The sequence below is a fragment of the Strigops habroptila genome, chromosome 1, assembly GCF_004027225.2.
Source record: "Strigops habroptila isolate Jane chromosome 1, bStrHab1.2.pri, whole genome shotgun sequence".
NCBI lineage: Eukaryota > Metazoa > Chordata > Aves > Psittaciformes > Psittacidae > Strigops > Strigops habroptila.
Window position 1 is genome coordinate 1951118 of NC_044277.2, and position 71316 is coordinate 2022433.

The 71316-nt window shown below is 45.4% G+C and overlaps 1 protein-coding gene, 1 long non-coding RNA gene and 2 other non-coding genes across 5 annotated transcripts; 2 read left to right on the plus strand and 2 right to left on the minus strand.

Moving 5' to 3' along the window:
• Positions 1 to 6548: 6548 nt before the first annotated feature.
• On the minus strand, positions 6549 to 51865 carry LOC115617048. 2 transcript variants are annotated; one of them, XR_003994488.1, is made up of 5 exons: positions 51782 to 51865; positions 47521 to 47722; positions 46248 to 46409; positions 8017 to 8296; positions 6549 to 7396 (listed from the first exon to the last, which is right to left on the minus strand). It is a non-coding gene; the product is annotated as an uncharacterized LOC115617048 (long non-coding RNA). The 2 variants fall into 2 exon arrangements; XR_003994487.1 differs by having other exon boundaries at positions 6549 to 8296.
• TRNAF-GAA lies at positions 30520 to 30592 on the plus strand. The gene has a single exon. It is a non-coding gene; the product is annotated as a tRNA-Phe (tRNA).
• TRNAF-GAA lies at positions 43952 to 44024 on the minus strand. Its single transcript has one exon. It is a non-coding gene; the product is annotated as a tRNA-Phe (tRNA).
• An 8315-nt stretch (positions 51866 to 60180) lies between the features above and the next one.
• On the plus strand, positions 60181 to 66341 carry ARC (activity regulated cytoskeleton associated protein). Its single transcript, XM_030507057.1, has 3 exons — positions 60181 to 63504; positions 64020 to 64188; positions 64567 to 66341. Exon 1 carries the CDS (start codon positions 60712 to 60714, stop codon positions 61924 to 61926), a length of 1215 nt encoding a protein of 404 aa, XP_030362917.1. The 5' UTR covers positions 60181 to 60711; the 3' UTR covers positions 61927 to 63504; positions 64020 to 64188; positions 64567 to 66341.
• The last annotated feature ends 4975 nt before the right edge of the window (positions 66342 to 71316 follow it).

The following is a 71316-nucleotide window of genomic DNA, read 5'->3' on the forward strand; positions in this document are numbered from 1 at the left end:
GTAGGTGTCTTAATTGTGAACAGAATCCCACCTTTGCTCTGGAATGGACAGTGGTCTGTGAGTTTAAGGGTAACAAATTATCACTGCTGTTATTTTTAACCTATGCCATTCTCTAGTAGGGAACAGAAAATAGAGCATCAAAGGGCTGAATGGGCCATGAAAGTCACAGCATGGTCTTCCACTGAGACATGATCTATCCAGTGTAAGAAGGGAGCAGAGAGGTCATTTCTGGATGGGGAGCTTTGCTGTTCCCCATCTCCCATCTTGAGTCAGAGCAGATTCAGACCCCAACCTTTGCAGCCCAGCATTTGAAATATAACCCATTTGCTTTCAAAAAGACTGTGTATTTGTTGCCCCATGACTGACATAATATCAAGCCTGACATGATCCATGGAAATCCCCAAGCGGTGGGATCCTTTCACCAAGGCTGCCATTTCTAGAGGGTTGTTTTTCCCTGCAGTGTTGTTTTTCTTCATTCAGATTCAGTGTCAGAGCTGCTTTGGCTTTGCCAGGCATCTTAAGTATATCACAGAAATGTTGTTCACCACTGAAGCTAATGTTGCTGTGTGCGGTCTGTCACAGCATCTTCTTTTCCTGGGAGGCAGCTGGTTGTCCACAGTTATAAAACAAAGAAGCAGACACCACCAAAACACCCTCCACCAAAAACCACCCAAATGAATGAAACCCCCTGAACCTCTTTTCCAGGAGCTGATATTGTTCTGTGTTAAAGGAGCTGATGTTGTCCTCAGGAAGGTTTTCTCACGTTATCCTCAGGCTAAGGATATATTTATAAGGGAACACAAGGTACAAAATGATCTGAGCTGGCGTTAGAATTGAGATTCATCAGCTCACAAAGAGTGATCTGATTCTGGATGCAGTTGAACTTGTTCTGATGACTAAGAAAATCCCTCCCATTTCTTGTTCCTACTTAAGTAAAGCTGTGAATTTAATGTGAACTCATTAATCAAATGGAGCATCTAATTATAAACAGGCATTGCATCTTAACGCCCGTTAACTTTTATCATTTCAATTCACTTGTTTCCACCAATAGTTTGGCAATGAGTTTGGGCTCTAAGATTTCCAGAAGGCTTCGATGAGGAGAATTCATCTGGCATCCCTCCATAATGTCTCTTCTTCACAGCCTGGAGGAACTCTAACCTCCATGGGATGCTGAAAAAAGCAACAATGAAATGCTGGAGGTATCATTCAATATTGCCAGGCAAACACACAACACTATGGCATAGTGTATACAGTTAAATAATCCAAGAACGATCAAATTTGAACACAGCTTTCTCAGACTCAGTCTCCTTGTTCCCGTTACCCGCCCACAGACGTTTTTATGGAACAAGATTAATAGAAGAATTTAAATATCTAAATTAAATTGTTAAATGCTTTTTCAGGTCATTCACAGTTCAGCATCCCAGAAAACCATCTTCATTTGTCCATTTATTACTAGCACAGATTAAACTCATCATCATTGTAGAGAGCAGGAGACAAAAGATTGATTGCATATAACTGCTTTATTATTTTCTCACCTCTTTCATATATCTCTCTATTCCTTCCAAAACTTTTCCATGTACCCTAGGACCTTCATAGCAATGCCTCTAAGTCCTCTCATCCTCCCCTCTTCATAGAAGCATAGTCAAATCTACTTATAACCTCTTTCTACTCAGCATGCCACCAGCTAACGGGGCAAAATGCTGCCTGTACTGCAGCTAGTCAGCTCTCTACCGTGTTTAATGGCCAGCTGGGTCCTGTGTTTTGGTTGTGAGCATGCCAATAGTATCCACTGTCTCATAGTTTCGAGTGGACAAAGCCAAAAGCCTTTGGAGGAGATGCACATAACCTGCAGAATCAGATTATTGTAATATTTAGATACTTCTAAGCCTTCTACTCTTCTATCAAATTTAGTTGAATTTGGCAAGTAGTTGCAAAGCTATTTGGGGGGATGGAGGATGATGCAAACAGATGTACAGCAAGATGGTACAGCATCAGGAAATATAAAGATGAAGAAATAAAGGAATTAGAAGGAACACAATTCTGCATGCTGTGAGACATAAAGCTCTAACTGTTGGCCTTAAGGTAGACACTGTCCTTAGGAAGGATACCTTATTTAAGAACTATTTCCAGTTCAGTCCTTTAACCTTTAGCTCAGAAGTCTGGATCAAGTCACATCAGAGAGAAAGAGGATGGGAATGGCTGGATGGAATAAATTCATCAATTCCTGGAGTCCTATTTTTTTGCCAAGGTTTTGTTTCCTTGCCAGACTTGATGAGTTGCGAATTGATGCCTGAGGAAACTGTTTCTATTTACCACTCTCTGAAACCAGTACAGGATGCTGATAATAAACTCATCATTTGGTGGTGGTGAGCATTATTCAGCTGTTTTCCTCCAAGAAAGAAAAGCAGGTTGAGAAGTACCATGGATTGTATGGCAGGGTCTCTACACAGATCTGTAGTGTGGCACAGAGCACTATAGGGACAAAGGGTCTGCTTGCTGATGTTACATTATCATCAGTTGCATAAGAGGATGATATTTTCCTTTCTCTGGCTCACCCCACTTCCCGTCATTCCTGATGTGCTTGCAATAAGCTTTAAAAACTCCTGGAGTTCTTCAAAGGATACCTGCCTCTGATGGATTCTTCAGGAGAAGTAACTCTCAGATGACTATGTGGACATTTAATAGCAGAAACAACTACTCAGTAGCCTCCCCATGATGCTTTTTTTCATATTTGAGCATTGCCAGGAGTGGATTGAAGACAAAATCCCCTTGTAAGAAACATTTTAGCAAAGGGGGGATCAAGGCCTGTTGAGTAGAAGAGGCTGAGCAGAAGATTATGTTGGAAATTGTTCTGCACCAGAGTGAATGAATCACTGTGTAAAAGGTAAAGGAGACTTGTTAGCTCTTCAGAATCACTTCTAGAGGATTATTTACCTCACCTGAACATTACACACTTTCTTCAGAGTGGCTTTAAAACATCTCCAGCAACACACTATCACCATCTCTCCTGGGACCATCCTTTTGGTTGGCTGAGAGTAGAGAGGTTCTTCTATAGAACTTCACATGGATAAAACCAGCCACTTCAGTTATTTTTTGAGAATCCAGGAGATTTTTGCAATAGCTGTGTGATGGACTGCACTTTTTGTGCGTACTGACATGTACTAGCAGTGCAAGCAAGTCATGTTGGCTGATAGGTACTGCAAATATTGACAGCAGAACCACCAACTTTGTCCTCCACATTACAAGAAACTATTGCCAGTGCGCAGAGGGGCCAAATGTACTGCTTTACTATGTTATTTGAGAGATCACTCAGATGTTAACAATGATGTTCATTAGCACAGGACTAATCATTCAGCACTTTCAGAAAGAAGAAAGGAGGAGAAGAAATCTACGACTGAATTCTCCACCTTGTTTAATTTCCTACCCCTCTTCTCAAAAGAGATGTTTGAAGACCCAAACTGCTTAGGATGGACTAGCTGGATGCAAACAAATGTTGGCAATTACCCAAAGTTTCTGAAAGAACCAGTGGGCTCATCAGCCATCCCTCGAGACTACTTTGTCTGGGAAGGATCTATACACTGGAAGTGCTGAAGGATAGCTTTAATCTAGATAGTTTTTACAGGATCTATAAGGCTTCCTCAGGTTGTCTTGAGTGACAATCCAGTAAGTTTTCATTAGGATTCCTATATAAAAAGCAGCAGAAGAGGAGATTACAGGGGAGATCTTTCCAAGCAAACATGGGTAACTACAATGACAGTACATTGCTGTACCTGAGTGCCTGAACATCATGATGCTAAAAACCAAAGTGCAATGATATATTGAAATAATCTGTGTTAAGATGACATTATTTTAGGAAATTCACTGAAGCTGAAGGCAACTATCACATAAAAGAGAGAAATCCTGAATAGAGACTAGATAGAGCTGCACAAAGATTGAGCTTTCATCTTGACACCCAAGGAGGTGTTTTTCAGATGCTTCTACCCAAGCAACATGAAATCTTGCAAACATCTTTGTAGTTTTGTAAAGTGCCAGGATGGATCGAAGCAATGTCATAGGTACACAGCTGAAAGGTGATGCCAACTATTTGCCTTCTCAGATTCTATTTCCTAGGCTATCTGGGGATAAAACTCCATTGCTCTTGCTTTTGCTGTTACAACCACCTACCAGTTGTGGTCAAAAATCACTGGGATAAGGAAGCTGTTTCCCTTCTGGATGCCCTCAAAATGCTTCATTTTGTTGCTGAACGGTTAAACATTTTACTTCCCATGCTTGAGTTGACTGTATGAAGAGAATTGCCTATGTATGTGTGCACCTCTCAGTGTGCATGTACAGAAAATCTGAAATCATAGAATCAGCTAGATTGGAAAAGACCTTTAAGATAATGAAGTCCAACCATTACCCCATGAAGGACTGTAGCATGAGGTGTTATACATGGGAGGACCCAGGAGAGTGAAAGAAAACCTCTTGAAATGAAAAACATGCTCACTTGTGTCATTTTCTGTAAGACGCTGTTACATCCTCATCTAATAAACATATTACCTGACTTCACTTTAAATGATGACATCTTTTTATGGCATCTTTTTTTTTTCTTCGATGTTAAGTCTAATTTAGAGGAATTAGTCACAAGAGTGACAAATTTTAAGCTAAGTACAGAATTACTTCATGTGGCATTTATTAGAAAAGTCAAACATGGCAAGAGTTTTAACCAAACTGGCATATTCAGCAAACTAGTGTCTTGGCATAAAAATCCTTTCTTAAAATTAAGACATTTGTTATTGGGGATATTCTTTTCTTTTTCTCAAATAACTTCTTTTTTTCTGTACTTTCTTTCTGTTAGGACTGGAGAAGAAAGAAATTGTATAATAGTGAGTAATAAAATCTGTCATTCTTGTGAGTAATGCTTTGTAATTAGAAGAAATAAAAGTAAAGTAAGTACAATGGTGTGTGGTGTGCAGGGCTGGAGGTGTATTGTTGCATTCAAAGGTTTTCATATTAATAATGATGCTGAACTTTCATCACTTGAAGGTTCTGCTTGAATTAGCATCAAACGGTGCAGTGGTTTATCTGTACTTTCAGTTCCACATGCTGCCACAGCTATATAAATCTTTCAAACAGAGATAGCTGGGATGAACCCAAACCATTATCTTCTAGAGCTACAAGCCACAAGCATGAGACCTTCCGGAAGAAAAGCTGCTAAAACCCTGACTGTCTTTGCAATCCAGACGCTAGATGGCTGAGTTGTCCTCTCCAGTGCTCACACACCAGGTCATGCTCTGCATCAGGCACTAGTGGGATTTACTCTTTCCCTCTTCAGGACTGGCAATTCCCTCTTCATGACCTTGTTGCTCCTACTGTGCTGCTTTTGCTGTAGAAGCACATGAAAATGCCAGCGTGATGGACCAGAAATATCTGAAATATTTCAGGTCCCATGAACTTTGATCAAGTCCAAGGTTATGTGTCAGTGGGCTGGCTGGTGGTGTGTCCTCAGAGCCACGAACACTGTTTTTCTCACATCGTATTAGTCCTTTGTTGGGTTTATCCAGAGACAAGTGTTTTAGCTGTTGTACCCTCTCTGGCTCTGGAGCAGATGGCTCTGATGGAGATGCCCTAAAGCTGGTGATTTTGGAAGATGGATATTTCCCAGCCTTGGGCAATGAGATGGAGGATCTGCACCAGAACTGGGTGTGCTGGGAGCCACCGGCAGCTGCTCAGCGAAATTAGCATTCTCATTAACTAACATTTAATGGGCTTGCTGATTGCCAGTTAACAGTGAAATGTACAAGAATGTCAGATTTGCTGAGCAACCTCTGGGATCTGGGAACTTCCAGTTCCATGGAAACGTGGATGATTTTTTGCTTTCTTCCCCATATAGAAAAAGAACATCTCTTTCAAAAAAGAGCAACAAATCATAAATCACGATTTTCAGCTAACTCTCCTGCCTATTCCTGTCTCAGAGATTCCAGGGAATGCTGAGAACACCTCCTCTGCTTTTAAATTACCTTGAAATATAATTACTGCCACTTTTTGGAAATCCCATCTTACTTCAAGGCTAAATTCAACTAACTTATATTTCCATTTGTTTGTGTCAGGAATACCTTTCTATTGCAAGACCCAAACCTACAAAAGTTGCCCTCCTTGATACCTCAGATATTATAGAATCATAGAATAGAATATCATAGAATAGTTTGGGTTGGAAAGGACCTTTAGGTTGTCCAGTTCCAACCCCCCTGCCGTGGGCAGGGACATCTCACACTAGACCAGGTTGCTCCAAGACTATTCAACTTGGCCTTGAACACTGCCAGGGATGGAGCATTTACCACTACTTTGGGCAACCTGTTAAATTATGCAAAACTACACAAGAAATCTAATTCTTATCCACTTTAATGAACTGATGTGATTTTGCACGCTAAAGTTCGTATAATGCAGCCCTTTCTGTAAAAAACCTGAGCTTGCACTATTCTAACACTTCAATTGAAGGTGGGACCTATTTTAGTAGCAGCCTTCATCGTACATCATGATTTCAATGAATAATAAATCAAATGAGTACATTTTTCAGGACTGGTTTAGTGCTTTTATTAGAGGATTTCTTTAAGAACATGTCATACATGCGTTTCGATGATTTCTTGGATCTGCTCAACTTCCCAATCCCTCCAGTTTCTCTGTTTCCAGAGGTAAAAACTCCTTTTACTTGGCTGTCTTCAGTGCCCTTTGACCACTCAGAGTGGCATTTGGTATCTTCGTAATAGCAACTTGTGCTCTTTATTATTGATTCCATAACAATTTTTATGTTGCATGCCAGCTATCACTAAAGTAATGAACAAAAAGTAGCATTTATAATCAGTGAAAACCAAGCATTGAGTAATGATTGCTCAAAATCTATTTGAAGGGTGATAACAGTGAAGATACAGTTCACTGGAAATCCTTCCCTCCCCATTGAAAATAGCATTTAATGTACTGAAAAAGGTTTTATTTGGTGTAGGATGTGTCTTTTTGTTTCTTTATATGCAGCAACTTCAATCCACGTGGTTATGATCTAGCGAAACCAAACTAGGTTATACCAGCATTACTTTCTTTATCAAATAGACATGCAATCTCCTTAGAAAAGATAACAGGTTTCTTTGACAAGACCTACTTTCCAGGGAACAATGTCATCTGGTGCTGTAGCTATATTTTTAACTTCAGATTTTCTTCCTGAAGAACTTCTGAGTGAAGTGATTTTGCTTGCTGAGGATCAGTCCAGAATTTAACTCCATTAAGTGTCAATAAGCCCTCAAATCTCTGGAAAGGTCTCCAGTTTTACAAGATGTGTTCAAATCAGCAAAATCCCAAAACAGCCTCCAACACTCAGTAGATTTTTATGAGAAGTTGGAGTATCATCTTCCATGCTGCAGAAGTTCTGAAAGAGAAGTTCAGGTTAGATATAAGGAAGAAGGTCTTCCCTGTTAGGGTGCTGAGGCACTGGCACAGGTTGCCCAGAGAAGTGGTAAATGCTCCATCCCTGGCAGTGTTCAAGGCCAGGCTGGACAGAGCCTTGGGTGACACATGGTTTAGTGTGAGGCGTTCCTGCCCATGGCAGGGGGTTGGAACCGAATGATTTTAAGGTCCTTTCCAACCCAAATCATTCTATGATTCTGTGATTCTATGAATCATAGATTCATACGAAATATGATTCTATGAAATATTTCACTGCAAGACCTGTGGCCTCAATAGGTAGAAATTTTTATAGGTCAGTTTAAGTCTATTGGGACATTTACTTACGATGGGACACACTAATACAGATGCGCTGGGAATGTTGCGACACTCACTGTGTATGAAGCTGATATATTTTGGTTATAGGCCTGGGAATCACAAATGATGGGAGAATTTTGCTGCATCCAGGTGTTATATCCCTTCTTCTTCTACATAAAAGAATTTACAGCTACATTTTCTCAGACCAAATGTGTGTCTAGGCAGTGTTCTGTCTCCAACAGTGGCTCACACATCATGCCTAGTAAAATGTGAGAGATAAAAATATACCGTTATTTCCATGACATGTTCTCTAGAGACGGGTGGCTGAAGAAATACAGCAGCCAGAATACTTGAATGCAGCCTGCCAAACCAGAAGTGAGTGGTTATTTTCTGCTGTCATGTACCCATGATCCAGAAGGCAGAGCGAAGGTTAACTGCTGTGCTTCTTTCACCCCTGTTGCTTTTGCACGTGCAGAGAGAGATGCAGTTTTCTTGCTGGCACATTGGAGCTCTGAATTCCTTCATCTATTTTCCCTTTCTGCAGCAGTATCTCCATTTGGTAAATAACCTGGGGAAGGGAGAAAGAAAAGTAGTGAGGCAAAGTAAAGTTATTGTGAACCTGTTGAAATGTATGAAGGAACAACAAGGAAAAAGAATAAAGAATGTCCCAGGCGCACATTCCATTGCTCAGTGGGTGTCAGGTTGAACAAGTCACAAATAAACTACCATCTTTAGAGCTACCAGACACTGATGCAAACAGAAGGCTCAAGCAGCTCCTTGCATATTATAGGTATAATATAGGTATTATAGTTGCTTTTAGTGTTTTACTATATATGCAGTCCTGAAAACAAAGTTGAGTCTGTGCATTGGCAGTGATTTCAGTGCTAGACATTTAATATTTTGTTTTTCTTCTTTCTTTTTCTACTTTTTAGATCTTAATGGTCTCTGCTCTTACTATACTGGGATATTCTGGCTTGAACAGATTTCCACAAGGTTGTTGCTGGTAGACTGGTGGCCTAGGAAGGTCATCTTAACATGTACCAGCACGTGGGGGCCATCCACAGTTTTTGCACACAAGCAAATACAGGTTTAACCCAAGCTCTGAAAAGAGAGTCAAACTGACAGTTGCAGGAGTATATGTTGCTCTGTTATGAACCCTGTTTTTACACTTTGTCCTATATGCCCACTACTGATTACTGATGTGACACTCTCTTCTCCAAGGACCCTATTTTCTTCTCTGGTGACACATTTCCAGCCTTCAACAAAAATTATCCTAAGTTTGCTTGTGTGCAAAGACTGTGGATGGTCACCACATGTTAAGAGGACCTTCCTAGGCTACAGAGAGAGACTTTTTACAGGGTAATGTATTGACAGGACAAGGGGAATGGCTTTAAACTGACAGAGGGGAGACTGAGACGAGCTCTTACGCAGAAGCTCTTCCCTGTGAGGGTGCTGAGGTGCTGGCACAGGGTGCCCAGAGAAGCTGTGGCTGCCCCATTCCTGGCAGTGTTCAAGGCCAGGACAGGGCCTTTGAACAACCTTGTCTAGTGGAAAATGTCCCTGCTCATGGCAGTGGGGTTGAAACCAGATGGTCTTCAAGCTCTCTTCCAACCCAAACCATTCTATGGACTATGATTCTATGACTGCAGTAAATACCACAGGAAGCCACAGGTTTTTCCTGCAGGAAGAAAGACTTTTATGATAAAGCTTCCTAATACTAAGCTTAGTCAAATGGTGAAATAGATTGCCCACAAATTGCAGTCTCTATTACCAAAGTTCTTTGAGATCAGGTTAGACTTCTGATTTCTTCCAGGAATGAGGAAGGCCATGTAAACAAGCAGGAAGAGACAAATGTCTTCATTATTTTTTTGGCTGTCAGTTTTATAGTACCTTCCGATGAAAGCTGCTCTGCAAAATAAAGTTGTGTCTCACTTGTTATTTATTGGGGCTGAACAAAAAGACTAGATCACTATCAAATAAAACCTTCAAGCTTAAGGTGAATGTGCCAAGCGCCACTGACAACAAAGAAGTTTTAGCTTTTCCATTATTACATAGTGCATTATAGGCACAGATTTGATTTTCTGATTTGCAGCACAGAAGTTACCCTTTTGGGTATAAAATCCCACAACCCAAGTTAGATAAAGAAAATGGATTCTTCCCCTCCTGAAACATTTTCTGAGACTCATAAAGATCAAACAACCCTGTCCCGACAGCCCTCAGGAATCTACTTTCCATTAATAAAGCGGGTACCTATTCTTTGCTATTTCTGTATACATTTTAATATGCAAACAAAGCCCTTCCCATCCTCTCAGATGAGATTCTGACATTCCCTAGTTTGCCTGTGAATTGTGGATATGTTTTTCTCCCTTGTGTATGTGTATGTATAGAGAGTGCTCTACTTAGAAGGGAAGCAGAAATAGAGGGGTGTGTGTGCACGCCTGTAAATCCGCTTTCAGAAGGCAGAAATCCCAGTTCCTAAAGCACCTCCAAGTCCACTCTATAAATCTCTGCTGGGAATTTTATCTCTGCAGAGCACAACTTTAGAAATTATGCACATATTGAGAAACTTGCTGAGAAAGTGGGGCAAGCCAGTGTTAGTTTAAAATGTCTTCTTCCTACCTTACTGACTTGCTATCGTGTTTTCTACAGCTTTCACATCATGTTAGCTGACCAGACAATTTATTAAGGACTGTGTGGGGAATACTGAAATGAACTGCAAACCTCTCTGAATACTGATGTTCCAAGGAGTAATTGGCTTCCAAATAATTTCTACAAGTGGGAAACTTTATCAGTATGTCTAATTGTAACGTGAACTCCATTCTGCTGGAGCATCTCATGTATGAAGACAGGCCGAGAAAGTTGGGGCTGTTCAGCCTGGAGAAGAGAAGATGCGTGGAGACCTCAGAGCAGCTTCCAGTGTCTGAAGGGAGCCACAAGGATGCTGGAGAGGGACTCTTCATCAGGGGCTGTAGCGATAGGACAAGGGGTGATGGGTTCAAACTGAAACAGGGGAAGTTTAGGTTTGGTATAAGGAAGAAGTTCTTCCCTGTGAGGGTGGTGAGGTGCTGGCACAGGTTGCCCAAAGAAGTGGTGAATGCTCCATCCCTGGCAGTGTTCAAGGCCAGGTTGGACAGAGCCTTGGGTGACATGGTCTAGTGTGAGGCATTCCTGCCCATGGCAGGGGGTTGGAACTGGATGATTTTAAGGTCCTTTCCAACCCAAACCATTCTATGATTCTATGATTCAGATCCTATGTCTTCATTTCTGATAAAGACTTTTTTCAACACAGATGTTAACTTCCTTAATGTGAGAGCTGTGTAGAAAATTGATTTGTTATTTTTCTTATGGCCTGCAGCATTTGTGGGCAACAAAAAGCCCAATAACATATTTCATATAGAGTCAGATCAAACATTGTTTTTCTCTGGTGAACTGAAAAGTAGATAATGCTTTCACTCAAAGGGAATGTTTCAATTCAGTGCCTACTTATTTATTTTTGTTGAAACATACTTCTGATTGTACAAATGTCATTTCTAATCAGAAAATCAAAAGATTTTATTTTTAAATGAATGAGATGCTTTTTCTCTTGCAGATTTTGTGTTTCCTGCTAAGATTTTTTGTCTGTCTGAGAGCAAATAATTTGTGAAAATAACAAAAGCTCAGGAATAATTTCTGATTTACAAAACAGGCATTTTTCATCTGTTCTCCACCAAAGTATTTAGCATTAGTGGAATCCTTTAGAGTGGGTTGAATTCTTACGCTGGGTGCTCTTCAGAGCTGTGACCTTCACATAGAATCATGGAATCATAGAATGGTTTGGGTTGGAAACGACCTTAAGATCAACCAGTTCCAACCCTCTGCCATGGGCAGGGACACCTCACACTAGACCATGTTGCACAAGGGTCTGTCCAGCCTGGCCTTGAACACTGCCAGGGATGGAGCATCTACCACCTCTTTGGGCACCCTGTGCCAACGCGTCACCACCCTCAGAGTAAAGAACTTCTTCCTTATATCTAACCTGAACTTCCCCTGTCTAAGTTTGAACCCATTCCCCCTTGTCCTATCAATACAATCCCTAATGAAGAGACAACAGACTGTCTAGCATATAGTGTTGGGACTTCAAGAGTTACTACTTTATGAATTAAAAATCTCACCTCTATTAACTGCATTAAAATATGCCTTAGTTAAATTTCTAACCATGCTAAATTGGACTCAGGAATGAAAATCTACAGACTATGCTCTGCCCTTAGTAAGCTCCAGTAGGTCTCTGATAACTACAAAAGAGATGTTGCTGCAACATGTTCTTCATCCAGTCATATCTCTACTGAATTTGATCTTTTAATTATGAGTCCCTTCATCTGCAGAGGCATAAATGGGAGCTCAGTTACTGCTCCCCAGAACTGAAGGCAGAAGATGGGGATAAAAGGACAGATAGGCCTGTAATTTACACATACATGGTATCCCCAGGATCATGTATACTGAAGCTATAGCCCAGAGATATGGTGTGATCCTTAAAGATCTCTGTGATTCACATTTAAGCCAGATGGCTCAACTCCCAGTAGCAAGTTGGCTATGCTGTTGTGAACTCCAGCATTAAACCCATGTCTATACTTCAATTTACTGCAACTGAAATCCTCAGCTTAAACCAAGCTTTTGCAGCTAGTTGTCTTCCTTACAGTGGCTTTCTAGTTAAATGTGCCCTTAGCTCTGTGTCAAATGAGTTAATGCCAGAGAAGGGTCATTTGGAGTATCTTCTAAATGTGAATTGTCTTCTGTTCCAGCTTTAATAAAGATTCTGTCAGATGAATTAGCAGTTGATCACATCAAACATAACGGACTCAAAGCCACTGCCCCTTACCCAAACCAATGCTTCAAGTTGCCTTGTTGAAACCCTGGAGCTCTCCCTTTATAAACCCCAGCAGGAATATGCCCCTGAGAGAAATAAAGACTATTGCTATTTATTAGTAGCTTTCTCATGCTTTTTCTGGGCAAAGAGGACTTCTTCAGAAACAGAACAGCCCCTGATGATTTTGGTGTCCTGAAATGTGTCTGGACTTTTAAGGCAAGCTCCTAGCACCACACTTCTGTCCTGTAACGGGGAAGGAAGGCAGTCACCACAGTTACTTGCTGGCACAAGCCTGGCAGAAGCTGTACAACTGTAAGTAGAGGTGGTGGTGAAGGTATCTCCACATCACTAACTTCAAGGAGAGAGGTATACTTAAAACACTCTCAGTGGGAAAGAATTCATTGTCTATGTGAAGCCATCCAACTACGTGCTGTTTATCCTGTGCTGATCAGCTTGAGTCTGTCTTCAGTCGGCAGAGAGAAGTGGCTCTGTGGGATGATCAATACTTTCCTAGCAGTGGAATCCAAGCTGACCAGCATTCATTTACGTGTTCTAAGTGCCACTTCTTTCCCATCAAAGGAAGTAGCTCAGTGGGTAAAGCACTTTGTTGTCCTAAATGGAGGAGTTGCTAGGTTTTTAGTTATTTTCAGAAACTCTTGAACTTGGACAACCAAAACACTGACTAGAACTTACCCATTTTGGATGGGCTAAGGCACACCATAAGCTTCATTTCCTTTTGCCTGATGATTCCCGTCAGCTAGATACCTGGGTGGTCCTTGTGATGGGACATGGAGCTCAAGAGGGATTCACTAGTCCTTCCTTCCTTCCTTCCTTCCTTCCTTCCTTCCCTCCTTCCCTCCTTCCTTCCTTCCTTCCTTCCATGGAGCTCAAGAGGGATTCACTAGTCCTTCCTTCCTTCCTTCCTTCCTTCCTTCCTTCCTTCCTTCCTTCCTCCTTCCTTCCTTCCTTCCTTCCTTCCTTCCTTCCTTCCTTCTTCCTTCCTTCCTTCCTTCCTTCCTTCCTTCCTTCCTTCCTTCCTTCCTTCCTTCCTTCCTTCCTCCTTCCTTCCTTCCTTCCTTCCTTCCTTCCTTCCTTCCTTCCTTCCTTCCTTCCTTCCTTCCTTCCTTCCTTCCTTCCTTCCTTCCTTCCTTCCTTCCTTCCTTCCTTCCTTCCTTCCTTCCTTCCTTCCTTCCTTCCTTCCTTCCTTCCTTCCTTCCTTCCTTCCTTCCTTCCTTCCTTCCTTCCTTCCTTCCTTCCTTCCTTCCTCCTTCCTTCCTTCCTTCCTTCCTTCCTTCCTTCCTTCCTTCCTTCCTTCCTTCCTTCCTTCCTTCCTCCTTCCTTCCTTCCTTCTTCCTTCCTTCCTTCCTTCCTTCCTTCCTTCCTTCCTTCCTTCCTTCCTTCCTTCCTTCCTTCCTTCCTTCCTTCCTTCCTTCCTTCTCCTTCCTTCCTTCCTTCCTTCCTCCTTCCTTCCTCCTTCCTTCCTCCTTCCTTCCTTCCTTCCTTCCTTCCTTCCTTCCTTCCTTCCTTCCTTCCTTCCTTCTTCTTCCTTCCTTCCTTCCTTCCTTCCTTCCTTCTCCTTCTTCCTTCCTTCCTTCTTCCTTCCTCCCTTCCTCCCTTCCTCCCTTCCTCCTTCCTCCCTCCCTCCCTCCCTTCCTTCCTTCTGCCTGCCTGCCTTCCTGCCTGCCTGCCTTCCTTCCTGCCTGCCTTCCTTCCTGCCTGCCTTCCTCCCTGCCTTCCTTCCTCCCTGCCTTCCTTCCTCCCTTCCTCCCTGCCTTCCTTCCTCCCTGCCTTCCTTCCTTCCTCCCTTCCTTCCTCCCTTCCTTCCTCCCTTCCTTCCTCCCTCCCTTCCTCCCTTCCTTCCTCCCTCCCTTCCTCCCTTCCTTCCTCCCTTCCTCCCTTCCTCCCTTCCTGCCTTCCTTCCTCCCTTCCTTCCTCCCTTCCTTCCTCCCTTCCTTCCTTCCTCCCTTCCTTCCTCCTCCCTCCCTCCCTCCCTCCCTCCCTTCCTCCCTCCCTCCCTCTCCCTCCTCCCTCCCTTCCTTCCTTCCTTCCTTTCCTTCCTTCCTTCCTTCCTTCCTTCCTTCCTTCCTTCCTTCCTTCCTTCCTTCCTTCCTTCCTTCCTTCCTTCCTTCCTTCCTTCCTTCCTCCTTCCTTCCTTCCTTCCTTCCTTCCTTCCTTCCTTCCTTCCTTCCTTCCTTCCTCCCTTCCTCCCTTCCTCCTCTCCCTCCCTCCCTCCCTTCCTTCCTTCCTGCCTGCCTGCCTTCCTGCCTGCCTGCCTTCCTTCCTGCCTGCCTTCCTTCCTGCCTGCCTTCCTCCCTGCCTTCCTTCCTCCCTGCCTTCCTTCCTCCCTTCCTCCCTGCCTTCCTTCCTCCCTGCCTTCCTTCCTTCCTCCCTTCCTTCCTCCTTCCTTCCTCCCTTCCTTCCTCCCTCCCTTCCTCCCTTCCTTCCTCCCTCCCTTCCTCCCTTCCTTCCTCCCTTCCTCCCTTCCTCCCTGCCTTCCTTCCTTCCTCCCTTCCTTCCTCCCTTCCTTCCTCCCTTCCTTCCTCCCTCCCTTCCTCCTTCCTTCCTCCTCCCTTCCTCCCTTCCTTCCTCCCTCCCTCCCTCCCTCCCTCCCTCCCTTCCTCCTTCCCTCCCTTCCTCCTCCCTCCCTCCCTTCCTTCCTTCCTTCCTTCCTTCCTTCCTTCCTTCCTTCCTTCCTTCCTTCCTTCCTTCCTTCCTTCCTTCCTTCCTTCCTTCCTTCCTTCCTTCCTCCTCCTTCCTTCCTTCCTTCCTTCCTTCCTCCTTCCTTCCTTCCTTCCTTCCTTCCTTCCTTCCTTCCTTCCTTCCTTCCTTCCTTCCTTCCTTCCTTCCTTCTTCCTTCCCTTCCTTCCTTCCTTCCTTCCTTCCTTCCTTCCTTCCTTCCTTCCTTCCTTCCTCCCTTCCTCCCTTCCTCCCTTCCTCCCTTCCTCCCTCCCTCCCTCCTTCCTTCCTTCCTGCCTGCCTGCCTTCCTGCCTGCCTGCCTTCCTTCCTGCCTGCCTTCCTTCCTGCCTGCCTTCCTCCCTGCCTTCCTTCCTGCCTGCCTTCCTTCCTTCCTGCCTTCCCTCCTGCATTCCTGCCTGCCTTCCTTCCTCCCTGCCTTCCTTCCTTCCTGCCTTCCTTCCTTGCTGCCTTCCTTCCTCCCTTCCTTCCTCCCTCCTTCCTCCCTTCCTTCCTCCCTCCCTTCCTCCCTTCCTCCCTTCCTCCCTTCCTCCCTTCCTGCCTTCCTTCCTCCTTCCTTCCTCCCTTCCTTCCTCCCTTCCTTCCTTCCTCCCTTCCTTCCTCCCTCCCTCTCCTCTTCTCCCTTCCTCCCTCCTCCCTTCCCTCCCTCCTCCCTCCCTTCCTTCCTTCCTTCCTTCCTTCCTTCCTTCCTTCCTTCCTTCCTTCCTTCCTTCTAAACTGCTCACCTTCCTTCCTTCCTTCCTTCCTTCCTTCCTTCCTTCCTTCCTTCCTTCCTACCTTCCTTCCTTCCTTCCTCTCTTCCTTCCTCTCTTCCTTCCTTCCTTCCTGCCTGCCTGCCTTCCTGCCTGCCTGCCTTCCTTCCTGCCTGCCTTCCTTCCTGCCTGCCTTCCTCCCTGCCTTCCTTCCTCCCTGCCTTCTTCCTCCTTCCTCCCCTGCCTTCCTTCCTCCCTGCCTTCCTTCCTTCCTCCCTTCCTTCCTCCCTCCTTCATTTCTTCCTCCCTTCCACCATCCCTCCCTCCCTTCCTTCCTTCCACCCTCCCTCCCTTCCTTCCTTCATTTCTTCCTCCCTTCCACCATCCCTCCCTCCCTTCCTTCCTTCCTCCCTTCCTTCCTCCCTTCCTTCCTCCCTTCCTTCCTCCCTCCCTTCCTCCCTTCCTTCCTCCCTCCCTTCCTCCCTTCCTTCCTCCCTCCCTCCTCCCTCCCTCCCTCCCTCCCTCCCTCCCTCCCTTCCTCCCTCCCTCCCTCCCTTCCTTCCTTCCTTCCTTCCTTCCTTCCTTCCTTCCCTTCCTTCCTTCCTTCCTTCCTTCCTTCCTTCCTTCCTTCCTTCCTTCTTCCTTCCTTCCTTCCTTCCTTCCTTCCTTCCTTCCTTCCTTCCTTCCCTCCTTCCTTCCCTTCCTTCCTTCCTTCCTTCCTTCCTTCCTTCCTTCCTTCCTTCCTTCCTTCCTTCCTTCTTCCTTCCTTCCTTCCTTCCTTCCTTCCTTCCTTCCTTCCTTCCTTCCTTCCTTCCTTCCTTCCTTCCTTCCTCCCTCCCTCCCTCCCTCCCTCCCTCCCTCCCTCCCTCCCTTTACTGTTGTATGTGCAACTGTTCAGTATCTGGGCTCAATCGACTGTGGCAGATAGATAAGAGTAACAAAGGTGCATAAGTGCAGATGCTCACATCAGGCATTTGCATATCCTTAGTTTTATAGCCAGGCTATCAAATGAATGACAATGATGGGGCATTGCAGACATTACCCTCTGGTCAAGAGTTTTAAGCATGTTGGACTTGGCTGGGGTTTGTGACACGTGGCTGAAACTTCTCAGGCCAGACAGGATTTCACCCACTTGTGTCCTGCCTTGGTGTGCATCCAGCCTACATAGCAAAAGAAAGGAATGGGAAGGGAGAGGCACATTTCTGTCTTTAGGGAGGGCCATAACTCATTTGTCTTTTGGCTCTTTGTATCTGTACAGTCATACTCTTAGGAGTAAAGCAAACAACAGGATCCTTGCTGATGGAAAATCTGTAACTATAAGACTCAAAGCTGCTTTCTAAGCAGGCATCTGGCACCTTCTTAGATGTGCTATTTCCTGTCTGCAATATAACAAAAGAACAAGAATGGACAGTGCCCCTGGAATTAATAACTTAGAGACACTTGAGTTGGGATCCACTTCATCTCACCTTAGAGAACTCCATCAGAGATGGTCACATTGAATACCCCCTTTATAACAGAATCATAGAATAATAGAATAGTTTGGGTTGGAAGGGACCTTTAAAGCTCATCTAGTCCAACTCCTTGTAATGAGCAGGGACATCTTAAACTAGACCAGGTTACTCAGAGCCCCGTCTAACCCGGCCTTGAATGTTTCCAGTGATGCGGCATCTGCAACCTCTCTGGGCAACCCGGTCTAGTGTTCACCACGGTGTAAAAAAATTCTTCCTTATATCTAGTCTAAATCTACCTTCTTTCAGCTTAAAACCATTCCCCCTTGTCCTGTTGCAACAGACCCTACTAAAAAGTCGGCCCCTATCTTTCTTAGAAAACCCCTTTACATATTGAAAGGCCTTGACAAGGATTTCCCAGAGCCTTCTCTTCTCCGGGCTGAACAACCTCAACCCTCTCAGCCTTTTCTCATAGGAAAGGTGCTCCATCCCTCTGAAGGAATCAAAAGAGAGACATTTTTAGTGTGTGATTCCTCTAACCTACATTAGCCACCTCCTGAAGGAAGAGATAAATTGTGCCTTCAGCCCTGTGGCATCTCTCCCCATCGACTTAGCAGGAAGCTAAGAGTGACTAACTCAGATGGAGATACTCACCTTGGGCAATAGCAGAGCTGAGATTGTTCTGCCTGTACTTACCCCAGAACCAGAGAGGTGGGAAGGTCTGATCCAGAATTACTCAAGAGTGATGTACTTGACTTAGCTTGGTTGAGGATACAGTCGTCCCATGGCTAGTTACTGCTTTAGGAGGGCTAAAATATCTTGAAGAGCTCTGTCCCAGGGGGCTGCTAATGCAACCACAGCCTGAGAGGGTGAGCCTACAGCGTTGTACTTCCCCATATGCACTTACCAGCACCTGGATGTCTTTTGCAAGTGCTGAATTTTGCCATTGGTCTATAACCAAAATCCACCTGCAGGATTGCATTAGTGGCAATTGTTGCATTAGATGCAGTAGTGTCTTTCCAAATGCACCACTGAAATCACTTACCTATGGAGAAGATCTTCCCCATCACGATTCAGGCTGTTGACATGCTAGAAATCATACACTTCTCCTCCATATTCTGACCCTGCGATGTTCTTGCCCCAGAATGAGCTGAAGAAACCGTGTAGGTGAGCACTGGAAGGAATCCATGCTCCGATTTATTACCCAGTTCTGAGGTTTACAGACTCATCTCTTGTTTCTTGTCCTAACACACTGGGTATAATTAAACAACCTCGGAGATAACGGTGTCTGCTAGACTTGCTGAAGATGCAGAGGGAAACACTTGTCAGTCACCCACCAGGAAGGTTGCCCTAGCACAGCAAAGCAATGTGCCATGACCTACATCTCATGTACCCACCTACACAATTGTGTGGGCTGCGTCTTCTCCTGGGGGAAGCCCAGCAGATGCGTGTGGGTATTATCCCAATTAGTTTTCACATTGTCACAGCGAGTGCGATAGAGAGACGTGCTGGCATGTCCTGCATGACAGCCAACAAGAGACTCCCCCTGCTACTGGGAAAATATCATCTCTCCACAAATCTGTCCACAGCTTTATAGATAATTGTGTTGTTCCGTGAAAAGAGTAGTTTTTATTTTAGAGCTATATATCTGCCTCTAAATGTGTGTAACAATATCCCTCTCTACATACAATACTTGGCTGGCATTTTTCAGATCCAGCCACTTAACCAACAGAAGGTTGTTTATTTTATAATCCCTATGTGTCATTAGATAACAGCCTGTATCCTTCCATTTTAGGGAGCAAAAGCTCTCAGTTGAAACCCCAGTCTCTCTCTCACAGGCTGAATCAGCGGAGATTACTATTTTTGTGTTGCTGGAAGTGAAGGGAGACAGTGGACTTGCACTGCCCATGCTACCGAGAAGGAATGGTGAATGCTCCACACAGTCCACAGCACCTTCCCTAGGTATGCTGGGTCATTCCCAGAGCTGCAGAAACAACACCCTGCTGAGGATGTGGCCTGAAATCCCAAGTAGAGTTGTTCAGGGTTTGTGGGTTTCACTCGTAGGCTTTACCATCCAGGGGAGATGCAGCAATTGTTGAGCTGAACTGACAAGTCTTCTGGCTCTTAGTGCCTTAATGGACACAACTACTCCCTGCCAATCACTTTTGATTGCATTAGGATGGTGAGAAAATTAGAGGCTTTCTACATCCTGGAGAGATGTTAAAGAACACAACCCTAAAAGCTGGCTAAAAACAACCATGCAGGCAAAATCCTGCAGTTAATTGGGGCCTGTTACTTAAGACTGTGTGAACAGAATGAGATACAACAGCAAATGCAGTTCCCACTGCAGAGAGGAGCAGATGGGGAAAGACTCAGCAAAAATATAGTTTGCTTGTTTCCAAAACTTTTCAACAACATCTTTTCTTCCTTTTTTATCCATCCCCTCTGGCTGTTTCTGGATGATCTGTAGTTACATGTGAAGTCATGACTGCCCCATCCCTGATAGTGTTCAAGGCCAGGATGGACGGGGCTTGGAGCAATCTGGTCTACTGGAAGGTGTCCCTGCCCATGGCAGAGGGTTGGAGCTGGATGAGCTTTAAGGTTTTTTCCACCAAAACCATTCCATGACTCTATGATTCTATGTTTGGAATAACTTTAGAATGTAATAAACACACAGCTAGTTAGTGTGACTTTGGGGAGGTGGTATTTCTTCCCTCGGCCCTGTCCTGTTAGCTATCAGGAGGACTTTTACTGGGCCTATACCTGAAGTTCCCCCTTTTCTCTAGGCCAAAATACTTTGCTAACAGAAATATAGGGTTTGGTGCTGAAATAACTTGCAAATTCAGACTGAGGACCAAACATTCCCCCCACCTCAATTTCATTTATATTAAATATAAAAAGAAGCCTTTTGCTTCATAACCCCATATTTACACTCTTCCTGGCTGTGAGAACCCTCAGTTCAAGTATTTTCCTTTTTTAGGGAAGGGGTGAGGTTCTGAATTCCTATGGGACATGAAACAACCCTTTGCCACCAGTTTTAAAGCATTTCAGTGGGGACAGATCTCAGTCAGATCCATAGGTATTAATGTAGGCACAAAATAGACCAGGAAGTAAGAGTGATGGGCAAAGATTATTCACAGATTTAGTTCTGTTTATTTTCATAATAGTTCTCAGTGATACTGGTTTCTAGCTAAAAACCTGATATCTCCGTCTCGCACTGCTCTTGGGATGTCCACTGACTTCTGTATAGGGAAAAACTGCCAATGTATGGGGAGGTCTGACCACGTTCCTATCAACCTCAGGTGGCTCAGATTTTTGGCAGAGTATCATAGAATCACAGAATGGTTTGGGTTGGAAATGACCTTAAAATCATCCAGTTCCAACCCCCTGTCACAGGCAGGGACTCCTTCCACTAGAGCAGGTTGCTCCAAGCCCCTGTGTCCAACCTGGCCTTGAACACTGCCAGGGATGGAGCAGCCACATCTTCTCTGGGCACCCTGCCAGTGTCTCACCACCCTCATAGTAAAGAATTTCTTCCTAATGTCTAATCTCAATCTCCTCTCTGTCAGTTTAAAGCCTTTCCTCCTTGTTCTATTCCTACATGTTCCTGTAAAAAATCCCTCTCTAGCTTTCTTGTAGGTTTCTCTACTGTAAGTCTGCTGTAAGGTCTCCCTGGAGCCTTCTCCAGGTTGAAAAGGCATCCCCACAAGGATTCTGTGACACAGACTTCCCAGAGCCACAGGGAGACTGACGGGAGCTTCTTCCCCATGTTTCCCCCCTCTAAAACCCTGCTGGGATAAGATACCCTTTGCATGCCAGATGAGCAGAAGCTGGCAGGTGGCTTTACCTCATTTGTGGGGACATTTCTAACTCCTCAGGGTGTCCTGACTCACAGGCAGTGCCTGGGGGATCGCACAACCCACCTTCTTGGCGGGGGAAGGAAGGTGGGCAAAGACAGAGCCCCGGCCCCATTGGGAGAGAGATGCTTTTAGTCGTGACTCATCTGTGTGCTGCCTTCGGAGGGAGAGGCAGCAGCTTCGGTGAGTGGGAGTCGCTGTGCTATTTTCTGTTTACAGGTTTTTCTCTCTGTCTTTTCCCACCTGGGGGAACGATGGTTTTGAGAGCCATGGTGCAGTCATTTTGTAGTTAGAACAATACTTTATCTTGGTTTTTCCCTTTCTTGATGAAGATTGCAAGTTTGGTGTTTGCAGGAGAAACTGGGAAATGGAGAAGGGGAGAGGTGGAAGGGAAAACTTACTTGGAGCAGAGATGTGCTATGCACAGGATATTCTTACTTTACATCCTCGCATCCAGCCCATCCAGAGGTCTTATTGGCACTAGAAAGTAGTAACATATCAACTTGAAAAATATGGGGGGAAGGGGAAAGGGAAGAACACGGCTTATTTGCCTCCAGATGTTTGATCCCAGACAACACAGCCAATGTCAGCCCTGCCACACAGATAAAATACCATAGGTCCTTTTGGGTCAATGCTTCTACCTTCAAACCTGTCAATCTTCCCATCAAACTCAGTTGTCACTCAGGTCCATTTCAAGCTGGAGGCATTAGCCATGGTAAATCAATTGGGGCTGGGTTATTAATGCCATTATCTTGTGGCTCTCCCCAGCTTTAAAGCAATGCCCTTCTAACACCCTAGTAAAAGAGAAGTTAAATTATTCCCATGTTGCACTTGTCAAAATGACGATGGGGAGGTGGATCCACTAAGGGTCTTTGCTCTACCAGGCTTATGTTGTCTGCAGGTCTTGATCCTATCCATGTTCTCCTGGAATGTCCTCCAACCAGATCTTCTCTTTGAACACAGTTGCTGGAGACCAATATCACTCACAACTTTCAAGGGTCAAATCCTCACCTAAGCAACTAGCCCACTTGTCAGAAAACACTTGAGGGAATCACCAAGGCAAGGGTAGAGTATATCCTGCACTGGACTTGGATCCTTCCTGTTGAAGCCATGGGCTGAATGGATTTGAATTGCCAGGAAACCTATAGGTGACTGAGAAGTAAGAGTCCCACCATGGGACCTGCACTTGGTAAGCTCACGAAATAGCTTTGGCCCCAAACCTATTCCTTGGAGATCTCTGGCATCAAGATAAAGCTACGGTTTAAAGCTTGACGTGATGAATGGGTGTTTAATAATGGTGAACCAGCTTCAGATGGGCAAGCTGAAGTTCTACAGGATACCTGGAAAAAGAACTTCAAAGACCCATCCAACCTGGCCCTTTCCTTCATCTCCACGTGCTTTCTCTGGAGCTTTGTAGGACCCTGCTGTAAACTTAGGTAGACTTTGTGGTGGCTACTTCTGAGCTAAGGGAAGCCAAGTTTAGCCAGTATACCCCCCGTCTTGGTGATGTCCATTGCCTACATCCTCAGATCCACTCTCACACTACACTAAGCATGTAGCTTTTAACAGTGCTTTGAATAACGGCCGATCCCTTATGTGTCCTATGAAACAGCCCCTGCACAAGGGCTGCTCATGAAGCTGGAGCTGGTTTACTGAGCAGTAGCATAACCAAACAACGTGCACCTTGTTCTTTCCAGTTCTGGGGACTGTGACAAAAATTAACGTTTAGATTTGGAAATTGTTCTCTTTTTTCATCCCAAACCCTCTACATTTAAGCACAGATTTACCCCCCAGTCATTTCCAACCACCTTTTCTATTTAAAACAATTGAAGACAGAGAAAATTACACGCGACTTAGGTGCATACTATGGAACATAACTCTAATTTATTTAAGAGGCAGCAATGAGCTACATATGTTGCACAATTATATGGAAGATAGTAAGATTGATGTGTTTTGGAATAAGAAAGTGTTAGCATTTGGAGAGAAGAAGGGTTACTGGAGGTAATTTGTGTAGTTTAGAGTGATTTAAGTCTAGTTAAACAATTGCACATCATGGTACAATATATGGCATAATAGGCCAAGAGAACTGAAAAGTTCTCAAGTGTGTTTTCTATGCCAGGTTCCCAGCTGGTGCTCCACCAAAGAAACCCATTGGGGTCTGTCATTTGTGTGGAGAGGATGCTCCTGACCTGTGTTTTCCTGATGTTTTTTCTCTCTTGGTTTGTTGTTTGGTCAGTCACTCACCCCATGGTGTTTCCTCCAGGGATCTAAGTGGGCTTTACACCATTAAATGAACCATTAAATGAACCATTAGATGAACTTGTGCCACCAACCATCCCAGCTCAGCTTCTTCATGTATCTGGCCAGTGGTCTTTTTACCTTTATTCTTTCATTGCCCAATGTTTTTCCTGTGGTTGAAAATCAGGGCACACTGCAGTTAACAGGTTAGAGGTAAGGCGAGCCGGGAAGAGATGTTCAGGAAGAGATATTGATGTTTCAGAACATCAGTGCTTATGAGAACATGTCTTTTCAAGGTACTTTTGAGGACGGGGAATAGCTAAAGAGCAACTTATTGCTTTGACTGAGCGCTCACAGTGCTTCTTAGATCTGAGTGTTTTCCAATCTCAACTGTCTGAGAGCTCTTACCTGCTAGAGCAGAGAGATGGTCCTTTTGCTCATTGGGGAAGTGAGGTACAGGGGAACCAGTGGATTCATTTTGTTTCATTTTCCTATTTTTACTGAGCTGCTGCTCAGCATTTCTGGGGAAAACACAGCAAATACCAAACTGGCTCCTGAAAACATATTTGTTAGTTTAACCATCTGGAACATCATAGGTTTCTATTATAAAGGCAGGAGTCCCCTCCCAAAAGTCTGCATCCAGAAAGGGAGAAAGAGTTGTTACAGTAAAGCTCTGGCTGTGAAACAGTCCCTTCTCTACACTCATGTTCAGCTCAGGAAAGGCAGAGCAGTTAAGCAATGCAGCTCTGAGATGGTAAACACGCATCTGTATGGCTTGCATGATCTCTGGATGGGAACGCAGTGGAAAGGGTGAAATCAGGGTTAGGCTGTGAGCCAAAGGACCTCAAACCACACAAATCTAAGCCACAGGAGCATCAGCAGGATCTCTCCAGGGATGGGGAGTGGGCTGAACAGCTTTAGGTTGAAGGACAGGGATGCAGAGCAGTAAGACTCTATAATCACCTTATTGCAAGTGACTAATGTTGTGATTGCAACAGATCTATGTGATACGCACTGGTATCATCCTGCCTGAAACAGCAGTGAGGTGCAGAGGAACAGCATCTGGGCACTAAGGCAAAGGCAATATTGGTTTATGAATGGTTTCCACTGGCACAGACTCCACCTTTCCTCTAGCAGAGGTACTTGGAGGAGCTTAACTCCAGAGGCAGTGGTTATATGTTGTGGTTCCTGTGCTTCTTGGGAACTTTTAGAGAGACAGGGTTAAACAGCCAACTTTTTGCTCAAATACAAAAGCACATGTTGCCCCTGCTTCAAACTCCAGCTAATGAACCCAATATCTGATAAAAAAATACCAGCTCTCCAAGCTGTGCTTGTCTTGGATTGAGGAGCTGCATCCACAGCACCATACATCATTGTCTCCTCCCAAGCTAGCTGCTCCAGCAAGGTCTGTAAACAGTGTGTAGATAAAAGGTTCTCAGTTCACCTTTCTCAGCACCACATAGCTCCCAGGCTAGAGGAGAGAGGCAGAGAAAGTACTCATTGAGATAAATCCTGACTGCAGGCTGATGGTGTGACAACTAAGAGACTTGAACTTTACCTCTCTAGTTCTCCCTATGTACCCATTCTGCACCCTCACTCTCATGCCTGAGGTCAATATGCCTCAGGTGATGTTTGTTTTAGGGGTTTGAATATTTCTGGAGTCACTATAGAGTGAAGCATTAAGAAAAAGAGTCTAAGAAGTTGAAGTGAGAACTGGACCTACCTTCCCATGACTCTTGCACACCTCGTGATCACTCCTCCATGGCATGCTGGGGCTCAGCATTTTATTGCCCAGCTCCTCAGGGTGTTTCTCCAAAGCCCTGTGCTGGAACTCTTGGGTTCAATGTCAGAGATCATAGAATCATAGAATGGTTTGGGTTAGAAGGGACCTTAAAGCTCATCCAGTTCCAACCAGGGACACCTTCCACCAGACCAGGTTGCTCCAAGCCCCATCTGACCTGGCCTTGGGTATGAAAAGTCGCTGGGAAAGCTCTGAGGGCAATTTCCAGTGCCTGGACACCTCTGTCAGAGACTTCAAGCAGCATCAGCCACTGCTGCAGTGTCATCATTACTAGCAGAGCTTAGCTCCTTGCTAGAATTAATGATTCAAACCTGCTTAATTGAAGGTTTCTCCCCTTTGCCCTAAATATTAATCCCTTTCTCAGCCATGAAATTGCACAGGGATTTTGTGAGCTGCCATCTTGCTTGTAATGATGTTTCAGCTCAGTGAGGCACTGAAAGTGGGACCAGATCTCCCCATACCTTCCCTTGCGTGGTCTCCCCAAGAACAGCTGAAACAATGCTTCATCATCACATAACATACATTTCTTTGGTGGTTTTGGGTACCTATAAGAACTGCCAACCCTTGCACATATGTTTATCTCAGGAAGGAATGGGAAAGAGTCTTAGAAATACCTTTTCAACTTCAGAGAAACTGAAATAAAGCAAGCCTGACTGAGACACTTTAAAACCTATGATTCATCAATGGTAAGACTGAGATGAGATCGAAGAAAGACCAAGACCCTGTTCTAACCACTGTAACGCTCCTGCAAACAAAAGGCAGCAGGGGTGCCATGGTGAGCAAGACTGTGATGAGGAAATAGGTGTAGGTGCTGGTAAAATAATACAGTCAGAGAATAAAATCAGCCCTTGACACCAGGACAGGCTTCATTACTCATTCCTGCCCACTTTCCTAATTATTTATGATGTGAAGAGGTTACAGGGGTTACCATGTGGGAACTTGTGTCAGGCACTGCTTTAAGACGTTATTATTTCTTTTGCAGAGCTACAGTGTGCTGCCAGACACTGCTGAGCTGCAATACTGTGTGGAGGCTGCAATGCAGAGATCCTGTCTCACCTCTCTTTTGCAAAGTGTGTAACTAAGGAGAGAACCCACAGAATCCAGTCCTTCACAGCCCCTCATTCCCTCTTGTTTTGTGCTTGGCTCTTCATAATCCAAAAATCTGGGATAATTTCCTTTCAGACACACTCTAAGAAGCTAAAAGAAAACTGCTTCAGTAGCTCCAGGGATTGCTGAGAGTGGATTTAAGCAGGAAGCAGAATGTATATTCTGGGGCAGTCTCATATGTGACTGGGGGAAAGGGAATAGGCTGATGGAGGGTTGGTCGTAAAGCAAGCAGAAAAGAGAGACTTACATCAGAGCTCCTGATTTCCATTTCTACGTCACCTAGCAACACTCCCGTTAAGGACTTGACTTCCGAGAAATTAATTCCCTGGGAATTTTCCCATTAGATGGCACCACTGGCACTGAGACAGCTTTCTCTGCTCTTTCTTTTTCTCTCCTCTGCTCTGAGTCCCTTATGCCAGATAGACCTAAATCCCAATTCACAGACCTCCTCTACCCCAAAAGCTCAAGAGGAGTTGAAAGATGAATGGTGTTTGTGCAGACCCAGTGACATGGGCTGTCGGTTCTAATAACATTTGGAGAAAACCTTTTGACAGGTTTTGCCCTATCCTTGCAATGGGCATAACACAGATTCTGGAAAACCCCATGGAGTGATTCCATAACCTGGCTTCTTCAGGTGAAAGAGTGTTATGACTCCACTAAAACTGTACAAAAGCCGTTGAGCTGGTCCCAGGCTCACACAGAGTGCTCCAGGGCAGCTCATGCAGACTGTGGCTTTCTGGGAAGCCAAAATGCTCACGCAGGGGCACCACCACCCTCTCAGTGACCTTCATACCACACAGTGCACCAGAAAGTGCATGCACAAGGGTAATCTCCAGGAAAAAACAATGCTTCAGCTGAACTCAGTAATGGAAATTCCTTTTCTCCTTGTCACCGGGTAATAGCAATGTTGCTGTGGCTGCAAAGGGCTGAGTTGTAATCCTCAACAATGCTGGTTTTGACAGATATATGAATTTCTGCTAAAAAGAGGATGCTCAGTTTGCCAGACTTACATTTTGATAATGTCTAAGGGGCTATACAGAGATCTTCAGAGTTAATCACAGAATCATAGAATAGTTAGGGTTAGAAAGGACCTTAAGATCATCTAGTTCCAACCCCCCTGCCATAGGCAGGGGCACGTCGCACTAAACCATGTTGCCCAAGGCTCTGTCCAACCTGGCCTTGAACACTGCCAGGGACGGAGCATTCACAACTCCTTTGGGCAACCTGTTCCAGTGCCTCACCACCCTTACAGTAAAAAACTTCTTCCTTATATCTAATCTAAACTTCCCCTGTTTAAGTTTGAACCTGTTGCCCCTTGTCCTACCACTACAGTCCTTAATGAAGAGTCCCTTCCCAGCATCCTTATAGACCACCTTCAGATGTTCAGGCTTTGCTTTGGTTTGGTTTGATTTGGTTCTGTTTGGTTGGATTTTGGTAGGAGATTCAATTTGGAAACTCAACATCAGCGTTGCAGATTTCCATGGGCTCTGTCTAGTAGTTAGGTCAGGTTTAAGACTTGCCTTGTTGGCCTTTGAGAACTCAGGTAAGATGAATCCCAGCCCAGGAACCTTTTCCAAATTGCTGAGTTTTGCAGACAAAAAGTCCTGCCAGGTTCAGCAGGTCTTTGTTACCTATTAGACTGATGTTCCCATGTGGCCTCCTAAGAATTTGGTTATCATCAACAGTTCTGGTAATGCTAAATAGCTCGCAGCTCTTCAGGGAAGAGCAAAACAGTGTTCTTTCAACAGAATCAGAGGCACTGATGTTTCCAAATAGGCAGAGTCTTTAAAATAAAAATAAACCTGGAGCAAGTCCACAGTCCAGCCATTAGTAACCCTTCAAAACGAAGCTTTACATACAAGTAAACACTTATGATGGACCCCCCCAATAATAATCCAATAAATCATCTGGCTATGCAACCCTTTTTCTCACTGCCTTCAGCATTCAAATGAGGAAAAATATACCAGAAAGAGCTTTCTGTTTCTGCAGGCTGATCCAAGCTGTGTTTGTAGGATCCTTAGTCACTGAGCTCAAGAAATTGCTCCTGTAGGCATCTTCTGTAGATAAATATAACCAGACGTGCTCTGAACATGCAGCCATAGTTTGTGGGTAATTTTGCAGGGGGAAATTTTTTCTTCATCCTCTTCCATGGATAATTGGAAAGACTTACTGGGGCCAATCACCAACTACCTTCTTCTTATGGATCCTGAGGTCTAGGTGGAGGTGAGAGTCAATAGGATAGATAACATGGATTATTCATTTCCACTTCAGGGTTGAAATCCATTCACTCTTCTGTGGCTCAAAATCCCTGAGCAATATCCTAGGTTCCTCTCATATCAGCATCTCTACCAGACACGAAATGCAATAGGGGAGTCAGTTTTGGGGTTGGATAGTCTTGTGGTCATGGTCTTTAGTGATGCCCTGGATTTGTTATGTGCACCTATGCTCAGCACCACAAGAGCTTTCAAGGACTGGATCTAGCACGTTTCTAGGTCACATATAGGAGACAGTTTATAAGTGTAAGTGGACAAGAAACAGAAACTCTGTAGCGGTGTTCAACTGTGCAAAAACGTTCCCACCTCATAAGCACAGAGATGCTGAGACCCTCAGCCACATATGTGTGATCAGCTCCTCCGTGGTCATGGGTAGGACCACCATTGGGATCCAGAAGCTGAAGTGGTTTTGCAGAAAGTAAACCCCACTTGGGGTATAATCTTGATGTCTGGATATTGCAAGAGGTTCCATAACCTAGTTTGGGAGCCCTAAATACCAGGAAGTGTTATCTAATAAATCTCTGTAAGGAAATATCTGCTGCTGTCAAGCTGAATGTTCAAACCCAGATTGAATGTATTTTTGACACCTTTCACTACTGATTTTTTTAGCAGATGTAGAAAACTTACTGTGCATCTCCCATATGTATTCTGGTGAGATGTGAATTTGGAGCTGGTGGAACATGGTAGATTGTCATTCCTGGTAGCGAATTATTTGCAGAATAAGTTGGAGGGCTGGGCAAACATCTCCCATATCACTGCAGGAATACGCCTGGCTCCCATTCCCTAGCTGGAGAGAGACAGATTGATGTGAAAGGATTAGCTAGGTTCTATGGATAACTCCAGATCCTTCAGTGGGCTCTATGAGAAGATATTAGAAATGTCTGTTCTATGCTAATGCTCTTGGCTGGTCCTCTGATAAAAGTTGCTGTTTAACACCAGAGTTTAGCTTTGGTTTATGATGTGGACGTTGGTCTTTAGGTACAGCAAGGAGCCCTACTTGTTTCTTACCCGCACACCCAAACCTCTCCCTGCGGAAAAGGGGTTTTTGTATTTTGGGTATGTCAAAGCTGTTTGGAAACACAACCAGCACGTTCTCTCTGATGTTATTTGGTTTATTGACAGGGGTGCAAACAAACACCTCTATGCTCCACTCAGTTCTGATCACTACTCTGCAATAAGTAGCATGCGCCATGAACCAAGGAATGGCTGTGGCATCTCAGATGAGTCTAACCCAATGGAAGAGAACCACATTAATCAACACAACCAGTATTCAAGTCTGAAACCTGGAACAGCGCTAAAAAGAAAAGTCTGAGGAATGAGACAAGATGCCGTCTTCAACAGCAGAAGCACAGAGAAAGCAGTCTATGTTAGATTTCCCCTTTTACTCTCTTCCCATTCACAGTCATCTCTTGAGTCCTCCATACAACCAATTTGTCTTCATCCTCCATCACCCTTATCGCTTCACATTCAGCTTCTTCATCAGTAGCTTTGTATCTATAGAGGCTCAGCTCCATCTCCTTATTTTCCTTGCAGTGATTTGTGAGTGACAGAGCCCTTCTCCAATCTCAAAGTAATACTTGTTTTGTTTCCCTGTTCCACTTCTTTACATCCTCCAGACTTTATTATTAATAAAGTCATACACATATACAGAGGTCTTGCACGTTGACAGGGAGGCTGTGTTGGTTGCCTTGGACCATTGCTTTTGAGCCCAGCCTGCCTGTGCGCTGTTCCCTGAAACTACTTATTTGACTCACAGCTGATGTCAAATAAGCTTGTCTGAACAGGCTGAAAGGTAGTTATATTCCAACAGGTATTGCAAAAATCACTGCCCCAGCAGGCTGAAGTAGCTCAGCTGGGAGAGCGTTAGACTGAAGATCTAAAGGTCCCTGGTTCAATCCCGGGCTTCAGCAGTGTCTTCCTGTAGTTTTTGTGCTTAGTGCTGGGCTTTCCAGCAAAAGAAAGATACGGAGCTACTGGAGAGAGTCCAGGAATATGACGAATGGACTGGAACATCTCTTATATGAGGAGAAGATGAGAGACCTGGGATCTGGTTGTCCTGACAGGTTGGGGAGTCTCAATTCTTAGAAACATTCAAAAGCTGCCTGGATGTGGTGCTGAACAACAGGTGGTCTTGCTGGAGCAGGGGGTTGGACCAGATGGTAGGACCCTTCCAACCAGTCTGTGTGCAGAAGACAAAGATAGAAGTATACGTCTAGAGCAGGGAAAAGCAATGCTAATATCATCCTCATGTACTTCCATTTGGGCTGACAAACAGCTGGGATTAAGATTTGCGTATCAGAATCATAGAATCATAGAATGGTTTGGGTTGGAAAGGACTTTAAGATCATCCAGTTCCAACCCCCTGCCATGCCTCACTCTAGACCATGTCACCCAAACAACATATAAATAAAAGCAGGTTTATATATTCCTATTCTTACAGAGCCATTTATTGGGTTCAGCCTTTTCTCTTTATATCGTTTTTTGCCCTCAGACGAGCTAATAGCTTTATGGACAAACAGTTTATGCTTCCAATTCTCCTCCTCACCCGCTCTGAAATCCCAGTGTCTGTCATCTGCTGCAAGATCTGCAACTCTACGTCACGAGCAGAGCCCCCAAATAAACTTCCGTTCTCATTTAAGACACCATCTGTGTCCCATTTCTGCAGCGCTTGGCAGGGAACGCTTCCCTTCTATGGTATGTTTGTTCCCCTTGCTGAGCTGCAGCTTTCTTTGGAGGTGGGAAAGTCAGCGGGTGGAAAGGATGCCAGCTCTGTGCTAACGGAGATCACTTTGCTGTGACAGTGTCCTTGGGTTGCAGGGTGCTTTTGGTGGTCAGACGTTGTCAGGTGGCCCTGGAGTGGATTCAAGGGCAACCCACGGAAGAGCTAGAGCCAATGCTAGGTCATATTTCTCTGCAAAAAGGGGAAGAGGCTTCAATGGGATGTTGGCTGTAAATGAGGGTAGAAGCAGTGAAGTGAAGAAAAGCCAAGTTGAGAACGTCATGGTCCAAATGCGCCGGAGCACCCAATTGCTCTGGGTCCTTTTACCAGGTAATTGGTGGACTTCATAGAATCATAGAATCACAGAATGGTTTGGATTGGAAAGGACCTTCAGATCATCTAGTTCCAACCCCCTGCCATGGGCAGGGATGCCTCACACTAGACCACATCACCCAAGGCTCTGTCCAACCTGGCCTTGAACGCTGCCAGGGATGGAGCATTTACCACTTCTTTGGGCAACCTGTGCCAGTGCCTCACCACCCTCACAGTAAAGAACTTCTTAGATCCAACCTGAACTTCCCCTGTTTAAGTTTAAACCCATTCCCCCTTTTCCTATCACTACAGTCCCTATCTTCCTATTATGCAATTACATTAAGCTTTATTGCATCATTCAGAGACCTGCAACCCATAAAAAAGCATAAACAGCCTTAGCTTAGGCTGCCCATCAAATCAGCTGAATGACCTATGTAAGTTGCAGTGCTGTGCCTCAGTTTCCCTAGCTGTAGCAGTGACACATGCCATCCCTTACCTTCCCCAACGCTGCTGAAAGCTAACTTGCAGGTGAAAGTACTCTGTGTTCTCAGCTTGTTTTCATGTGTTATCCCTGCATGTGTCCCTGCAGATGATGCTGTATTACTCACACACCTTTCAAGTCCTCTTTTTCTCTTCTAATTCCTTTTATTTGCAAAACCGCTGAACAGTCATGCTATCCAGGAAAACACAGCCTTCACATCAGCGTCACAGCCGTGCTCAGGAGAGACTGTTCCTTCGGAACTTCTATCACTTTCAGGTGAATTTACCTCAAACTGGATTGGAAATGGGGAGAGGGAAGCATTAAAAAAGAAGAGAACAGCTCATCTGAGAAAAACAATGAAAGATGACTTAAATAATGAGGAAATAGTGTAGAAAACAGTGTAGGAAAGAGGATGATGGACTGGAGGTGGTGTATGAGACTACAGAAGCCTGGGTCACCATTGATACAGACCATTTTAAATGGCCAAGATCAACTTTGGGATTCATTTGGAAAGGGAGAGTCTATCACATAGATAGACATGAGGAAATCTTGGAATGTTTTGCCTGTCATGGCAAAGGGTAGATTGATTGTTGTCTGTGTATCTGGAGGAGATGAGATAAACACCAAGGATGAAGAATATGTGGTTGAGCTAGAAGACAGCATTTTAAGTAATGGGTTTAAACTGGTTCAGGGTATGTGCTGGCTGTAAATCCAAAGGTTATATCAATCAATATATTGCATCTCTCAGCAAGCTCTTTCCTGTCCTGCTGCCAGAAAAGTCTAGTAGGGGGTCTTCTAGGAAAGGGGTTTTAGCACATGTGGTGGCTGAGAACCACCTTCCCATCGCTATATCTCATTTTGCTGCACAACTATCTGCTGCCACAGTATCTGATCACGCTGAGAATGCTCAGGTTTTAATACACATAACAAAGTGCATGATGAGGGCATGATGAGTCAAAGCCTTCTCCATTGTCCTTCCCCAAGTAATTTTCTTAATCATCTTTCTTAAAGAAAAGCTGAGGTCTTGTATAAGCCACAAAACCCAGGAACCACCTAGGTTTTAACTTGCTTTTGGTGTTGTTGTCTTCCTCTTTGTTTTTGAGATTGTAGCCCCAAACTCCTTGGATACTGCTTGCTTACCATTAGGCATCCAGCTGTACCAGCTTCCATAGACTAATTAATGTCATGAAAACTGCCATGTCATCATCCCTCATGGCAAAGATGAAAGATCTGGAGAGCTACAGCAGACACAGAAAATATGGGAAGGTAAGACCAACATAGGATGTTATTGCCTATAAATTCTTGGTCTCACTTCGAAGAGATTATCATGCCTGACTCTGGCTGGCATCAGCCCATGACCATGGTAGACAGTGACATGAAATGGGCACAGGTCCACCAGACTCTGGGTCAATCAGCAGAGGGTGGTTTAAGAAAACCTCTGATATAAGGAGCTATGGAACCACCTTTCCTTTGGTTATCGCAGTTGCCAAAACCAGAGGTGCTGAGACATTTTCAGTCACCTGTTGCCTCGGTGCAACCCTGTTTAATAGCACTGATGTATCTGTTCACAAAGATTTTGCCTAAAACAGTTAAAACTCAATCATTTTGCTAATTCTTGGTTGATGGGGTCTGTTACTGGATGCAGATACTTCTGCTGCCCTTGCTCATTTTGGCAAGAGAAGTGGCCATCACATGGAAGCAGGGACAAGATAAAGGTGTCCCCAGATGAATCTCCAGCAAGTTGAATTGATTTAAGGTTTTCATTCTTCCTTTTCTGTATTTACACAGTGACACACTTTTCATGGAATGATAGAGTGATTTGGGTTGGAAAGAACCTTAAAGCTCTAAGCCCCTGCCACAGGCAGGGACACCTTCCACTAGAGCAGGTTGCTCCAAGCCCCTGTGTCCAACCTGGCCTTGAACACTACCAGGGATGGGGCAGCCACAGCTTCTCTGGGCACCCTGCGCCAGCGCCTCAGCACCCTCACAGGGAACAACTTCTGCCTAAGAGCTCTTCTCAATCTCCCCTCTGGCAGGTTAAAGCCATCCCCCTTGTCCTGTCCCCACAGGCCCTTGTCCAAAGCCCCTCTCCAGGTTTCCTGGAGCCCCTTTAGGCACTGGAGCTGCTCTAAGGTGTCCCCTTCAGGAGCCTTCTCTTCTCCAGGCTGCCCCAGCCCAGCTCTCTCAGCCTGGCTCCAGAGCAGAGCTGCTCCAGCCCTCGCAGCAGCTCCGTGGCCTCCTCTGGACTCGCTCCAACAGCACCACATCCCTCTTATGTGGGGGCCCCAGAACTGAATGCAGTACTCCAGATGTGGTCTCATGGGAGTAGAGTAGAGGGGTAGAATCACCTCCTTCGACCTGCTGGCCACATTCCTTTTGATGCAGCCTTGAATCCCAGTTATATGCATGCTCGCTCAACAGGCTGTGTGTATATGCAGCTAATCTGCTCTCAGACTAGCCTGTGGAAAATGTCATTAAATGCAAGCAGTTTCATGAAAAGACATAGCATAGAGGAAAAAAACCCCAGTAATCTAATTTTATTCAGCTTTTCTTCGACTCTACGTTGGATTGTCTTCCACCCCTTCCCAACTGTTCTTCTCCTGTCCCCCACAATATGAAAATGGGCAGGCAAAAAGTGGCTGCCATGAGGGAGGTGGACACGAAAGAGATGTCTTGGCCCTAGGAATGACAGCAGAAACCCTCTGGCAGGGAATAGGAATAACTAGTAACACATACAAAGAACAGCGACTTGCTCGCTGGCAGTGCTGCCCACCTCCTCAGCTCGGGAGGGGGCCCATCAGCTCCAGGCTGAGCACACCCACTTGAGAGAGGGAGACAGCCTGAACAGCAGCGAGGGAAAAGTTCATGTGGAGGGGAAAGCAAGCTGTCCCTGGAGGAGGTGAGAGGAGAACGGGGGATCTTGTGAAATACCATGGCTGCAGTTTGAGAGGGACTTTCTGGACTGAACATGGTCTGGGAATATGCAAGACAGGAGGAGGATGGGGACGAGGGGAGGTTGAAGTGCTGTGTTAGCATCCTTACCAAAGTTTAGCTCATTTAGACTAATGAATCTATTGCATATTCCTTAGGAAATCTCTCTTCCATATTCACAACCGCAGCTTGACTTGGTTATGGTGAGACTGTCATTTAGCTATTTATCTATACAGCTGCAAGCCCTGGAATGGGACAGATCTCCCAGCACTGCGGGAGGATTAATGCTGCAGGTGGCTACAGGTGTATTTGCAGGTGTTGAGATGATGTTTTGCCTCCTTCTCCTGACATCACAGAATCAGAGAATACCAGGTTGGAAGGGACCTCAGGGATCATCTGGTTCAACCTTTCTAGGCAAGGCATGACTAGACTAGATGTCCCAGCACCCTGTCCAGCCGAATCTTAACAGTGTCCAGTGCTGGGGAGTCACCACTTTCCTGGGGATATTATTCCAAAGGCTGATTGTTCTCATTGGGAAAAAATTTTCCTCTTGTGTCCAACCAGAATCTCTCCAGGAGTGACTTGTGCCCATTACTATGGTCTTTTCCACATGACTCCTTGGAAAAAGGGAGTCTCCTTCTTCTTTGCAACCACCCTTTAAATACTGGAATATGCTGATAAAGTATCCCCTGAGCCTTCTTTTCTCAAGGCTGAAGAAGTCCTGCTCCCTCAGCCTTTCCTCATATGTTTTCCCAGTCCTTGGATCATCTTTGTGGCCCTTCTCTGGACCATCTGCAGCCTGTCCCCATCTTTTTTGTATAGCAGGGACCAAAACTGAACACAGTATTCCAGATATGGCCTGACAAGCACTGAGTACAGTGGGATAATGATTTCTTTCTCTCTGCTGGTGATGCCCTTAATGAGACACCTCCTATCTGTTTTTTTTTCTCTGCCTTATTTATGTTCAATCTCCTCCAAGAGGACATGATTGACTCACCTGTGGAAGTCCTGGCTCACTTCCCACACTACCACTCATCGCCAAGGCTCTCACAGGTCACACCAGGGATGCTGGCACCTGATTCCCACATGTGTCATTTGGATTCCTCATCAGCACAAGCTGATAAATCATGTTTCTAAAGGTATGATCTCTTGATTTGGGTCCTGCTCCCCTTGAAAGACATCTTTGGGAAGGTCCTAGCATGCAGCTCCAGGCTCCAGCTGCCTTGCTGTGCTGTGTCACTGTTTCCCCTCTCATTCACCAACGCAGGAACCTTTACAGGGCTGGCAGGAAAAGGATTTTCTGCATTACCGCTTCTCAGCCAGCCACAACTGAGAAGGCTTGAGAAAAGAAGAGCTCTTTCATCTTGGTGGGTGACCACAATGAATTTGGTAAGGACTTGGTCTTGAGCTAGAAACAAACATGCTCTTTATCCTGTTGCAGACTCAATGGCTGGTGATGGACGGGATTGAGAGAGCTGAAAGCCTGGTATTAGAAGCTTGTTCTCAGAGTGCTTTGTATTCCAGAGAGCTATCAATATCAGGGCTTATATTTCTTGATGCCAAGACCCTTCCCAAAAGGTTGTGTGTATACATATACATATACATATGCATATACATATACATATATGAAAAGTTTAGAAACCAAACACCCAGACACATGAACTGAGCTGCAATAGCTTCATGCCTATGAATTGCAGTCTGTAACAAACCCAAGGTAACTCATGTTACCTGAACACATGGTGGGGCTGAGGGTGTGTACAGGTACCTAGCGTTAGCTCAAAAATATTAGGCAGCTGAGAGGTACTAATCTATTTAGTGAGGAAAGGAACTGAATTTCCAAACCCTCAGCTAACAGGTCTTTCCATCGGGAAGCACTGAAACAGCAAAGGAGCTGACTCTTACCTCTTCTAACTATGCTGAAAGGCTGGGGGTTAAAAGAAGAGCTCTTAGAAACTTCAGTTAAATGTTTAAAGCTAGAAGTGATGATCTGAGACCTTAAGGCCTAAAAATTCTTGGGCTGAAAAAACCATGAATCCTCATTGACTTTGCAGGCCTTCTAGTTATAGTTTTCTTTGCATATTTATCTTTATTATTATTACTACTACTACTATTGGCTCCAACACTAGCGAGTATGCTGCACGGCCAATCTGTAACCAAGGTAGAGCCTGAACTCTGTTTTTTCAAGCTTTCAGGTTAGTTCTGTAGCTGCAAAATTAACTTCCCTCAAGCAACAGGCAACCCAGAACACCTGTGGCCACCCAGCAAGATCTTTAATGGGGTGGCTTGAAAACCAGCAGGAAACTGTGCTGCCTCTCTCTCAGTCCCGAGTAAAGAAAAACTGCCTCCTTTTTCTATGCTAACTTTATGGGTTTCAAAAGCCCGTTTCATTTCTCCTTCTCCTCCATATACTTCTCCCTCTCTCCTGCTCTCTCTTTCCCCCTGCGGAGGTGCCAAAGCCTCCTTCATCAATTTGTGAGAACTTCTGCTTGAAAACTAGAACAGAGAATCACCCACGTAACCAGGCTGGCAGGAAAATATCGGAGGCAGAGACACTGACTCAAAATGACTCGAGGAGTTTCCCCATGTCAGGGTGAAAGAAATGGGAGCCTGGAATCAACTTCACCAAAGTTCCTGAGGGATGAGAGACCTGTCCAGCATCTTCTGACCACGACCAGGTCATGGTCTTCTCTCCATGGCATGTCTCTTCTGTTTGCCACTTGCCTGAGATTGGCAGTGTTCCCAGATCTGGGTTTTTATCCATGAAAAAACTCAGTGTGGCAGTCTTTCTTCTAGATATTTCCAATTGCTTGTAATGAGGGATTATGAGACATAGTGGAATTTCTGCAGACCGAAGCAAAAGAGAATTTTCCAACTCATGCAGCACAAGTCGAGTAGCTTAAAAAGATGATCTGAGTGTAGTTTAGAGCCTTACATACTATCTAGTTGTTAAAATCACTCCTGTACTGCATTCTTGTACTTTTTTACGTTACCTTCTGTCCTGAAATTGCAGAGCTTTGCCAAGGATGTTTAATGTGCTGCAGATGCTTGTTGGGAACCAAACTGAAATCTACCCCCGCTTCCTCATGGACTAACAAACTCTCCTCAATCTGCTACCTCCTGTGTGCTCCCAAAGGCTGACAGAAGAGTATTCCCTCTTGCCCCAGACTGAATCCCACTGTGGGCAAGGCAATGAAAATCTCCCTACCTCATAAGCAACAGCAGGAGCTCCACAACCCTCTTTCTCTGGGCTTTTTCTGAACACAATTTGCATGTTTAAATACCCTACTTCCACTTGTACGGAGCAATGCTTCATGTTCTCTCCTTATCCTCCACTAGCACCCTGCAGTCACAGGTAAAATGAGGCTTTGTCATTCACACTGAAAATGAAGGAGAGCCCGTTGCCCCAAAATTAACAGCTCAAATAGTTAACAGCCCGAATAACATTCTAAATTACAATTAGTTAATCAGCCGTAGCTACTAAAGCCAAGACCCTTCAAAGTTATTTTGACTGTCTATTTACTTTAGTACCTCTGAGGAACTGAGCTGGATCCAAGAAGTATTCTTCAGTTTTAGTGTTCAGAGTGTTCAGAGTGTCCAGGGTGTGGTCCTGGGTAGTTGCTGCATTTGGAAGAGGAATTGTTGTCTTTTTCCTTTTCATTTTGTGCATGACACATGAGCAAGCCTCAAGAAATCCTAACTCATCATTTACCATGGTCTTGTTGGATGACCTGAATGGAAGAACTGCCCTCATCCTCATATCTGCCATCTAAAGACCAACACTGTTCAAGTCATGTGCAACATCATGTTCACCAAGTGATTTAGGACCCTGTGGCTCTCAAAATCCAAACAGCTCCCACTGTAAAAGGCAGGCAGGGATGGATCTGTAGCTCTAAGCTTAGTGTTTGGAAAAGCTGAGCTGTTAGGAACAGATGGAACCCGGTGTGGATGGTGAAGGGTTAGCTCCAAGGTTCTGGACTGCTGCCTGATTCTCTGTGCAGCAAAACTTCAGCTGCTCAGCAGTAAAGACCTTGGTTATCCCAGGCTCCCTCTAAGGTCAATGGGAATAGTTGGTGACTTAAAGCATGATTCAGACTTCAGCTTCCAAGATGTTAGAGGCCAGCATTACCAGCTCAGATGGGATGAGAAAGGGCAGGGATGAACACGCGCAGACCTAACCGGCTGTCAGAGGAGCTGGATGGCAGATCCTCTCACCCACTGATGCAAGGACTGCAGGGTGCATCTCTTAATGCAAGCATGGGTGGTCTTCATCACAGTCTGGACTCTACACAAGTACACAAAAGCATGTGTTACTTTTACAACTGCACACAAGCTGTCTGTTCCTGGCACAGTGCTGCTACACCTCAAAGAGCTCTGCACTGCAGCACGAACCAAGCCTTAATGTCTTTATGCCTGGAGTAGTAATAGCAGGATTATTGCTCCCATGGCATGCAAATAATACTCCTTTCTTTTCCTTGTCTTGTAGCTGCCATGTAATTTAGCAAATTAATCTTTAGGGCTGGCAATGTCTTTTATTGTCTGTGTGTGTTGGCTGCCTCTGCCTCTGTCATGGCTAGCTCTCTCTGTCAGATCTCAGAGCCTATTCCAAAGGACTCTGGAGAATTTTGCCCAATCTTCTGATGGGTGAAACTGAGGCATGAATAAAAGAATTGCTTTGTCCTCAAGCTAGTCATTGTCAGAGCAAGGAACAGAGACATGCAGTCCAATTAGCCCCTATATTATAATAGGTTTGACCAACCTGGTCTAGTGGAAGGTGTCCCTGGCTATGGTGGGGAGTTTGGAACTAGATGATCTTTAAGATCGCTTCCAAATCAAACAATTCTATGATTCTATGATTCTATGAAAAAGAAAGCAATAGCAGAAACATTCTATAAGAGTGCAAACTATCAGAAAAACAATCAAAATAGAGAAGGCAATGCTGGGAATATTCATGCCTCACTCCATCACCTTTTCATCAGGGCAGCAGTATAGACACTGCAGCAGTGATTCACAGTGACTGCAAATCAGAGGTCCAGGGTCTTCTGTCTGACCTCATAAAACAACTGAGTAAGCACTGTGTGTCAGCAACTGCATTCAGTAGCTTAAGTGAGGACATTCCCAGGTATACTAACAGACCCAGTCATGCTCCTACAGTGACAGCAGTGGCAGTGCAGGGATTTTTTTCCTCTTCACCCTGATTTGGTTGTTCTGATTTTGTTTTGTTTGGGGGGGTTTTGTTCATTTTATTCTGGAGGAAAAAGTTTAAAGCTCTTGCTGAGGATTTCCTTTATGCTTAGCTGTCTTTCAGTGCAGGCTCCTGCACCTCAGCAGCAGTGAGATACAGCTCTGGTGCTGTACAGTCAAGGTGGATGCATGCGGACCTGTCCCTGCCAGCCCTCTTGGTGGGTAAGGTGGATAGAGGTACCCCAAGGATGGGGGAGAAGGACAGCAGCAGCAAATCAGGAGTGGAAGCATTAAGAGAAAGAGGCAGAAATCACTAGGAAAAGCAGAGCTGAAGAGCACTGGGAGAGCTGTGAGTATCTGTGGGGGAGAGCTGCGGGCTGGAGCAGCGCTGCGCAGGGGCTCAGGGCATGATGGTTATCAAGGTCTGACATGCGCTGATTGATCAACGTGGGGGCCCCGGTGTCAAAGGGACATGAAGGGTGGCGAGAGGGAGGATCTGTGTGTGTGTGTGGGCTGGGTGAAGGTGCTGGCAGGGCAGCTGCCCCCGCTGCCTGCCACCCACTGCTGTTATTCATCCTGCACCTTCCCTCCACGCCTCCCCGATGAGCAAGCGCCAACGAGCACGGGGACACTTTAACCCTTCTCTTAGCTGAGCACAGGGAACTTGGCAAGTTTTGGCACTGAGGCTTGAGTCAAAGCAGTTTCAGCCAGGAGGGGATGAGGTCGTAGGGAGAAGGAGCGGGGAAATAAGCTTCTGTCCTTGCTTTTGGCAGCACTGTATTACGGTCTCTGGGGGTTTCTTTGCATCCTGCAGTGTGAACGTGATTACTAGCATCAGTGGGAGCCTTTCCTTTGCCCTCCCACAGCTGTGGATCAGATTCAAAGCAATTTGATTGCAGCTACCTCCTTGTGCTGGACTGCAGCTGGGTTAGGGGTGAGCTGCCACTGGCATCTCCATGAGGCTCTGCATCCTCTAATACTGTACGTGATCAGATACCCAGTGAAGAATAAGAACAGGGAAAATACACATGGATCCCCCCCTTCAATCATCTCTTCTACCCCTAAAGATCTCTCCCATCCTTTGACTGTTTTCAGCTTAGGGGATTTCCTCAGCTGAATGGGGTTTATCTGTTCAGCAACCCATAATAAAACTGCTCCAAATGCTTATCTTCATTATGGCAAGCATTTCCAGACTGCCTGAGGTAATGATGCTGGTGGCTGGCCACCAGGGAGAGAGATGGTGGGAAACATCAGGTCCTCTGCAGGGACTGTTATAGCAAATACAACTGGTCTGTCCTGCTCAATGGGACTAAGACATATCTGTCAGGATGGTAAAATCTCTTCCCCTCTCTGCCCCAACAAAAACAGATCTATTATGTCCAAAATACCGCTTGAGAATGGTTCCTGTCTCCTGCTATTGCCTGAACTGTACTTGAGAGGACACAAGTTGGCCCATTTAAATACTATGGAGGGTCACTGAGCAGTGCTCAAGCCCAAACACTGGCCTTATTTAGGTTTCCAGCACACTTGTTAAACCACAAGTTCAGCATCAGGTCAGAATATTGTTGTCAGGACTGCTTGAACTCTGTGCCATCCTACTGCTCTCTGACTCATGACTAATGAGCCTGGTATCTGCTTTGCTTCTGCCCTTGGTGCCCAAGGCTTCATTTCTCTACTGTGGTAGATGAGGTCAGAGCAGTTCAGCACAGGCACGGTGTGTAAGCAGTTCTTAAACCTGAGGGCAATCCCTGGTATGTGCATACACAACGAACTGAAGTCCGTTTCCATAACAAAATGAGGCCCAAGACATACATCAAATTTGATACAATTTAATCCTGCATATGGATCATGCAGGGGGTTCTGACCTACTCTTATCCAGTCTGGAGACCAGGGAGCTCATGCCTAATTTAGATGCACACATAGACAGTAGGAGGAAAGAGACATTTTCTACTTAGTGCATCCTTGAGGCAGAGGGTCCTGCCTGAGTGCATCGTCAGATCTGCAAACGGCTCTACTGAAGAAGGTAGATTTATGTCAGATATAAGGAAGAAGCTCTTCCCTGTGAGGGTGGTGGGACACTGGCACAGGTTGCCCATAGAAGCTGTGGCTGTCCCATCCCTGGCAGTGTTCAAGGCCAGGCTGGACTGAGCCTTGGGTGACATGGTCTAGTGTGAGGAGTCCCTGCCCATGACAGGGGCTTGGAACTGGGTGAGCTTTAAGGTCCCTTCCAACACAAACCATTCTATGATTCAGTGGGTGAGCAGCTTGTTGTCCTGGCTAAGCAGGAGGGTAATGCATGTTCTGACCCTACCTGCTAGTCAGTGGTGGCTGCTGATAGAAGCATTTGCCCAGCAGGGCCCATGGTGTCTCAAGACTTATGCAGGTCATGATGTCATTGACTTACACTCATTGACTTACACTCATTATAACATCTCAATCACTGAAGTCATCTCTTGGAAGTGCTGCAGGATGTGATAAGGTTATGTCCAGAGTTTAAAGAGCACCACCAGAATGAAAGGGAAAAAGAAGTCTCTGCCCTGCTATGAAGAAGAGACCGGATGAGTACTGGGCTTGGTCTTTGAGAAATCAATAGTCAAAGTTTCACTGCTTCTCACTTCTTCTTTTGGACAACTAGTAATTCAGGTCTTGTCTCTGCTGTTTGCCTGAAGGTCTCCACAGATCAGGAATTAATCAGAAAAGGATGGAGAACTAAACACAAAACACAGTTACTCAGTTGCACAACTTTTTGGCATGCCCACACATTGAATATTATCATTTTATAAAGGTCAGTGTAAGAGTAGAAAAGGTTCAGGAAAGGGTAGAAAACTTTATCAAAGATCTAGAGATGTTCCCCTGTGAACAGTAGGTAGACACACAAGAACTTTTCAGCCTGGAAAAAGACAGATTTTAGGGAGAGGACTTTCTTCAAGTTCAGTCATGATTCAGACTAAAATGAACTTTTTTTTCATAAGGTATTTTTCCTTTTCCCAACTCACAGTTTTGATTTCCCTCATGGCTCCATACACCAGTGAGTCAACATTACTACCTCTTTATGGGGCAGTCCATGACATATGACTAAGAAGAGGCAACTGAAGGTTGAGGGAACAAAAAGGCCAAACCCTTTATATAACTGTTTTTTGCTGAAGCCTTTGTATTATAAAACTATGTACCTGTTTCAAAGAGAATAGTTGAAGTTGGCAGGGACCTCTGAAGGTCATCTGGTCCAAACCCCTGCTCAGGAAGGGCCACCTACAACCAGTTGCTCAAGACTGTGTCCAGGCAGTTTTGAGTATCCACAAGGGTGATGGCTCCATATCTCTGGGCAACCTGTGCCAGTGCTCCGTCATTCACATAGTAAAAAGTATTTCCTGGTGTCCAGAGGGAACCTCCTGTGTTGCATTTTGTGCCCCTTGTCTCTTGCCCTGTCACTGGGGAGCATTGAAAAGAGACTGGCTCTGCCCTCTTTACACCCTTTACATATACATTGATATGATAACCCGTCACACTTCTCCAGGCTGAACAGCTCTCTCAGGCTTTCCTCATAGGAGAGATGCTCCGGTCCCTTCCGGGCCTTTCTCCTGTATGTCCATGACTCTCTTACACTGAAGAACCCATCACTAAGCACAAAAAACTCCAGGAAAACACTGCTGAAGCCCGGGATTGAACCAGGGACCTTTAGATCTTCAGTCTAACGCTCTCCCAGCTGAGCTACTTCAGCCCTCTTGGGGTTCTGTTTTTCAGAATACCTGTTGGAATATAGAGATCTTTCAGACATTTACTATTCAAACTGGCTTGGGAAACACTTGACTTTTGTCCTGTCACTGGGGACCACTGTAAAACAGTCTGACTACATTTTCTTTACACCTTTCCTTCAGATACTTACATACATTGATCACCCAAAGTCTTCTCCTCTCTGGGCATTCCATGGGACTGTGCATGGCTGAACTATGGAGAGGTGTTATCAATGTTACACAAAGGTTGCCCTAAAACCTATCTTCTTCCCTAGTTTGAGAAGTCTTTAATCTACAGTTTGCTAGGAGCTGGGAGAATACAGCAAAGATGCTATTCTGTGATCTTCATATTCACATTGTAGTTGTTTCCCTTGATTCACTACTGCCCCAGTTTCCCTTCTTAGTCTGCTGTGCAGAAGCAACATCCCTACAAATAATGCAGCCACAGACTAGTGGCACCCAGGGTAGGAAAACCCCTATAGCTTTTGGGATCTGGGTGGAGTTAGACCTATCTATTGTCCTGCAGGCAATTGAACCATGTCTTTTGTCTCAAATACAATCACACCACAAGAACGTATTTCAGGTTGCTGAAATACGTACACTCAGTACTATCTGTGATCTCTTAGGCTACCCCAGCTGCCCCACAGCTCCTAATCCAAAGGACTGTAGCCTTTCTTCATGACCCATCTCACATCTTTCAGCCCTGTGACAATGGCTTGAATGCTTTTGGGCTTCTTAAAAGTCACCAGGCACCTAGGAAAACAAATTATGCCCTCCTAGGTCAGATCCATGGTCCATCTAGTCCAGTTCTCTTCGTCTCTGAAAATGGGTTGGGGAGATGCTCAATAGGATCTCATGTGAGTGTGGCTGCAGTCCATTCCCCTTGTGCCGTATTCAAGAAGTTGGAAGGAAGATCTCCACTTGGTTGTTCAGCATCTGTTGCTGCATCTATCACCAATGCTTAGGCCTATGTTTAAACATATGGCCCAAACATCAACTGTCAAAGACCAATACAGTCAACAATTAGATCTTTGAATAAGAATGGTTGTGGCAGATAAATGCACATAATAATAGGAATAATTCTGAGAGCCAAGTTTTCACTAGAAACACCCCTCCAAGCAGGTTTTCTCAGGGGTTGGTCTAAGGTGTCACTCCATAGAGCCCACATCATTTATGCCCTGTTGGGTCTAAATGAGTGGGTGACAAGAAGCCATCTGCAGGTTCTTCATAGGAAAGGTTGAGCTGCCAGGTCAGCTTGTCTGGAAGCCTGGCTCAACACTAACATAGCTCTGCCCTTCCAGCTGTCCCATTTTTGCTTCACCATCTTTCTCCTTGTCAAGGAAAGAGACTGCAGAAACCAAAGCCATTCTGTTTCTCACCAGCTTTCCTCAGACAGGAAGAAATGATCCCAACATGGGAACTGTGGGATTTGACATCCCACTCTGCCTTGCTGGAAATACTCAAGCTTCAGCTGGGTACAAAATTCCTACTGAAAGATATGCTAAACTATGGCTTTGCAAATGCTAACAGCACCGGTGGAAATGATGAAGTGAAGGATCCGATAAAGCACATGACTTGGAGGAAGTGCTACATTGCAGTTAAATTAGTAATCTCAGAAGCTGACTTTCTGGGAAGTTGATTTATTCAGATGGTGAAACATCACAACTGAAAGTCTCTGAGCAAAGTCATCAGAAAAAGACTTGTGTTGCCAGTTTAACATGTCATATGGAAGACGTTGGAAGCTTAGACTTCCTCTCATTGAAGGCAAGTAAGTTAAACCTACCTTCTGGCTCAGTTCAGACCTAAAGGCTGGCACTCTATAGACAGCTCTGTTATGGGAAGTGAATAAAGTGTATGGAGTGAAGTTGAGATGACTGCTCTGGTTGCCTCCTGGGCATGTCAAAACTGCAGCTTTTATCAGATGCTGCTGTTTTCAGGTGTTCAAGGCCAGGTTGGACACAGGGGCTTGGAGCAACCTGGTTTAATGGAAGGTGTCCCTGCCCGTGGCAGGGAGTTTAGAACTACATGATCTTCAAGCTCCCTTCCAACCCAAACCATTCCATGACTCTATGACTCTATGAAAAATACTCTGTTCCCATGACACTTATTTCTTCTTGTGGTTTCCTCAGCCAACTTGTGCATCCTTTGCACCAGGGGTGCTGTAGAGTGTGGGCTGCCCACACTCAAAGTTCCCTGTTGTCATCTCTTACCTGTCATCACTCCCCCTGCAAAACCTCCTGTTTCATTTTCATCTTGAATCTTGTCTGTTTTTTGGTGTCCTCATCCCAGGAAGGATGTGAAACCTAACCAGTGGGAAGGTGTAATAGTCACTTCTGCACAGGAAATTGCTGTGTAGACAGTATTTATTCAGTCTGGGGAAGAAAAAAAAAGGGTAAAAGGAAGGATATTATAGAGTCTAAAGAGGAGTTATTAGGGGTTGATTACTTATTGACTCTTCAGATGCAGGAACTAAGGGTTATGAGTTGAAATGAGCAAATGCCAAGCTCAGGACAAAGAAAAAGGAGGAGTTTCTCTACACAGTATCTGGTTATCTATTCAACTCCCTGCCACAGGGGATTATAGATCCCCAAAATGTACAGACACTCAAAAAATGACTGGGCAGCTGTATGGAAATAAAAGATCCATGAAGAGGATGCAAATGTGAAACTATCTGCTTTGGTTCATGCAGTGCTGAGCCATAGACCTCTGGAGGTTAGAAGAGTATCTGCTGATATAACACTAAATACTCTTTTGTAGGTATTAACTCATGGAAAATGTTATAGAGTTGGTTCTGAGCTAGCTGTTCTTCTGTACATCTTCTCTGGCACCTCCTTATACTCACGCCCTGGCTTGAGGCATCAGGACAAGTGTCAGCCTGTCAAACCATGTTGGCGCAATGTGCTGGAGGTGTCATTTCATCCCATCAACCAACTGTTTGATCTACCACTCCCACACAGGGGTTTGAGGCTGTGGCCATGTCAAACATATGGCAGGAGATCCCTCTGTCCCCACTATCCTTCTTCCCATTCTTCCAGTTTTCCTATCACACAGGGCTGATCTGCCTGTGCTTGTTTGAATATTCATCTGGCATCAGCCAGATGCAGCTTTCAAACGTTATTGCATTAAATCCATGCAGAAACCTACCACTGAATGCTTATCCCAACAGCTGACATTCCTGGCCATGTCAGGAGGCATGAACCTGACCTTTCTGGGCCAGCATGGGTTCGTCACCCCTTGGTGAGTGCCCTCTTCTTTTAAATGGGAGCCAATGCATCAACCAGATGGAGGTGCAGTGAGGTGACCTTTTCAACCCAACTCAGCACATCAGATTTGCCACAAATCTTAGTTTTTATTGCAAACTTCCTGGCACCAAACCATGCCACTAATAGGATTTTGCCCTGTTTCTCCACTCTTCATCCAGCTATCTGCACAAGGGGCGTGACAGACGACTGCAGGGTTGAGATGTTATTGCTTTTCACCTACCGACTTGGCTCTGATGTGTCAAATAAAGCACATGTTCCTCCTTTAAGTTTCTTGATGTTTTTCTGTCTCATTACACTGAGTGGGCTTCTGGTTTACTTGAAAAGCAGTTTTAGTGATTATCTCTATTTTGCTGTCGCTATTTTCTCTTCTTTCTCCAGACTTCTCTGAAAATGATCTAATTAAGAACATGGAACTCCTGTTTCTGAAAAAAAAAAAAAAAGGTTCCTTGAGGTTTGCAAAGGTCTCCCAGCAGGAAACTTGACTTGTCTCAATTTCCCTGCAGTTCTACAGACCCCCAAGTGAGCCCATTAGCAAAAATGGGCCACAAAATATGCAACAGCAGCAGCAACAGCTCTGCAATGTAAGGCTCCAGTAGGCAACAAACTATGTTTGCAAACCTCATCTTTGATAGCAGTTTAATATGTTAGAGTAAGAATGAAATAACAGCACAAAGGGCACTGTGGGTGCTCACTACCTACTGCAATAGCTGCAAGGGGATGTACTAAAGAGGATGGAATATGGGGCCTGAGATAATTCAATTGTTATGCTGGAGAGATAAATGCATCTTTGAAAAACAGAGTTAATGAAGCCTGGCTGCCAAACTATGCCTGTTACACAGCCCTTTCCTGCTCCCTCCTTAAGTGTGATGTGTAAAAGATGCTGAGGTCGCAAGCCCATCCTTCAGTGGGGGGGTCTCATTAGGGGTTCTTTAAAACTTTGCTTTAAGGTTTGGCTCTTAAGAATCCAGGCTATGAAGAACAGCACTGCTGCACTTATAAGCAGTATCTCTGGGCTTAAAGCATGTACCTTGGATAGGGGAATGCAGTCTGTGATCCTACTGCTGCCTAGGAGAAATGACCTGGATCTGAGTGAATATTTGCAATCCACCCTACAGTGAAATTCCACTACTCATTGGTAGGGAGACACAGAGAGAAGAACAAAACCCTACCTTGCATTTAAGTTCTCCTCAAGTCTGAATCACTCTTTTTCTGAGAAAACTCTGTTTCAGTGTTTGTTCTAGTGTCTCTGTTATATAAAGAGAGAAACCTGATTGATCTTGGATGTGTTTCACTCACAGTGATGGGGTAATTTGGAAAAGCAGAGATCTGTGTTCATCCAATTCTTGTTTCCAGACAAAGGAAGGTATTCGAGACAGAACTTTCTGAGGTTTAGAATGGTATATCTCAGCTATTGTGCAGATAAAAGGGGGCAATAGTCATCTTCTTGGTTGTGTCCTGTATGGACCCAGGCTGACCAGACAGCAGGAGAACAACTAGTCTTGGAGCTAACAACTTGAAGAGCAGTAGGAAAACTAGAGAGTTTTGTCTTGGAGCTAAGCACTGAGAGACATAATTTTGTGCCATTTACTGAACATTGCAGTCCTGCAGTTATGCTTAGCATACAAGTCCTGTTGCTTTTCCCAGGCTTAATAACATTTGCAGCTCCTGCTCTGCCTCCACAAACTCACAATACACTGTGCTTTCTTTCGAGACATTTCGCCCACTGCTATTCCAACCCATCAGAACTTCAGAAGGATAAACCAAATGCATTCGGGAATCACTTCTTTAATAACTTGCAATGGACCAGAGCAATCAAATGGTTACTAAGAAAAACAGTGCCAAGAAAGCCCTTGTAAAAATAACAGGTGTATTAAAGTGTGTAGGGGTATGTAGGGATATTTGTAAGACAGTGATACACAAACCAGGTGGTACATTAGCAAGCTACTTGTTCTTGCCAAACAGGCTTTGGTGAGATTCCCTGAGAGGTTTCCCAGAAACTCACAAAATTAGTAGTAAACAACCCTTCTTAGGGGTTTTGAAGGATTTTCTGACTCTGCCTCACATCCCAGCACCCTTCTGAAGTTTTCTTCTGTTTAGCAAAACATCCAGAAGTTACCAGGAGAAAGAGCAGGGAACAAAAGAGAAGGAATAAGGCAGAACCCATAGTAGTTGGCTTGAAAAGCAAAAGAATTGCTTGGACAGTGATGGCATCTTGCTGTATAAATGGGTTTGTTACTTAACTCTGGTGATTCATGCTGTCAGGCACAGGGATGAGGCAGCTGCCAAATTTGATGCTGGGAAGGAATTTTCTCTCCCAGAACAGACTGGCAGGGAATTTGCAAAGCTTGAGGGGTCAAGGAAATGGGCCAGATATTGTTATGATGAGTATGTGGACATACGGGGGAATGTCCCAGAGCACAACAGCACTATCACATTCCTACATCATGGTATCAAGCGTACCCTGAGAATCAGCACACAACCCTTTGGCCGTTTCTTCCACACCTCCAGTAGACCCGTAAAACCTAACAGGATGACTTTGGTGGACTAAGTATACTGTCCTGTTTCCTATAGATGAACACTAGAGCAATGGGTCTTTTCATACTTTTCACATCATATATTTCATCCATGTTTCTAAATAAAGCCTAATCTGAAGCTACATGAGTCCTAGCTGTTGGGTGTTAGGGGTAGGATTGCTTTTTTTCTCTTGTTTTTAAAGAATGTCTAAAGAACATGTTCCAGCTGCCTGGAAGGAAAGAGCCAGAAAGTAAAAAGAGAACAAAGGAAAACAGTGGAGACATTTAATTGAGATAATTTTAGCTGTTCCAAATGCCACAGGCAATCTGCACAAATACTTGGAGAGAGGAGATGAGGAAGCAAAGGGAAAAAGTTCTGTGCTGATTGGTCAGTTCCCAAATGAAGGAGAAAGTGTCTTCTCAGTAATCAAGCAGGACCCTATCTGGCAGCTCTTGGATAATTGTCTTTTATAGAATCATAGAATGGTTTGGGTTGGGAAGGACCTTAACATCATCCAGTTCCAACCATCTACCTTGGGCAGGGACACCTCACGCTAGACCACGTCACCCAAGGCTCAATCCAACCTGGCCTTGAACTTAGCTTTTGAGCCGCTGTGGTTTCCTCTGCACTCTATCAAGCCACATCGCAAACTCATCCTGATGAGGAAACCCTCTGTGGGGCTGAGCAAAGAAATAAGGCACTCTCAGTGTGGGTGAACAGAGGTGGCCTGTTCTGGATGGTGTGACTTCAGATCTCTTTTTGGTCTGGAGCCTTGTGTCTTAGGTGAACACTTGATGAGGCACTTCTGGGTAAGGACAAGACATGGGGGGTTGAAGCTAGATGAAACTAGGTCCTTTCCAACCCTAACTGTTCTATGATTCTATGGTTGTTCCTAGTGGGATCCCTATGCTTTGCGTGTGACTGAATACACACAAATAGGGAGATGGTGTTAGCTATTCTGTGAGATATGGGATGCATGGGGTACGTATTCCAGGATTTAAGACTGGCAAATCTGTACCTTGGTCTGGCCTGATGGATGTTTGATCAGTTATCCAAAGTTATCAGAAGATGGCTAGTTCGTTATGTGGAGGTCAGAGCTTCTCAGTTGTGAAGAAATCACAATTCATGTCCTAGTTAAAGGAGACGTGCTTTGAACATGCTTTTAGCAACTCCCAGGAAGGGCACCCTACCCCATGACTATTCTAGACAATGACAGCCTCCTTGTTAGTAATGTAAGTGATAAACATAATTAGAAGACACACACACCCTCCAAACTAGAGCTTTGAGTAAAAAGATGTTCAGTGAGCTTCCTGCACAACTGCTGGCAGAAACACAGGGGTACCCTGATGAGATTGTGTTGCCCTCACAAGACCTGACATTTCAGACAAATGGTGCTTTTCACATCCATCACATGCAAAACTTGGGGAGGGAGCTGGAGGATTTTGGAGAGCAAGCAATGGACGGGAAGGAGGGGTCTGCAGTCTTCCCTGTGGGGGCCATAAAGGTCTAAATCTTGGGGTTTCCCCCTCTTTTGCAAATTCTCTAAGCATCACTTCATAGAGCCTTCCTGGCTCTGAGCAAAGCAGCACTGCAGGGACTCTCCCCACCTCCATTGCAGAGCCTGGTGAGGAATAGAAATGGCTATAACCCCCCTCCCGCAGCAGGCACCACGCTTGGGAAGCCATGCCCACATCATCCCTATTTCAGCAATGCCCTGTGGGTGCTTCCCTGGCCCATTTCCCCCCATTGCAAAGCTCACCTGGCAGCTTTTCTCCCTCCCCTGTTTGCAGGTAGGTGGGGAAAGGCAGGAGCGTGCAGCAGATCCAACACACGCGTTGCTCATCCCTTATCCTGCCCCTCTCCCCTGCTCCCACTCACCCCTTTTCCCCCACACACCCACCCACCTCAATGTCTCATTATAGGGATGGCTCAGCGCGCTTCAGGTAGCCGCGGGGATGGATACTAACCTCTGCCAGGCTTTTCATTAGGGAACCTGTTAACACGGAGCTGCAGCCTTTCCCTCCCCTTCCTCCCTGCAGCCAAAGACGACTGCTGGAAAAAGACAGAAAATGGGGGTGTGAGGTGGGAAACCCAGAACTCCGTGTCCTCCCCCACAGCGTGGGATGGGGTTTCTTTGAGAAGGTCAATGGTGAGGCCACCATCTGTGTCTAGCGGGGAGAAGCAGCAGTAATTGGCAGAGCAGCATCGGCTCGGTTGGACAGATGCTCCTGCATCTCCCCCCAGATCCTTCCCTCTCTTTCTTGCAACATTCCTGTGGAGAACCATGGAGAACTAAATCCTATTGTGATGGGAGGGAGCTGCCACAGCTGAAGCTGGGAGCCCAGCAACAGGGAAGTGCTGCCTATCCCATCCGTTTGGCCCTACAGCTAGATCAGCTCTCCCTAGGTCAAGGCTGAGAGACATTAAGAAAATATTCTTCAATTTTTCACTAAAATCAGGCACAAATTGTAGCCTCTGGGTTTTTTTTCTTTTTTCTGTTTTTCTTTTTCCCTTTTTTCTTTTTCTCTTTTTTTCCCTTTTTCCTTTCCCCTTTTTTTCTTTTTTCCTTTGTTTTTTCTTTTCTCCTTTTTTTCCTTTTTTATTCTTCCCTTTTTTCTTTTTTTCTTTTCTTTTATTCCCCCCCCATTTTGGCCTTGCTGATGTTAAACACATCTGTGGGGATGAAAATTCCCTTCTCATCAGTCTTCTTCCCAGTTGTGCCCAGCCCTCTTGAGAGACAACCTCTACAAGAATGGGAATTGAATAAATTCCCATGATATGGGAGGACACTAGCAAGGAAAAGACTGGTGTCAGGGTCACTTCTGTCCTGACATATCCTTTTTAATCCTCGGTCCTTAAAGGGTGCTTCCTTCCCCATTCCTGCCCCTTTTGCTGTGCCAGAGCAGACTTCAGCTCCTGTGGGACCTGCAGCCCCTGCCCAATGAACCTTCCAGGTCTCAAGCCCTAAATAAGTTCTACACATGCACCTTCACCTAACCCCCCCTAATTGCTGCATGCTCCTAAATATGCACCTTTCTCAGTGCAGAGACATGAAGCCTCTGTACTGTTTTGCTCCCATGGACATGGTGATCTCCAGCCTGAGACCATCAAGCAGCTATGTTCAGTGTTGGGGTAGTGGTGCAGCAGGGAACTGTGGCACTGTGTGTTTTGGGGGAGGAAAAGCTACTGTAGAGCTTTATACAGCAACTCATTCCCCAGCTCGTGCTAGCTTCATCTAATATGTCTTTTAGTGATGTTTGGGGCCTCATACATTTGGAAAGAAAAAATGAGTACAGTCTGCTGATTGCCTCTCACGTTCCTTTGTTTCCCCTGTGCTTCCCTGCTGTCCCTAATTACCCATCTCTCATTTACAGGGACTTAAATAATGGAAATGGAAAAGCTGGTTGAATTAGACTGGGATGAGGATGCACTGAATGAGGCTCCCTTCCCTTCAGAAGCGACCTAATGTTACCCTTTCTGTTATTAGTGATGCAGCCTCCCCATTACCACATGAGGCAGCTGCTCTCTTGTTATCTTGAGCCAAGGGGACACAACTCCTCACTGACTCAAGCTGTGGCTCCCCATGGCTAGGAAGAATTAGCAACAAAGAGCAAGGCTGCTTAGGGGGAATCCTTTGTTAACAACGATGCTTGGGGAAGACAGAAATAAGAGAAATAGCTTAGAAAAAAGAAAAGCAAAAGAAAAAGTTGAGAAAAAGGTAAATCGAGTCACCACTGAGTGATAGAATTGTCAAAAACAGGCAAGGTGTGGCCTAGTTTATGGCTTCAAGGCAACTATGGCTGTGGAAGCAGCTAGCTGAGAACTGACAAATGTCAACATACAGAGACATGGATTTCGCTGGCAACAGCAGCATCATGTCTCACTGTGACCATGGAAAGGCCCAGTGTCCATTTGGACAAAATTAGCATGGAGGTATCCAAACAAACATGGCTTTTGTTTCTGTTGCACATCTTGGAGGATACCCACAATATTGTGTGAAAAGAGGTTTCTTCATCCCCTCCAAATCTGAGCACTCCAGTACATACAAAAGTGGTTGGTACTTCCTCTGACATTTCCCCTTGAGGGAACAGAGCTGTTGCCACTCACAGGAGGGGTAAGAGTATGTAATTTGATGGGGAAAAGGGGCTGTGGTTGATTCTGCATAGACTGGGTTTGGATGCTAACAACCACAACAAGGCAGTATTTCCTCTAATGGCCTCAGGAATTTCCTGTTGCTTCCTGCTGCCCACAGCCTGTAGTAGGGGGTCTGCAATTTGGAAATCTTCCCATGAGTTTCACTGATGGAAAACTAGGCTCCCACCACCCCTAACACTCTTCCTACTTCCCATAGTCCACAAGGAAAATGTGAGTGCTAAGAAAGTGGAGAACAGACTTAACACAGCCTCACCTATGGGAACTACATAGAATCATAGAATAGTTAGGGTTGGAAAGGACCTTAAGATCTAGTTCCAACCCCCCTGCCATGGGCAGGGACAAATAATGTCTCAGGAGCAGGTAAGCTATGGGGCAGAGCCACTCTCATCATTGTGCGAGTGGTTGGTATTGCCAAAGACATGTGCCTGGCTCACCACATGATCAAAGGTGTGCTTTAACAGCCCAGAAATCTGCCACCAAAAGAGACAATGTCCCATTTTCCCTGTGTGGATATGACCTCCCAGTGCTCCTCTACCATCACCATTGGGCCTCATCTCACTCTGCCATCAGGGTGGTAACAAGAAACCCAAATAGAAATGGTAAAGCAGAGTCAGGGTTGTGGGGGAAGGTGGGACTTGCAGGTAAGCCTTAGATCTGCACATCATCCTGGCAGAGGTGAGGAGCTGGTGGGACTCTGTCATCCAAGCCACATCAGCAGATGAACCAGGGCTTCACAGCCACCCCACTGTTTTTCTTTATTTAGCAGACCTGTGATTTTCAGTGTATACTGCTAAAAAAGCACTAAATTGAGAAACATTTAGCAGAACACTTAGAGGATCACCCTAAAGGGGGGGAGGTGGAGTCAAATGTGTGGCCAAACATGGGCCAGATTCAGCTCTCAGCCATGTGGCATAAAGGCAGATGAAATGTCATAAGTCAGGTACGAATCAGGCCCTTCAACACCAGGCTAGCTTGTTTTGCTAGCAACAAATATGCACAACCAGCTTGGCAGTGAGGTGCAAGGAGGAAAACAATGTTCATTTGGATATGTCTTTCTATTTGTGTTAACCTCATAAGGGTCATGACTGCATACACCAGAGTTCAGGTTCGTGCCGTGAAAAACACTGACACCTCCTCTGACTTTCTTGATTTAGCCTCAGGCAGGCTTGAGGAGGCAAAGGCAGCGCAAGGAGGCAGTCATTAACATTTCCTCTGCCCAGTGAGGAAACGAAAGTAATAAACATCCCATTAAGTAAGGGGAGAAAAAAAACAACCCTATGAAATACAGAAGGTATTTTTAGCCTGAAAACAAAGCAATCCATCTTCCCTGCAAAGTAGGGCTTTTCAGATGGAAATGGAAAAGGAAAAAGGGAGAGAACTTGCACCAGAAGGATTGGCACTAATAATAATTATTAGGATTATTATTACTGTTAATATTGATAGGAGGCTGTCCTCGTTTTCCCGCTCACTTCCCTCCACTCTCCCAGCAAGTGACGTGTGGGCCTCAGCCATGGAGGACGATGGGTGGCCAGGAACAATGCAGCCACTGACGTGAACCGTGTTTTGAATGCGAAACTCGGCATTGTGAGTGCCAGCTTCAATGCAATAAAGTGTTCCAGTGCTGGTGATGGATGAATAGAGACGTATGGTGCAAAATTAAATGTGTTATTTCCCCCCCTCCTCCTTTTTTAATGCATTAAAAAGCACAACAACTTGGTTTCTCTTAATTTTATTCCTTTCTTAAGGGTTTTGCTGCCAAACAAATGACTGGCCAGCTTTGTCTGGTAATGGGTAGGAGAATCAATAGAGATTGAAAGGGTATGGAGGCAGAGAGGAGGGATTTTGATTTCTGTTTCTTTTCTTTTTTCTTGTAGAAGGAGGAAGCAACTCTGGAAACGAGAAGGAAAATTCTAGCACAGCACATATAGGATAACACAGAAAATTCCTTGTTTACCAGTAGAAAAAATTAGATGATGGGATTAAATCCACAGCTGCCTTTAGACTTCTGAGTTTAGGCACTTCATAAAGTCCTTGGTGAAAGGCAGGGTCCTCCAGACAGTGTTTCAGAGAACGAACAAAATGCGCATCGCAATACATGATTGGAGAGGGACCCTGGCACCACAGTAGGATAATACAGCATCTAGCAGAGCTCTACTGAGCATAAGCCACTAAAAGACAGCACAACTCAGCTGCACCATAAACTTTCCCAAACCCTGGGATCTCCCCCTTCTCACTCACCCACTAGGTTCATCTGGCTCACAGCTCAGGCTCGTCTCCAAGAAGTGTCGTGTCTTGACATAAGGCAGGTCTGAGCAAAATGCTCAGCCAGATGAGGTGGCAAAGGGATGTCAACCCTAAAAAACCCCAATCCAAACCCTATCAAATCTGCAGCAAAAGCCCACGTCCTGAATGGCTGCAAGGGGTAAATGCCACCTGGGTCTGGGTGCATCATGTCCTCGGCAAAGCGCTGTTGTGACAGCACTGGGGAAGGTGCCAGTGCTGGCTATGGCTCAGTGTCCCTTTCATCTGGTCTTTCTCCCTGCAGAGGGGTTTTCTGTTGCTGCTCACTGCCACACACTCCTTCTGTCTGCCTATATTAGTCAGTTGGCTTTTCTCTTTTTTCTCCCCATTTTCTGGGGTCTGATCCTAATCGACTGTGGTTTAAAACTGTTCAGGAAGCGCTAGGGAGACAACCCACATTGACGTTATCCCTGCTGTGCTATGAGATGCAACTTTTGCTGTTTTCTCTCCTTTCCGTGCTCCTGCTTAGCTGTTTCAGAGGAAACTGCCCCTCCTCACCGATCACCCTTTTTCTTCCTCCCTCATACTCTCTTCCCACCTCCTTTTCTGCTCTTCTTGCCACCTTCTTGTCTTGGACCTCCTTTGGCCACCGAGAGGACCACATACCCTGCAGTCTTCTCCATCCATCCCATTGCCAGCTCCCCTGAGGCCAGGTAGCTGATTAACAGAAGTCTGTCTGCCTCTTTGTGAAGCCCTGGGGTAAAGCTGCTGTGGCTATGAGAGCCTCCTCCCAAGCCTGCCCCAGTCCACGGCTCTTGTCCTTCCATGCCTGTCTATCTGTGCCCGGAAATTGTCTGTCTGCCTTAAATAACCTCTCCTTGTCAGCTCCCAGTGCTCTACATCTCCCTCCTTCCTTTGCTTCCGGCTCCCCTCTCTCCTCCTCCTCTACCCACGCGCCTTACTTTAATTAGAAATACAATGAAAATGCTTATCGCTATGTCTTAATCAGCAAGTCGTTCCCCAGCAGGTCCAGAAGGAAAACCCCCGTTCCTCCTTGCCTCTCCCCCACCACCTCCGCAGAAGAAGAGTGCACAGATTAAGAGGAGAGCCCTGTGGAATGGTTGTTGAATGAGATGAACTTAAAGACCTGGGAAAGACCAGCAGAAGCCTTATGATATTCAAAAAGGACAAATTCTGTGCCTGAAAGAAGGAGTCTCTGGCAGCAACTGATTGGCATAAATAGACGTAGGAGTGCTGAGGGACAGCAGCTTGAGTATGGTGCAGCAGTGTGTTCTGGCAGCAAAAAGAATATCCTGGACTAACTATGGGAGCATGAGAACAGCCAGAAGATCAATGAACATGATTATTCTCCTATACTCAGGGCATATTAGAACATATTTAGCTCCTGAAACTGGGTTTAGCCCACTTAGTACAACATACTGATTAACTGGAATGAGTTGAGCACAGACCATTGAGACCATCAGGGCTAGAACACTTTCCTGGTGCCTTGTATGGGACTAGGGCTTGTCTAGCCTGGAGAAGCAATGGGCTTGAGGGGACCTAACTGCAGTCTCTCATACCTGTGGGGAGGTTATCAAGGTGATAAAGCCAGGTTCTTCACAGAGGAAGCTGGTGAGAAGGCAAGGGGCGTTGGGTATAAATTGAAACAAGACCTTCAGTCTTGGCATAAGGAAAAAGGTTTTCCTTCTGAGGAGTTACATGGCAGAGCAAGTTGCCCAAAGAGGGATGTGAAATACCCATCCCTGTGGTTTTCAATATGTAAAACCTGAGCCACCTCATCTGACCCAGTAGCTGACTCAACTTAGAGTAGGAGGTTGAGCTAGAAACCTCCTGAGGTCCCTTGATAATCCTGAGATACTGTGCCAAGACCTAAGTGCCAAATGAGGCCATTCAGATTGATAAATTCCACCCCCCCACCCCCAGTGAAAACTAACGGAGAAGGAAAGAGACGGATTTAATGGGGTAGGTTTTATAGCCAGTTCATCCCAGACTCTGGCATTAGATGGGACAAGGTGAGGTTGAAAACAGGCCACCTTGCAAAGTTAAATCCAGTCTATAACCTGTCCCCATTCACTGGTGATCTCCTAAGGGCCATTTCTGGTGATCCTGGGTGAAAAGCTTTCTGAGGAATATCTTTGCACTAATCCAGAGATACAGAGATTTCACAGTGTCTTCCAGTTCATGTGATCTCTTGCTGGCAATGCGGGTTTAAGCTAGACTCTCTGTGGTATAGAGACAGCAGCATAAAAGGCTCCGGATATGTCCCAAACACTTACATGATTGACATTTGACCCTTTCTAAACACAGATGCACTATAAACTCATGCTTAAGAAAGATGAGTGAAAGTAGAGAAGCAAGCAGGGCAGAAGACATTGCTCTCTGGTGGTCATGTCACTATCATGGTATGTATGAGGTTCAAATGGCATTGGGAGGGTCTGCTGGATCAGGAATCCTGTGTTTACACCCTCAGGCTTTTGTCCCCTTCCCTACTCACTCTCACTCCACACCTTCAACCAAACCACACAGCCCTTCTATGTCAGCTCACTGCTGCCCTAAATAACCTTCCTGTTTCCACACAGCAGCAGTGTTTGTCCATGTGCCACCACCTGGTAAGGAACAGCCACACATCTTCCTGCAGCACATGGATATGGAAGGGGGAAAGGGAGTCCTGACCGTGTCCCTCATGCCCTTCATCTTAAACACCAATAGTTTTGTCCAAGTGGAATCTGCTTTAACTAAATGCCTGAGGTCACTCAGACCTGCTTTCAGCAGGACTTCACTGAAAGACCATACATCTCCTCACTGCTAGCAGGCTGGCTGCAATCCCACCAGGAAACACATGGCCAGGAGCCGTGGGAGACCCATCCTAAGCCTCCCTGGCACACTGCCCGCTACCCTGAGCAGAGGCAAGGCATTTCCAGCAGGCTTGAAACCCCTTTTTATGTAATATTCATGAATCAGTGTCCCACTGCCCCCGTCCACTGTCATTGGGAGAGGATGAGAAGCCCCAGATGTCCTCAGTACCTCTCTGAGGATGTTCCGGCAGGGAACTCTCTCAGATTAGGGAATCCTTTATCTCTGGCTTATATAAGACCCGGGGATTCCTTTTATGGTTGGCTTTTCCTGCTTTGTCAAGAACGAAGAACAAATGTAGCTTCATCTGCGCTTGTGGGTTGGCTAACTGATTAAGCATCTGATTCAAGCTAAGTACGGAACAGGCTTTCGATGGGCGGATTTAATTTGGTGTAAAGAACCAGGATGCCATCCCCCTCCCTTACTGAATATTCCCAAGATAGAGGTTGGTCGGGTGCAATTAGGCAGCGGCGATGACTCCCACCTACCAATGCTTTAGAAAGTCCAGTTTGTACTGAAGTGGCTGGCTCCTTTGAGTGTTTCCCCCTCCTCCTTCTCCCCCTCCCCTTCCTCCCTTTTCTTTTCCCTCTCTTTATTTCTTTATTTTCCCTCTTTTTCCTGCTGAGTTGCCACCATTCCCAAAGCATTTGCATTAACAGTGAGCTCACTGTGTGTGTGTGTGGATGTGTGCGGGGGCCCCGTGGGAGTCTGTCTTCGTGTGACACACTGAATTCCTCCTCATCTCCCCCTCTGCGAGTCCTACCAGGGGAAGCATGCTAATGATGACCTTGCTGAGTAAATAGTTGTGGAATGAATAAGTGTGGTTTTTATGCCCCCCCCCCCCTTCCCTGCGATCTGAAAGGCGGAAGGTGCGATTACTCATCCATCTACCCAACTGTCTCCAGCACCTTTCAAGTGCTTCTCGCGTCGAGTCTGGGGGTGTGCGCGAGGGGGTGGGAAGCGAGGGGAGGCTGCCAAGATCTGGGTTGCCACAGACACCAGCCTCGCTTCTCCTCCAATGAACGCTGCGCTGAGAGTGCGAGAGGAGGCAGGGCACCACCCACATGTTGAGCTGTGTGGGGTATAAGTAGATGGAAGAGCCTGGACTAGTGGCAGTTCAGCCAGGGAAGAGAAGCAGCTCTTTGCATCTCTAGTGAAAGCATTTCTCGACTCACCAAGTTTACCAGAGGAGAAAGCACCGGGATTTTTGCAGCAGCTTCCAGCTTCTGTGTGCATCTCTCTGTGTTTCTCTCCAGCGGGGACTCTACAGCCGTTCAACTCCGGACAAGCAGGTAGCAGGCAACATTCAGCCAACTCCTCTCTCCTTGTTCCTGGAGGATCCTGGCTCTCCCTGGGACACCCTGAGCACGTGAGACCAGCGTTTGCAACTGGGCACCGGGAGAAATTTGCCTACAACTCTTTCTGGGATCCCCGGGGACCAAACAGCTCGCTCTGCGGTGATATCTGATTTGGTTGTGTTTGTGTTGAAAAGTCTTTTGAGGGGGGTTTAGAAGTCTCTGTGTGTCTTTCAGGAAGTGTTGTGGTGGGGGTTTTTTGAGAGCCAGCTCTAGTGCCAGGGCTTTACAACACAGTTCTTTCTGTGTTTGACACTCGCACGGTCGGAGCCATGCAGCTGGATAATGTCACCAACGCTGGCATCCACTCCTTCCAGGGGCACCGTGGAGTTGCCAACAAGCCCAATGTGATCCTGCAGATAGGGAAGTGCAGGGCAGAAATGCTGGAGCATGTCAGGAGGACCCACCGGCACCTCCTGACTGAGGTCTCCAAGCAGGTGGAGCGCGAGCTGAAAGGCTTGCAGAAGTCAGTGGGGAAGTTAGAGAGTAACTTAGAGGACCACGTCCCAACTGATAACCAAAGGTGGAAGAAGTCCATCAAGGCCTGCCTGGCCAGATGTCAGGAAACCATTGCTCATCTGGAGAGGTGGGTCAAGAGAGAGATGAATGTTTGGAAGGAGGTCTTTTTCCGTCTGGAGAAGTGGGCGGACCGTCTGGAGTCCATGGGAGGCAAATATTGCCCTGGGGAGCATGGCAAGCAGACTGTGTCCGTTGGGGTGGGAGGCCCAGAGATAAGGCCGAGTGAGGGTGAGATTTATGACTATGCCCTTGATATGAGCCAAATGTATGCCCTGACCCCTCCACCCGGGGAGGTGCCCAGCATCCCCCAGGCCCATGATTCCTACCAGTGGGTCTCTGTGTCGGAGGATGCTCCAACCTCCCCAGTGGAGACTCAGGTCTTTGAGGATCCCCGGGAGTTCTTGAGCCACTTGGAGGAATATTTAAAGCAGGTGGGTGGAACAGAGGAGTATTGGCTGTCTCAGATCCAAAACCACATGAACGGCCCAGCTAAAAAGTGGTGGGAATACAAGCAGGACTCCGTCAAGAACTGGGTCGAGTTCAAGAAGGAGTTCCTGCAGTACAGCGAGGGGACTCTGACTAGGGATGCTATCAAAAGGGAGCTGGATTTGCCACAGAAAGAGGGGGAACCCCTGGATCAGTTCCTTTGGCGCAAGAGAGACTTGTACCAGACCCTCTATGTAGATGCAGATGAGGAGGAAATTATCCAGTATGTGGTAGGCACCCTCCAGCCCAAACTAAAGCGCTTCTTGAGTTACCCCTTGCCCAAGACCTTAGAGCAGCTGATCCAGAGAGGGAAGGAAGTCCAAGGCAGCATGGACCACTCTGAGGAGCCCAGCCCACAGAGGACCCCTGAGATTCAAGCAGGAGATTCTGTGGAGACAGTGCCTCCCTCAACCACTGCCAGTCCCGTGCCGAGCAATGGGACTCAACCTGAGCCCCCTAGCCCACCAGCTACTGTCATATGAGCTAGTCCATGGGAGGCAGCGGTCTGGGTTACATGAAAGGGAGAAAGGGGCGTATTTAGGAAGCTTCTCCTTGGGGAGAGGTTCTGGCTGAGACGAGACATGAGGTGTGCTCAGTCCAACAGCCCATAGCAGAGCAATTAACTTTGCTTGTGGGGGGAGGGAGGTGATGGGGTACCTTAGGATGTGGTTGCCCACCTCACCTGAGCCATGCAGTACGGTGGTGCTGGAGATACTGCTTGCACCACTGTGGGGAACAGACAATTTTATGGGATCCCTGACAAGAAACTAAAGACAATTCCTAACTTCAGAAGCAGCTGCTTAGCACGGGCAGCTTGCAAGGACTTCATATGAGTGCAGCAATTGGCTGAGGGTTCCTACCCATCTGGATCTTTCCTTCTCCTTCTCTCCTCCCTCTACTGAAGAGGTGTCCCTGCCCTGAAGAGACATCTTCCTTTTGAACCCTGTCCTTTTCTGATTTACCACTGGGCTTCTGTTAGCTTGGCAATCTCCTGCTTTTATTGCTCCAAAGGATTAAATATTGTTTTAAATATATATATGTATTTTTAGAGGAATTCCTATGACTTCAGGAACTGAAAACTCTGAGGATCTGGATCATTTTTAGTGGGTTTTTTTTTTTCATTTCCCTGCACCTAATACCTGCTTTAATGTTTTTCCCCTCAAGAGGCTTTTACTGGTTTATTTCTTGTCTTAGTTTCGGCTCACTCCAATCAAGGCCACTGCAGTGCAGAGGAAAATCTCATCCTTTCTCTGCACATTATTCTGTGCATTCAGCAGGAAACAGAGTTTCAGATTTAATTCTGAGCTCATTTATTAAAAGGGAAGTCTATTTCCTTTCAGAGAAGAGAGGGTGTCAAGGTGGACAGAGGAGGCACCAGAGCTATTTTAAGAGGGTGGGGGGAAGTAAAGGAAATAAATCCTTATACTTTGAATTAAAGAAACAAACACAACCTAAATCCAGAGCAAAATATTCCCAGAGCAGCAAATCAAATCCATGCTGATGTGTGGAGATAACAGGAGCTTTTGCCATGTAAAAGCAAAAAGAAATGAAGAGAGGAGCTTTGTGTCCCAGCACAGTTTCAGCTTGTGCATCACAAGGAGGAGTTTCTGCTCACACAGACAGATACAAAATGCTCTTGCAAAGCCTGACACCCTTGTCCTGGAGCACTTGAGGACAGAGCCTTGTTTGTTCACAAAGAACTTTCTACAGCATCTTACTGTGGATGAAGACGGACTTGGACTCTCTGACATTTTTCATGTTGAGACAGTAATGCTCAGCATTCACCTTGCTTTGGCCAGCATCTGATGATAGGACTTTGAGGTGACACTTCTGTAAGACATTCAGGAAGCCTGGCTCTTCAAAGCTTCTTGAGGCTGGACACATCTCAAGCATCATCTGCATTCACCACCAGACCAAATAAACAACACCTCTGTCAGACAACCAGCAGGGATGCAGCAACAGGAATGCCCTTGGGATGCTCCTGGCACTACTGCAGCAGTGACGTGTGGCACTGATGGCTTGGAAGGCCTTTTGGTGTGCCTCCTTCCAAGAGGCTGAAGGTAAGGCAACTCTCTGACATTCTGCACTCCTCAGACCTAAATTAGCCATGGCCCTTCAGTAGAAACCTAGCAATGGGATAAAACAATATCTGAAATGGGACATGGAGCATTGTAACAGATTAGGTTTGCAAGAAAGGGGAAGGGAGAGCCAGCAAAAGGGAAATAAAGGAAAGTGAGTGGGAAAAGTTTCCAAATAGGACAGTATCTTGCCCTTTCTGATTAATATGGGGAGGAAATGGGAAGTTTCATTAGCCCAGCCCAAGGACTTGCCCCATGGTCCATGCACAGCCCAAAGGAGACGCATGTTTGCTCTGCACCCTTGCTAGATATGAGTATGTCTCAGGAATAGTGAGGGAATCTTCTCTTGCTTATTCAGAGTTAGTTAGCTGTGGCTGTGTTTGCAGAGAGAAGGGAGATTTCTCACCAATGACCTGGGATGAGCGATGGGGGAGTGGGTGTCATTGCTGAGTATGAGCTGGCCGCTCATTACAAACATCATCTTCTCTTGGTTGCAGTGACTCACTCAGATCCTCCTCTGAGAAGGAATCACTTCACAGTGCTCAGGATTTGGAAAATAAGCCAAAGAGAAAAAGCTTCAAAACCAAGGATTCAACGTCAGAACTGCTGTCAGGATTCCCAGCCACCAACTGCTGGATCCACTGTCTGAAGGAAAGACCGGCACAGGTAATTACCTCCCATCTTACCCTTGTGGGTCTTTCTTAGCCTCCCCAGTGCCCTGACATGAAATATTGAATAGCCCAGGTCTTGAGACCTCAGCCCCAGTGGTTTCAAGAACCTGGCACCACCAGCTAGGTGTGATTTCAGTTTCTTGATGTAGGAACCCAAGCACCAGCCCCAATGATTAATGCTCTGGGGACAGTGCACATCATGCGTTTCTTTCTGATGGACCACTGGCAAATGCTTAGATGCCAATGAGTGGGACCTCCAGGGCGCAAACTCCCAAGGGGCATAGCTGAATTTAACCCCATGTCCTAAGAAATCCCTTGTGTTCTCCAATTTAGATATCTAACTGGAGCTATTGCACTGTATTTTCTTTTACAGAGATCCCTGCTGCTGTTGCTGCATTTCCTTCTCTGTGTTCAAGAGTCCTGCTTTCCCAGGGGAGAAGCGAGTGCTGCAGGATGACAGAGGGCAAATCACTCACCAAAGAGCCTCTCATGCAGCACAATGCAGTTCAAGGTGCTGAGAGCCAGAATGAAAGGCGGAAGCCACTTCCAGCAGGACGAAGAAAAGTCTGAGCTGGTCCAGGTACTCCAAGCAAGAAAGCCCTGAGCATGAAAAGAGAAACCAAGAGGGAGAACAGAAGAACCAAGTCTGAGCTTTGTGGACAGCAAGAATGCTGGTCTTGTGCTGACTGTCTGTTGAGATGATACCATACCTCTGCAATTTGGGGCCACTGCGACTCACCTGATGAAATCTTCACTAGATTATCAGCTAAAAAAAACTTTCCTGATTAACTTTGCCAAATGACTGACCCTACTTAGGCTACGAACCCTCCACGCTGTTAATGCTGTAACTCATTTTTCCTGAGTTGAGGGTAGCTTCATTTCATGCGGGTATTAGTTTCAAACCTCAAAGGGCTCTGGAGGTTCGGAGAAGCATCCTGCAGTTCCAGATGCTTGTCTGAACTGCTTGAGCCTGCACAACTGTCTTGCCAGAAATTATAGTCTTGTGAGACAGCAGGCGCTTCCTGGATCTGCATGGGCCAGAGTTACTGCAAGAACTGGGGTTCTTGTGGTGGCTTTGGCGTGACCATTTCCATCCAGACCCAGGGAGTGCAAAAAAGTGTGCAAAAGAAAGAGCTTGAATGAGTGAACAAGGCAGTTTTGGTTCGCATCTCAGCTGAAGAGGTCCAGTTGGTTCCTCTCTCTTCCAGAGCCAACTGTCCCGGGTATGTGTGCGTGCGTGTCGGTGCGGGTGTATGTGTGTTGAGCAATCAAATCCACCTCACTAAATTCTGTGGTGTTCTGTCACATTTGAATTAAGCCAATGGGACCTGATGTGCATTCCAACAATGCTCAGCAAAAATGTCCAGGACTGGAAAATCAGGTAAAACCATGTAAAGGCAAACTTCACAGGCATCATCTCAAGGTCAAAATGATGTTTGAGGTGCTTCATTTCCACAATCCTTTACAAGGGACTTGGCAGCCTCAATAGGCATTTTATTTTTTCCATAGACTTTCCTGCCTTTTTAATGAATTATCCTGTCTGTGCTACTTGGTCATTTGGTCCTGAGGTTTATACATTTTCAGCTGACTTTTTGGAGTGTACAGAACTGAATCTCCTGGACTGATTTTATTTCAATTACTGCTCCTGGCAGGTCGGAGCTTTACTTGTAGCACCCTGGTTTATATTACCAGCCTCTCCAGGAAGGGCTGGTAGTTTATTTTCCTGGGGCAATGGCACATGAATGAAGAAGTGTGTATGTGTTGTGTCTGTGCAATTTTAGTGGATTTCAACCACTGAGTTTTTCTCTTTCTTTTCCTTAGGCAATTTTACATTTGACTCTGACAAAACTACTTTAGAGGTTTTATTTTTACTAGAGATATTATTAATTCAAACAACCTTGTACAAAAGGCAAACGCATTGAATTGCTACAGGTTATAGGGGTTGAAGCCAAAAGGTCTTTGTAAGCCGACATCACTCACCCTAGATCTGACTGTATCAGGCAGTTTATTCCTCATGTGTCATGTTGGAGTTACAAGATCACACCAAGCCACTAGAACCTGTCAATAGAATAGTGCTACTCTCTATTTGCTATTGTAGCAAAACCTTTTGTAGATTTATACAATAAAACTTTGAAATATCTGCTTCAATTGCTTTGTGCCTCGCTTTCTGGTCTTTCTTCCTTGGGTCATGGGAGACTCAAGTGTCTATTGCCCTCTGAAGATCAGGTCTTGTCAGCTGCTTGGGCTTATTTGACTTATGAAATCTTCCTTCTCAGGAAAAAACAGATGATTGACATACCATGCCTTTGAAGAAGAGGGTTTGGATATAGAAAATATGGAGGTGTTTTAAGGGGGTTGTTTAGCATCTCAGATTGAGTCAAATAGAGCCCATGAGGCTGAGAGAAACAGTCCTGTGTTGGACTGTGGGTTGTGCAGAGCTCTTGTTGGGTACAGCTAAGAGAAACAGAGAGCAATCACATTCCCATCCATGCTTGAGAGATAATATTCATGGAAGAGCAGAGACAAGTCAGGGCAAGGTAAAAGAGTTGCTAAGCCTGAATCAGCTCTATTTGATATCCAAAGACACTTCAGCAGTCAGAAGAGCAGCACTCAGCAGCACAGAGAGCTGGGAGATACTATCAGGGTAGCTCTTTTTACTTGATGCATTCCCATACAGCAGGGTTATTCCTTGGGTTGGTTACCTATAAAACACTCCTGGGCCACTGAGACTGGAGATCAGGAACATAGCAGGATATTTTAAATTGAAATTAGTGCTTTTACAGTATGCTGGGCTCAAAGATCTGGCCCAAAAGACATTCAGTCCATGCGAATAGAGGACTCTGCTCTGCCTCTACAAATTCCTCCTCTTCTGCTAAGGTTTTGCATTCAGTGGATTTAACCCCTATTCCCTGCTCTCTCCCTGGTCTCTTTCCAACAAGGAGGGTGTTAGGACTATCAGTCCAGGGTGTGATGCAACTGTTAATGTGCACTTGGGTAGGTCAACTGGAGAAACAAGGGGACTCGTTTCTTTCACAACAGACACTAAACGAGCACTGCCAAATGAACCTTCCAGATATCCCTTTTGAGCTCAGGTTGGGAAGACAGAACATGGTCTGATGGCCAAAGATGCCTAAAGAACAACTGCTAACCCTTTTGTCTTCAGCTTTTTATAGCTCATTCAACCACAAACTCTTATCAAGAGTGAGAAAGAAACTTTGAAGATGCAGTTTGGGTCCATACCTGAACTTTGCCTTTGTGCCCTTAACTACTGTTATCAGTAAAGAGGTAAAAAACAACCACTGAGAGAACAGACCAGCAGCAGGGGTGTAGCCAGTGTCATCCCACCTTGGGACATTATAGAACAAACTGCACAGGACAGTAGGGTTCGACTTTGCATGGTCTATGGGCATGGCCAAAGGGATTGGTCTCGGGCAAGGACCAACTTGATGCCTTGCAGAATGAAAAGCAAAGCTGCTCAGCTGGAGGTGCTGAGCTCTTCCAGCAGAGGGGGGCAGAACTCCACTGAGCACTGTGGGAATTCAAATTAAAAGAGGCTATAATGAGAAAAGTCTGTCCTCGTCATCATCCATCCTCCACATGGCCCATGTAGTGGTACGAGATCAGTGGTTGCTTCAGTGGAGGAGGTCTGAGGGCAAGGAAAAAAGAGGTGATGAGAGGTCAGTGTTGAGACGTGAGGAGATTTGATGGCCAAGTTATGGTGGAAGAAGATGGACAGGATGGGGATGCCCTGCTGAGGGAGATGGGAAAGGTCAATGAGGCTGGGAAATGCCTCATCTGTGACTGAGATAAACTTAGTGACTGTGCCAGATAAACTTAGAAGGTTTCCAATTCTGTTCTAAAACCTTCCAGATTTGAATATGATAATTGTAATTTGCCTTCTTTCTGACAGTTCTGGATGAAAATCCCATGAAGTCATTGGGTCTACACCTTCATTTAATGAAGAAATGACTTATTACTCTACCGGTATGGAGCAACCTGGGATAGATATAGCCCAGCGATGGATTAACTGGCTCAACCTAGTTGAAACCCCTTCCAAAAGCAAAGTGGGAACCATCCGTGTGTTGTTCTTCACTGTGAGGGTGGTGAGGCACTGGAACAGGTTTCCCAGAGAGGTGGTAAATGCTCCATCGCTGGCAGTGCTCAAGGCCAGGCTGGACAGACTTGGGCACATGTTCTAGTGAGAGGTGTCCCTGCCCATGGCAGGGGGTTGGAACTATCTTATCTTAAGGTCCTTTCCAACTCAAACCATTCTGTGATTCTATGATTCTATGATCCAAAATGCAGAGATACTCACAAGCATAAATGATGGAGAAGGCCTGTAGGATCAAGAACTTGCAGAACTGAGAAAAGAATCATTAGCTCACACTTACTTGATAATATTTTCCTTTCCTTCTCTCTTTATTGTGACTATACTGATGAGCTCCTTAATTTGCTTCCTCAGGACAGCTTAAAGGAAGTGCTAAGACGGACCTTCTTGGAGTATTTCATTAATATATGAAATATTTGATCTCTTTTCTCCTTTTTTTTTCCTTTATCTCCTTTTTTAATCAAAGTGATTGCACCGGTCAATCACGTAAATCACATTTATCGACTTTTCAGGCAGGCATATGTTTGTGCACAGCCTAACTGCTCCCCTGGAGCCACTTCTTCCAGCAAAGCAATGTGTAATTAGGGAGGCTGTGAAACTTCCCTTGTTGACACAGTCGTTTATAATGGCTCCACTTATCATGTCAATCTGATGCTCTGGTGAGCTCTGGGTGCTAGCTCTGATGATGGAGCAGGATGTTATCTTAGACCTGTTCTCACTGATACTAATTTGTACTCCTTATGGATCTCCTATGATGTGCTAATATCTAACCATTTAAAAAAGGAGTGTCACTATGTGAAAAATCTGGCTCAATTCAGCAACTAAGACCAGAGGAGGTCAAGAGGATGGTCAGAGGCAGATCCTTCTCCCATAAGAAGATAGGTTGAGAACATTGGGGCTGTTCAGCCTGGAGAAGAGAAGCTGCATGGTGACCTCATAGAAGCCTTCCAGTATCAGAAGAGGGCCTACAAGGATGCTGGAGAAGGACTCTTCATCGGGGACTGTAGCGATAGGACAAGGGGTGATGGGTTCAAACTGAAACAGGGGGAGTTCAGGTTGGATATAAGGAAGACATTCTTTACTGTGAGGGTGCTGAGGCGCTGGAACCAGAGAAGTGTTAAATGCTCCATCCCTGGCAATGTTTAACACCAGGACAGAGTCTTGGGCGACATGGTCTAGTGTGAGGCATCCCTACCCACGGCAAGGGGTTGGAACTGGATGATCCTTTCCAACCCAAACCATTCTATGATTCTATAAAACAGTTTTAAGTGACCAAAAAATGTAGCTGACTATTATCGAAGGGGCAGCCATTTTCACTGCTTTTTTGGCTACATTTAGGAACCTTAAGGGCCCTGTTTCTGAATGTTAGTGTGGTCATGCAGTGTTAGTGTGCTTTACAGTCTTTTCCGCTTGCATGTTTATTTACTTTCAACCTATTAACTTGTTACCAGGGACTCCCAAAGTCACTAAAAGCCTAATGTTTCTGATATGGAGTTGCTCAACAGTTGCTGACAGTTGTTCCATTGCTCCTACACAGGCATAGACTGACTGTGGTTAGCCAAAATTAGATAAAAGAACTGCAACACAAACCCTAAGTCCCTAGAAAATCAGATTTCATTTAATCCCGAAGCTTACAGACCCACTTGCTGCCATAAAGTGTTTCTTTTTTTCTGAAGGAATAGAATTTTGACATTTTCAAAATGAACTTTTTTGACTTTTTATTTCTAAAAAGAATCACTTAAAAACTGATTTCAACTTGAAAAAAACACAAAAGAAAGAGGGAAAAAGAGAAAGGTTAGAAAATTCAAAACAGAAATGGAATGAACTGTTTGAGGACTAAGGGGTATGCGTTCAGTTGGTGTAAGAAAAAATCTCTTTATTCATCTTCAATTTAACCAATTTAGATATCAGGAGAGTTTATCTTCTGGTTTGACTTGCCATGTTTTGGCGTCACCTGATTTGATTATTCAACTAAAGAAACCATTATTTCCCTTGTTGCAAGAGATATGCCTTCTATGCTACTCTGATGCACGTTTCAGTGACGCAGAATTCTCTGTGTGTCATTGGAATGGTGCATTTCCTTACCCAAAATGAAGTTATTTTCCCAACAGGGTCAAAGAATAATCTATCTTTGTAACCAGGATTACAGAGCCTACGTCACACACTTGAAACGTTACAAATGCACTCACTGGAGGGCCCAAATTCACTGCCAGTTTTAACACCAGCAGAAGCCAAACTTAAAGTTGTTACCTTAAAGGCTGTCCTCAGTTTAGGCAGTGATATCAGTTCAGTACTTAATATAGTCTACGTTGATGTTCAGATAGCCTGCCTCAGGGTCCAGCTGGGCTTGCTTCATCTCAAAGTAGAAACAAAGGGAACAAAAACAATGGGAATTGCCAAGAGGCTCTGGATGGCAAAGGTGAGCGTGTTGTGCTGTGGAGACAGATGCAGACCAACAGCTATTGTGGTTTGTATTGTCATCTCCCACTGGCTCAGGATGTCAGCTATGTCCTACCCATCCTGTGCACTCACCTAGCCCCTCCTCCAGCTGCCTGTGTTTGGTCCCTGCATCACAACCATGGTTAAGGGCAAGATGACGATAGTGTAAGTCATAGAATATAAAATGGTTTGGGTTGGAAGGGACCTTAGAGATGATCTAGTTCCAATCCCAGTGCCATGGGCAGGGACACTGTCCACTAAACCAAGTTGCCCAAAGCCCTATCCAACACTTCTGGGGATGGGGTATCCACAACTGAAAGAGCCCTCAATGAAGGCAGGCGTAGTAAAGACCAAGCAAAGCACTTCTTCACCAATTACCCATGTCTTGCCTGAAGATTATCTTTAGAGACTTACAAGCACTGTAGGAATTTTTTCATGCCATGTGGAGTAACTTATCCTGGAAACCTGGTGAAGAAGGGCAATACCAAAACAGGCTTTCTAGATAGTACAGGGGTTCCTTTAACACTCTTCTAGTTGAGGAAGTCCTGAGAGGGACTTAATGTACCAATGATACCC

What these genes read in the sequence shown, in the direction of transcription:
- ARC (XM_030507057.1), top strand. Translation starts at nt 60,712, where the DNA reads ATGCAGCTGGATAATGTCACCAACGCTGGCATCCACTCCTTCCAGGGG.